The 72,089-nt window shown below is 37.3% G+C and overlaps 1 protein-coding gene across 2 annotated transcripts; it reads left to right on the forward strand.

Moving 5' to 3' along the window:
• Positions 1-14,130: 14,130 nt before the first annotated feature.
• LOC131164800 (protein FAR1-RELATED SEQUENCE 11) lies at positions 14,131-23,016 on the forward strand. Of its 2 annotated transcripts, XM_058122262.1 has the most exons (5): positions 14,131-14,194; positions 17,135-17,249; positions 17,917-18,912; positions 19,366-19,809; positions 22,080-23,016. In XM_058122262.1, the coding sequence occupies exons 2-5, from the start codon at positions 17,220-17,222 to the stop codon at positions 22,692-22,694; spliced, it is 2,085 nt and encodes a 694-aa protein (XP_057978245.1). In that variant the 5' UTR covers positions 14,131-14,194; positions 17,135-17,219; the 3' UTR covers positions 22,695-23,016. The 2 variants fall into 2 exon arrangements, with proteins under 2 accessions (XP_057978245.1, XP_057978246.1); XM_058122263.1 differs by lacking the exon at positions 17,135-17,249 and having other exon boundaries at positions 14,165-14,194.
• Positions 23,017-72,089: the final 49,073 nt, after the last annotated feature.

Below are 72,089 nucleotides of genomic sequence, written 5' to 3' on the forward strand. Positions count from 1 at the left end.
TCCAGCAGCCTCGGTGTCTCTCAGCATCAAGCCGGTGTTGTATTCCTCTGATGACCTCTGCAGGGCGCCTGATAATCACCTCGAAGTAGTCTGTGAGCTGGTGTGTGAATCGGTGGTCCGCGACATGACTGCGCCATATGGTCTAATCTCCCACACCAATAGCAAACGTTTTCTTCCATCCTACATTCACTTATATGCCTTCGGTCATATCTGGGGCAGATAGGAATAATCCGCCCACCCTGAACACCGCTGTGCCCCATCATCTGCCTCGGGCCTCCTCTATATCAGTCTCTTCTCCAGGGGCCTCGATTGGAACCTTTCTAAAAACTTAGAGGCGTGGGCCTCTTCCTTTAGCTCGGTACTCCCACATCTTTCGGCTCACTCTCCTTTGCTACCGTAGCTTTATCAACCAGCTCAGAGAAATCCTGTAGCTTTAGTTTTGCCACTTGCTTATATATGTCTTCCCTCAAGCCACTCTCGAACATTATGGATTTCTTAGCTTCATTTGGCACTATATATGGAGCGAATTGTGACAGCTCGATGAATTTCGCCACGTATTGCTGAGCTGTCATTGATCCCTAGACCAAACTCAGAAACTCTTGTACTTTAGCCTCTCTAGCCGTGGCAGGATAGTATCTATCAAAAATATGTCTCTGAATTGGGCCCAAGTCATCGGTACTGGAATGGGTCTCTACTCCTTTAGCAATTTCATGGCCATCCACCATCTCTCGGCCTCCCCTACCAACTTATACATGGCATAAAGAACCCTCTACTCGTTGGTGCAGTGGAGCACCGTCAATATCTATTTTATCTCCTGCATCCAGTTCTCTACAACTACAAGATCAGCTCTTCCCGAAAATGTTGGAGGGTTCATCTTCACGAATTTTTCTATCGTGCACCCCTGGGTATTAGATGGACCTCCCTACTCCCTGGAGCTCCATGCAATCTTAGTCATAACCTATTAAGCTACGCTGCATAAGACAGCATCTAAGTCTGTGCCTCTTGCGCCATAAGGCCTTGCTCCATCGTCACCACTAGCATGGGCACTACTACCTTTTAGATCCATCCTGCAATAACATCAAATTATCCTGAGGATCCAAAACATATAATACTATTATATCTAAAATACCCCACACTTCCTATCACTAATTTAAGGTCTAGTCCTACCATATGGAAATAGAAATCGATGATAGTTTACTATGATTTTCCTGAAATCGTCATCCTAGGAAAATCACAGAAACCACCTAGAAATTCTGCCTCCAGACTGCAGAATAGAACCCTAAATTCTCATCCTGATTTCCCAACATCATCTCACTGATATTCTATTCTATCCCAATTCATATTATTCTTTAAAAATCCATTCCTATATTCTGGTATTATTTTTTCATTGCACTCTAGAGTTTACAAAACCTAGCAACCTAGGCTCTGATACCAAACTGTAACGACTCGAAAATTTATACCAATTTTTTTATAAAATAAGCTGCAAAATATAACATTATGATACTCCTGTATAACCTACTATAACATCTCAGACCCTAAGCAAGTACTAAGGAAAATTTGATTATATTACACACCTATGTAGCGAAAAATCATAAAACTGTTCATCTATATAAACAATACCAGAATTCAGTAATTCTACCCAAGCCAAACATACATATATACACATCACCCCAGTATCATCTACTCAAAAATACCATCTCCTACATACACTTACCCTACAAGCAGGGTAGTGTTATCACCCTCTTTATTTGCGAGCCGCCTAGGTCACCTGAAAATATTAAATCACTAGGGTGAGAGAACTCTTAGTAAGAGGAAATATGCTATTACTAGTGTGTGGTAACTGAGTTTACATAAATATTATACTGAGATTCTCAGGGTGACTTTGTAGCTATGGGAAGATTGTTATTATCTCAGGGTGGTTATATGGACAAAACTACATGAAGATTGTGGTTATCTCAAGGTGGTTTTGGAGATCAGGTGTTGGTGAGGTTTAGCATGGTTTATGTTAAACCTATCACCGGTACACCATTTGGTGAAATTAAGTAAATAGTCTACTACTCAGTACTCAAAAGATTACTCCTTTTATGGCTTATAATTTAGATAATTTTTTGGAAGTCTTGTGGAAGAGATCTATCCCACATAGTTGAATATCCCCTTATTTGCTAATGTAATGTTTATCATGTCCATAAAGGAAAAGACCACAGAAATGGAGAAAAAAATCTTGTTTCTTACCAAAATGGTTGAAGACAAAGATATTCAAATTGTCATGCTCATGAACAAGCTGGAGGCGCAAAACAACAGTGAATCAAGCTAAGAACTAGAATTTCTTCCTACTTTCACTCCCAACAATATTGTTAATAAAAACAAAGGTAAAGAAAAGGAAATCCAATGGCTTCTTAAGCCAAGAACTCGAAATTCTTGCTTACGATTAAAAGGTCAAAAATTTTCTCTTGGACAATTTTTAGAAAGTTAGAGGGTGCAGTGGCCATCTTCAAAAAACTCAAAAGATGCTAATTTTTACGGTTAATAAAATAATTTACCTTTTATAATATAGTATAGATGTCCTTCTCCTTTTTTGTTTTTAGTGTATTTTATTTTATTTTTCATTAGATCAATGTATTTTATTTTTAAGCTAGCTGGCCATCCTTCTAAATCATTTAATTGTAGCGTTCAAAATTTTTTTAAAAAAATTTAAATAATATCCTAAAATATTATGTACACAGACTTTATATGAATACTATTACCTATTGGTGTATTATTTACTATAGTATCATTTCCTTAATACTTTTATTATATTAATTTAATGTATGAATTTTTTTTTTTTTTATATAGGATACATATCACCTAACATAACTATCATTTAGTTGATGTCTGCACTAAACTTAAGTTTAAGGAACATATAGTTAAGGTTTGCATTACCAAACTCAAGCTTGAAAGTATAATTATACGATTAGAAGATATTAGCACTCTCTACATATCCATTTCATGGGAGATGCCTGATTTTACCTTTAAATATTACTATTCAAAACTTTACTAGTATCTTTTTATTCGTTTATCATTTTTTTAAATTTTGGTCTTTCTGATAAATAAACAATATTCTCATCTTATGAATAAAAAGACATGCATAAATGTAATATCCCCAAAAATGACTATACAAGATTAGTGGAGGGATTCTAAAAAAATAAAATAAAATAATAATAATAATAATAATAATAATAATTAATTAAATTTATAAAAAATAAAAAAATAATTAACATTTATTTTTATTTTTAATAATAAAATATATTATTATTAATTAAATATTATTATTATTATTATTATTATTATACTCATTCCCAAAGCTTCTGAAGCTTCTTTGAAGCTTCGGGATTAATTTTGGGATGCAAAGAAGCTCTGCGCAGGAACCCCCCCCCCCCCTCTAAACTTCTCTTTCTCCCCTCTCGTTCTCTCACCCTCTCTCCTCAGTTCCTTGACGGATTCTCGCTTGATTGAAAATTGAAAGATCTTGCTGGACTTCATTCTCTGCTGTCGTCATTTCTACTAAAGGGAATTGGTGGTAGGAGCGACGTAGGCATATTTCCTAGGGTAAGCTAATTTTTTATTTTTCCTCAATTTCTTACAAATTATAAGTTCAATCGACGATCGAACACCACCACGAGAATCTAGGGATGATTCTTAACAAGTCTAGCGAAACGGAATTCTCGTGAGGTCGTCGTAGGCATAACCCCAAATTTGGGATAAGGGGATTATTAAGGGGCTTATTATCATTTAATTAGTATTAATTTAGAAATGCTAAAATATTGAGTATCTGAAGTTGAAGTAGGCTTTTCAGAATTTAGGGCCCCGGTGAGCGCCACGAGTATAATTTCGGGACCCGCAAGCATAATTCAAAAAATTAAGTGAGGGTGTTAAATAATAGTTTAAATGTTAATTTGAGCTATATGGAGTTTAGGGAAGGTTAGATGGGTATTATTTTGGAGAAATGAGTTAATTAATCTCGGGAAAATGCGAATTGCAGGAGTTGAGTTTCAAGCGCCAAGGGCGTGGGATTTGGGGTTCTAACGATACTTTCAGTAAGTCAGGTAAATGGACTAAATTATAACAGTATTTTTAGAGCTACTATTTGAATTAATATGTGAAAATGAGAATATGGTATTTTTTCTGAAAATTATTATGATATAAATATCAAATAAATTGTGTGGCATTTGAGTAATTTTAAATTGTGATATTTTGGAGTGTGAAATTAATATTTCATGGATAATAGATAAAAACTGTGTGGCATACGATGTATGTTGAAAAATGTAAAATATAACGATAAGTAATTTCTGAGAAAATATTAAAATGAGAATTATTGATGTGATTAGTGAAAAATAATGAAATATGGTATTTATATGTGAGTAGAAATGTTTTGCCTGAAAAATGAGATTTTGTGAATTACTGATATGAGTATTTTGAGAAATGTTGAAATATGTGAAACACGATATATACTATTATGAGATGATGAAATGTGCACAGAAAACGATGAGAACATTTATTTTAAGATGAATTAAGATATACTGATATGAGAATAATGATATATATTGATATGGAAATACTGAAATGTGAAAATGGGAAATAGAAATACTGCAATATGGAATTGAAATATGATTGATGAAATGCTAGTACCGTATAATTATTGCAGGTATGTGGTAGTGAATCCTGATGGATGGTTGTGATATTGAGCATGGTACCGTTGCTAGTGGTGTAGTGCAACCACATGGACTCTTGGAGCGTGTGGCGTGACAGTTAACTAAGCCATTTTGTAAAATTGTTGGGGCCCCTTAGTCCAAATTAGGGCTATAAGCCGGCCAGTCGTACTACAGACGTGATATGTGATATGATATTTTGATCTAACCGAGTCGGCCAACTGCAGTTAGATCCAGCCTTCAGGCCGCACAACCTTGACCATAGTGGGAAGCATGGTATGGAAAGAAAGATCCTCAAGGTGGCCATGAGTTACAGACTCGATGTTGGTATTTGATACCAAGGATACTCATGAGCCGGAAAGTAAAATGGAAACGGAAAGTGAAAGAATGACAAAATGGGTTAAAATGAGAAATGAAAGAAATAATGAAAATTGAGACATAGAGAATGATAAAATTGAGAAATGGATTCGCGTGAGTTAATAACATAAAAAATTGAGGCGAAGTGAAACTCTCCGCCTGAGGGTTTACTGAGTAAGGTGAGTGCCCTGATAGGTATCAAATGTGGCCATACCTGACTGCATAACGTGTTAGGGCAGAGGGAAGCTACCTGTATGGGCGGGTAATCTTCCCTATTCTCAGGAACTTCGTGGGTAAATATGTGTTGGAAATCATTAAATTTGAGAAATGGTTTTAAAGCTTATAAAAGCTTGTGTTGTATATCTATATGATCATAAGAATGTGTATATTAGTGTATTTTCTCAGATGAAATAATGATTTGAAACATAAAGTATATTATAACTAAACTTATATGGCCACACACTGTAAATAATTTATTCCTTCTTACTGAGATGTGTCTCACCCAAATTATCTTAATTTTTCAAGGAGCAGGGATAGGCCAGGTGATAGAGCTCCGAGACCTTAGGGAGCTGAGACCCTGACACACAGGGTGAGTTCTTGGACTAGGGAGTTGTAATTCCCCTAGAGTTGAGTTATTTTTGGGTATGTGATGAGTATGTACATATATTGTATGTTGACACTCCAGGTATTGTATTCTAACTGTTATATATATACTGTCTTCCGCTGTTATGTTGTATAAATAAAATGACTTTTTACCCGGTACCAAATGCGGGTCGGGTCATTTGAATGGTAATAGGGTTGTTGACGTGACTGATTTGTAAATGTTGTTGATGGCGAGTGAATATTTATTTATTATTATTTTAAAAAAAATTGTACAAAAATTGGGGCGTCACAGTTTGGTATCAAAGCCTAGGTTGTTAGGTTCTACAGACTTTAGTAAACAGCGGAATACAATACCAGAGTATAGGAGTGGATTTTAAGGGGAATAGGTGATGGGTAGATTGAAATGTGAGTTAGTGATTGTTAGAGGATGATGTGAGAATTTAGGGTTCTATCTTGCAACCTAGAGACAGGAGTACCGAGGTTGTTTCTGTGGTTTTCCTAGGGTGATGATTTCAAGAAAATCATGGATACTATCGTTAGGTCTTGTTTCTGAGTGGTATGACTGAATCTTAAATGGGGATTAAGGATGTGGAGATAAATGGTCGTAGAAGGGTAATTTATGAATTATTGTAGTGTATGGGTTGTGTGATAGTAATTGTATGCTGAGATTAGTTTCCTCTTTGCAGGATGGATCCGGGGAATAGTAACACGAATGCAAAAGGTGATGGAGTATGACCTTCCAGTATGGTTGGTGGAGACCCTAACGCAGTGTTGCGTAGCATCACTCAGTAGGTAATGACTGAGATGGCCAGGAGCTCGGGAGAGCGGAGCTGCACGATTGAGTAATTCACGCATATGCGACCCCCATATTTTGTTGGAGGAGTATACCTACTAGTAGCAGAGAACTAGGTTTAGGACATAGAGGACATACTAGCAGTTCTCTTATGTATAGACGAGCAGAGGGTGTTATTTGCCATATTTAAATTGATTGGGGAAGCAAAGCGCTGGTGGAGGTCAGTGAGATTACTAGAGGAGCAGAGGCCAGACCCTATAGCGATGATGTGGAGTCGCTTCAGGGAGATTTTCTTCCAGTGATACTTTCCCGCTATGGTCAGGAGTACAAAGGCATCAGAGTTTTTGTATCTAACACAGGGTCTTTTGATGGTGCAGCAGTACGCGCACGAGATTTGTTGAGTTGTCCTGATTCGCCCCATATCTGATGTTAGATAAGAAGAGGAAGGCAAGGAAGTTTGACGAGGGGCTGAGGCAGAACCTGTATGAGCAGTTGGTAGGTTTTTGAGCTCAAGCCTTCTCAGAGATAGTGGACAGGGCTGCAGTGATTGAGAGCGGCCTAGAGAGAGGCGCAGAAGCACAGAGCCAGAGGAAAAGGCCCGCGCTTTTCGATTTTTAGGCAAGGTCTAGTTGAGGGCCATAAAGGAGATATGGTAGTAGAGGGGGACGATGACAGGGAGGAGGAGATCGAACAGTATAGGGCAGACAGATGCCCCCTCCTTATCCCAGATGTTTGAGGAGGCACCCAAGAGAGTGCTGAGTGAGGGAGGTTGTCTGCTATCAGTGCCACCAGCTTGGGCATATCGCGAGAAATTGTCAGGCACCGCCAGCGGTAGCGGCTACTCCTTAACCATATAGAGGAGGCTATCAGGCAACTCGAGGTGGACAGTAGAGGAATACTGCTCTGACACAAGTTTATGCACTAACGCCAGGAGATGCTGAGGTAGCAGGAGATGTAGTGACAAGTACTGTTTTAATACTGTCATTTAAAGCTACTTTCTTGTTTGATTCTGGGGCGACCCATTCTTTTATCGCCCGAGAATATGTGAAGTTGTGTGGGTTTGAATCTCAGCAGTTAGATATTAGTTTGTCTGTTGCTACGTCAACTAGGGCTGTAAGGATATGTAGAAAGTACTCAGAAACTGTCTAGTGGGAATTTAGGAGAGGTTCTTGTTAGCTAATTTGGTGGTTTTAGATATGCATGGGTTTAAGGTAATCTTGGGAATGGACTGGCTAGCTGCCCACTATGTTAACATTGATTGCCATCGGAGAGAAGTAGTATTCAGACCTCCAGAGGGATAGGAGTACGGATTTGTGGGGTCATGTGTGCACACTCCACCTCAGTTACTATCCGCCATCTAGGCGCATAAATTGCCATTAGAAGGCTATTAGGGGTATTTAGCCTGTGTGAAGGCAGTATTAGAAGGGGAGCTGAGGGTGGAGGATATCCCAATGGTGAGAGATTATCCTAATGTATTCCCCGAGGATTTTCCAGGACTACCTCCTGATCGTGAGGTAGAGTTTGTTATTGATTTGGTTCCAGGGACAACACTGATTGCGAAGGCTCCGTATAGAATAGCACCAGCAGAGCTGAAAGAATTGAAAGAACAGTTATAGGAACTGTTAGATAAAGGATTTATTTGGCCCAGTGTGTCGCCCTGGGAAGCACCGGTATTATATGTGAGGAAGAAAGATGGGTTGATGAGGTTGTGCATTAACTACAACGAAATAAATAAAGTAACTATCAAGAATAAATACCCGCTCCCACGTATCGATGATAAGTTTGACCAGTTACAGGGGACACAGATCTTTTTGAAGATAGACTTACGCTTCGAGTACCATCAGGTGAAAGTCAGGGCAGAAGATGTTCCGAAGACGGCATTTAGAACATGGTATGGACACTATGAATCTCTAGTTATGTCATTTGGTGTGATGAATGCTCCTGCAGTGTTTATAGATTTGATGAATAGGGTCTTTCACCAATATTTGGATCAGTTTGTGGTTGTATTTATTGATGATATACTGGTGTATTCAAAGAGCCTGGTGGAGCATGAGGAACATCTGAGGATAGTGCTTCAGGTGTTGAGAGAAAAGAAGTTGTACGCGAAGCTCAAGAAGTGCGAGTTCTGGCTGGAACAGGTTACCTTCCTTAGACACGTTATATCTAGGGGTGGTATTTCTGTTGATCCGAGTAAGACTGAGGCAGTAGTAGACTGGGTACGACCAAAGAATGTGCACGAGGTCAAGAGTTTCTTAGGATTGGCTGGGTACTACTGGAGGTTTGTTGATGGCTTCTCTAGACTGTCAGGACCATTGACCAGATTGACCAGGAAGGGAGTGAAGTTTGAGTGGTATAATGAATGTGATCAGAGCTTCCAGGAATTGAAGCAGCGACTCATCACTGCGCCTGTGTTGATGATTTCTTCAGGAGAAGAGGGGTTTGTAATTTACACTAATGCATTCCATAAAGGGTTCAGTTGCATATTGATGCAGCGAGGGAGAGTGATAGCCTATGCCTCACAACAGCTGAAAGAATATGAGAATAACTACACTACCCACGATCTAGAATTGGCGGCCGTTGTTTACGAGCTGAAGATTTGGAGGCACTATCTATATGGGGGTAGGTGTGAGATATTTACTAACCATAAGAGTTTAAAGTATTTCTTCACGCAGAAGGAATTAAATAAGAGGCAAAGGAGATGGTTGGAGTTAATAAAGGATTACGAATGCACTATCAGCTACCACCCAGGAAAGGCTAATGTGGTCACTGATGCTTTGAGTCTGAAATCAGTGAATTCATCTGTGTTTGCAGTGGAGATTCAGCATCTGATCCAAATGGATCTAGAGAGGCTCAATGTGGAGCTGGTAAAGGACGATCACCAGGCGTTTATTGCTTACTTGGTTTTGCAGCCAACTCTATAGAAGAGAATTAAAGTAGCTCAGAGGAATGATGCAAAACTAGTAGAGCTTATGGGGAAGGTATAGGATGGTCAGGAAACAGAGTTTAGCATCTCAGATGATCGAGCCTCGAGGTTTCATACCAGGTTATGTGTTCCTGCCAACCTTGAGATCAAGAAGGTTATTCTGGAGGAAGCGCATCGGTCCCTATATACAGTACATTCGGGTAGCACTAAAATGTATAGGGATCTTTGAGAGTCCTTCTGGTGGAGCAACATGAAGAGGGAGATAGCTTAATATATGATCAGTATTTGACATGCCAGCAAGTGAAGGCTGAGCATCAGAGACCGGTGGGATCATTGCAACCACTCCACATTCTTGAGTGGAAGTGGGAGTATATAATGATGGATTTCGTCACAGGATTGCTGCCGAAATTGCATGGATAGGATGCTATCTAGGTAGTGGTGGATCGACTGACAAAGACTACCACTTTTTGCCGATAAATGTTAGTTACTCCATGGACAAATTGACTGAGTTATATATCTAGGAGATAGTTAGACTCCATGGCGTCCCAGTATCCATGGTTTCAGATAGAGACCCATGATTCACATCTCATTTTTGGAAGAGTCTGCAAGGGGCATGGGTTCTCAGTTGTCGTTCAGCACAGCGTTTCATCCTCAGATAGATGGGCAGACAGAGAGGATGATACAGATTCTAGCGGATATGCTGCAAGCATGTGTGCTAGACTTTGGAGGTTGTTGGATGCAGTATTAGCCACTGGTCGAGTTTGCGTATAACAACAGCTACTAGGCCTACATTGGGATAGCACCGTATGAGGCGTTGTATGGCAGGAGGTGCTGATCCTCGTTATACTGGGATGAGATTGGGGAGAGACAGATATTGGGGCCAGAGCTGATACAACAGACTCAGAATAAAGTCAGACTCATTAGAGACAGGATCAAAACAACACAGAACTAGCAGAAGAGTTATGCAGATACTCACCGGCGAGAACTAGAGTTTGACGCAGGAGATACGTGTTCGTGAAGGTGGCACTGATGAAAGGTTTTATAAGGTTTGGGAGAAAGGGTAAGCTGAGCCCTAGGTATATTGGACCATTCGAGATTTTTAAAAGGGTGGGTCTTGTTGCCGATCAATTGACATTACCACCGGTCCTATCTAGGATCTATGATGTATTCCACGTTTTTATGCTAAGGAAATACGTCCCATACCCCTCCCATGTGATTAGCTATGAAGCACTGGAGTTGGGTGATACTTTAGCCTATAAGGAAGTGCCAGTGCAAATTCTTGACTGGAAGGAACATGAGTTACGCACGAAAAAGATTCCACTGGTAAAAGTTTTATGGCGCAACCATGCCATTGAGGAGGCTTCTTGGGAATTGGAGGATCAGATGTGCCAGAGATATCCACACTTATTCAGTGGAGTTTAGAGTTTAGGCAGTCAGAATAAAAGGAATAATATTGTGTATTTTTATTTGTATAGTGTAATGTATGATAGATAGAGTTTTTAGTTTTGGAACATGAATGTCTTTGGCAGAATTTTGAATAGTTGTAATCTCCTAGAACCCTCATTGTAACCACGGTATTCCTCCACCATAAGTGAGGGTAATTAATAAAATTGAAAATATTTTCTCTAAGGATGGGAAGCAGATGAATAGCAAATTTTAAAGATGAAATTTTTATAAGGAGAGGAGAATGTAATAACCCAAAAAATGGCTATACAAGATTAGTGGAGTAATTCCAAAAAAAAAAAAAAAAAATTAATTAATTAATTAAATGTATAAAAAAGAAAAAAAATAATAATTAAAATTTCTTTTTATTTTTAATAATAAAATATGTTGTTATTATTATTATTATTATTATTATTATTATTATTATTATTATTATTATTATTATTATTATTATTATTATTATTATTATACTCATTCCTGAAGCTTCTTTGAAGCCATAGGATTGATTTTGGGATGCAGAGAAGCTCTGCACAGGAACCCCCCCTCTAAACTTCTCTCTCTCTCTCTCCTCTCATTCTCTTACACTCTCTCCTCAGTTCCGTGACGGATTCTCGCTTGATCGAAAATCGGAAGATACCGCTGGATTCCATTCTTCGTTGCCGTCATTTCTACCGGAGCGGGTTGGTGGTAGGAGCGGCATAGGCGTACCTCCTGGGGTAAGCTAATTTCTGCTTTTTCCTTAATTTATTGAAAATTATAAGCTCAATCGATTATCGGACACCACCATGAGAATCTAGGGATGATTCTCTACAAGTCTAGCGGAACAGAATTCTCGTGGGGTCATCGTAGGCATAACTCCAAATTTGGGATAAGGGAGTTATTAAGGGGCTTATTATCTTTAATTAGTATTAATTTAGAAATGCTAAATTTATTGAACATTTAAAATTGAAGTAGAATTTTCAAAATTTAGGGTTCGGGTGAGCGCTGCAGGCATAATTCAAAAAATTAAGTGAGAGTGTTAAATAATAGTTTAAATGTTAATTTGAGCTATATGGAACTTAGGGAAAGTTAGATAGATATTATTTTGGAGAAATGAGTTAATTAATCTCGGGAAAATGCGAATTGCAGGAGTTGAGTTTCGGGCACTAAGGGCGTGGAATTTGGGGTTCTAATGAGACTTTCATTAAGCCAGGTAAGGGAAATAAATTATAATAGTATTTTTAGAGCTACTATTTGAATTAATATGTGAAAATGAGCATATGGTATTTTGTTTGAAAATTATTATGATATAAATATCAGATAAATTATGTGGCATTTGAGTAATTTTAAATTGTGATATTTTGGAGTATGAAATTAATATTTTATGAATAATAGATAAAAACTGTGTGGCATACGATGTATGTTGAAAAATCTGAAATATAATGATAATTAATTTTTGAGAAAATATTGAAATGAGAATTATTGATGTGATTAGTGAAAAATAATGAAATATGGTATTTATATGTGAGTAGAAATATTTTGTCTAAAAAAATGAGATTTTGTGAATTACTGATATGAGTATTTTGAGAAATGTTGAAATACGTGAAACACGATCTATATTATTATGAGATGATGAAATGTGCACAAAAAACGATGAGAACATTTATTTTGAGATAAATTGAGATATACTGATATGAGAATAATGATGTATATTGATATGAAAATACTAAAATGTGAAAATGGGAAATATGAATACTGCAATATGGAATTGAAATATGATTGATGAAATGCTAGTACCGTATAATGATTACGGATATATGGTAGCGAACCCTGATTGATGGTTGTGATATTGAGCACGGTACCGTTGCTAGTGGTGTAGTGCAACCACATGAACTCTTAGAGCGTGTGGTGTGACAGTTGACTAAGCCATTTTGTAGAATTGTTGGGCCCCCTAAGTCCGGATTAGGGCTATAGACTGGCCAGTCATACTACAGACGCGATATATAATATGATATTTTGATCTAACCAGGCCAGTCAACTGTGCTTAGATCTAACCTTCGGGCCGTACAACCTTGACCATGGGGGGAAACATGACACAGAAAGAAAGATCCTTAGGGTGGCCATGAGTGATAGACGCGATGTTGATATTTGATACCAAGGATACTCATGAGCCGGAAAGTAAAATGGAAATGGGAAGTGAAAGAATGACAAAATAAGCTAAAATGGGAAATGAAAGAAATAATGAAAATTGAGAAATAAAGAATGATAAAATTGAGAAATGGATTCGTATGAATTAATAACATAAATAATTGAGACGAAGTGAAACTCTCCGCCTGAGGGCTTACTGAGTTAGGTGAGTGCCCTGATAGGTATCAGATGTGGCCATACTTGGCTGTATAATGTGTTAGGGCAAAAGGAAGCTACCTGTATGAACGGGTAATCTTCCTTATTCTTAGGAACTTCACGAGTAAATATGTATTGGAAATCATCGAATTTGAGAAATTGTTTTAAAACTTATAAAAGCTTGTGTTGTATATTTATGATTATGAGAATGTGTATATCAGTGTATTTTCTCAGATGAAATGATGATTTGAAAAGTAAAGTGTATTATAACTGAACTCGTATGACCATACACTATAAATAATTTATTCTTTCTTATTAAGATGTGTTTCACCCAAATTATTTAAATTTTTTAGAGAACCGAGATAGGCCAGGTAGTAGAGCTCCAAGACCTTAGGGAGTTGAGACCCTAACACACAGGGTGAATTCTTGGACTAGGGAGGTGTAATTCCCCTAGTGTTGAGTTATTTTTGAGTATGTGATGGATATGTACATATATGTATGTTGATACTCTATGTATTGTATTCTGACTATTATGTATATACCATCTTCCACTGTTAGGTTGTATAAATAAAATGACTTTTTATGCGGTACCCAATGTGAGTCAGGTCATTTGAATGATAATAAGGTTGTTAACGTGACCGATTTATGAATGTTATTGATAGCGAGTGAATATTTATTTATTATTGTTTTAAAAAAAATTGTACGAAAATCAGGGCGTCACAATAAACGTAACTCCCGAATCTATAGTCAGACTGATTTTAATATATAAATTTTTAGTTTATTTCAAATTACCTTGTCACTAATATTTGTATTAACTATTAAGTAGTTTTTCTCAATAAATTATAATATTAGGTGTTTCTTTAATAGTTATAAATTTTTTTTTAAAAGTACGCAGGGGTGTTTGGACGCGGGCGTCACCTAAGCCTCCTCTCGCGTTGCAACCTGTTTGGAAACATAAAGGCGTTGGATAAGAAGCTGCGCACGATAGACGGAGGGGTTCTCTCACATCCCTGCGCAAATTAGGGTTCATCCGTAAGTCTTTTGTCCATCGTCCTGGATCCTCCAACGGTACCCATCTCTCTGCTCTCCTCTCTCTCAACCTATAAGTTATTTGATTATTTGCAAGTTGTTCTCTGCACATTTTCATGTTCTTCAGTGATTGTACTAGTCCCTTCGCGTGATTTCTACGAGTAATCCCTGAACGTGTTTTTGGTTTCTGATTTCTGATTAAAAAAAATCTATTGAAATAACATTTGATTTAGCTATTTTCCTCTTTTTGGTTGCAGTAAGACGTGAATTAGGTTAGTACATTTATGATCACAGAGATAACTACTTGAAATATGATTAGTTTTTAAGCTACATTATGGAGTTGGGATTTAGGTTTTGTTTTCAGTGGAGACCATATGTATGCATATGGTTGATATCCAAACAAAAGCAATTTGCACTCTGTTGCCCTATGTTTGGTTACTGAGAAAATGGAGGAAGAGAAAAGGGTTTGTACAATGTTTACGCTGAAATGGAATGGACTATGAGTATAATGAAGTGAAAAATTGTAGGAGGGACGTATAGAATTGAAGTGATCAATTCCATTCCATTGCATTCTTATGTACCGAACATTCTGTTAATATTCTGAATGCAATGTTAATATTTACTATTTCTTTGATTTTCAAAAAAGTGAAAAAAAAAGGTTGGCCAAAAGCTAAGCTTAACCAAGCTATACTGTATGAAGCTCTGACAATTGGGGCTTCATGTTCATTTGACATATCTTTCAGCACCAAATCTGGCTTTTCATTGATGTTTCTTGTTTCGTCGTAAGCTTGGATTTAAAAGAAGGGAGGTGCTTGAGCTCTTTCAGATCTGAAAACTACTGTATCTTAGTAGTTGCTTGTTGGTCTTGATTGAGCTTAACAGCTGTTTAAAGCCATTAAAAGAAAGTAGCTTCTTAAGAGCTTGTGGCAGAACTTGGTGTCATTTGCTTCCTCAAAGTTTGTCTTGTGTTCAGATCATGGAGTTCATATCCATTAAGCAAAAGGAATTGACAACATTGAAACATAATGTGAAAAAAAATAAAAATAAAAAATTGAAAGATAGTAAACATTGCATTAAGCAAAAGAAGAACTAAAAAAAGTAAGATAAAATTTTAATTTAATAAAAGACAGCAGTGAGGGTAAATTATGAGAAATATAGTGAATGACTGTTGACACTTATAAAAATGTTTCCCAATACATTCATTTGGAACACATTCAATTAGCCACACTGTTCACAAAAAAAGGAAAATAACGTAAATCTCACCCTTAGTGACAATGATATAAAAATATAGAAAAAATAAGGGATTTTTCAGAGAAAACCATCATACATTTTAATTCTTGAACACTAAATCCAGCAATCCAAATTTTTAATTCAATATTTTTCATATGACACATATTCTAAATGGCAAAATTTGGATAAAGTTCATTACATTCTTTTTGTTCCATTCTCTGATAAAAACCATGACATGCATATTGAAAAAAGAATTTTTTTCCCAAAATGTAGACCCTGCTTTTGTAGTTCAGAGTTAACATGGTGTTTTGATATTGAGGAGCAAGGCAAAAAAATACGAAAGGAATTTTATCTAGGTCATTTATTATTTTAATTATTAAAAGCAGCAAACTATCTTGTGTTAGTTCGATTTCAATCATTATTAATCTTCATGAGTAAGAAAATCTCTTTTTGAATTTAGAAATGCCTCAACATCCTCCCTTAAATTGCACTTTTTTTTATGCTCCCTTAATTACAATTTATTTTATTTTATTTTTTTTGCATATGCATCATTTTAGAGCATGTGCCACAAGCCTTCTCTTATACCACAAACTAGCATGCTTTGCAGTCTAGCTAACACTGGTTTTAACTGAAATATGTATTTGTATTTTCCCCTTTTTCTAGGTCTCATTGAATATGGGTTTTGGAGGAATAAATAAACACAACAAAACCAAGCCTTAGTCCCACTAGGTGAGGTTGGTTATATGAATCCTTTTCTACCAATTTATGCGATCATTGACCATTTCTTTTGATAAATTCAAGGATATTAAAACCTTAGTTACTATCTCTCAAGTTATTTTAGGTTTACCCCTACCCCTTCTACTGCCCCCTACAGTAATTAAGTCACTTTTCCTCACATGTGCACTATCTGGCCTACGTTGCAAGTGTCCATACCATTTGAGTCGTCATTCTCTTATCTTATCTTCTATAGGAGCTACACCTAACTTACCACGAATATGTTCATTTCTTAATTCATCTTTCAATGTTATACCACTCATCCGTCTAAGCATTCTCATCATGGCAACTTTTACTTTTTGGATATTATGTTTTTTTGTCGCCCAACATTCCGATCCATATAGCATAGCTGGTCTTATAGCTGTCCTATACAACCACTACTATTTTGTTTGGGAGGGGGGGGGGGGAGTGGTTGGGTTTTATGGAGCATTATTCCCAAAACATATGTGGTTCTAGAGATTCACTTGTACTCCTATTATGATTCATGGTGTGACGTTGCATTGGATCTAGTGCCTTTCAACTCAAAGTTGTGCTCACTTACATTGGCATTTTTTTTGAATTGTGATTCATTTTTTTTTTTCCTTTGTAGGGATAGTGAAATTTCACCAACAAAAGAGGATGATTGATGTGCAAGTTTATTAGATTGGGAGAAAAAAGTTTTAAAATTTTTTTTTTTTCAGACAAAGAATTAGGTTCCAGCCAATAGATTATAAATTATAGTTTTTACAAAATATTGACTATGCATTGATGTGAAAATCTATCTGTGATGCTACTCTCACCATTGAAAAATTATTGTGCTTTGTGGATGCATGCCTAAACACTTATTTAATACATACATAGTTATAGTTACATATATATGAATGCGTATACTTGCATACCCATTAATATACATAATTACATACAGTAGTATTCATGCATAAGAATGAAACAAAAATTGTACATGCAGCACTTCTAACATTATTCTTTCATCCTTAGGTCAGATGGGTTTGTTTGTGCTTAATGTCTATGATATTGAGAATCTGAGATTATTTTGGGAAATCCATTTGGATGCCATGGGATAATGCTAACATCTTTAAGCTTCTCGAATATGGTAAACTGTTGATTACTTAATTGTCTGTAAATTTTTTTTAAAAATTTTTTCTGTGAAATCTCTCTCTCTCTCTCTCTCTCTTTATAGGCTCCCCAAGTAAGTAGTTTAGGGTTTGAAAGTGTAAAATAAGTTGGCTTCACTGAATTCCTCATAAAATGGCAGCAAATGTTTATAATTGTTCATTAGTTGAACACCTTGAGCTCTTGCTGAAATGTTTTCTGCCACTTTGAATATTCAAGTTCCATTCTATGAATTATTTTTTGGAAAAAAAAAAACATTTCAGCTAAGCTGCAAATTCAAGCCATCATTTTCCTGCTAAGTTGTTAAATGCTGCATATCAATTTTGCCTGCTGATAATTTGATTTCATGGGTATGTCATGAAGAATGTAATTCTTGAAATGTGAGAGAAGAATAGGAGGAATTATGTACATGGACACTGCAAAATTCTGAACCATTGTTCATGTTTTAATGAGCATGGGGACTAACTCGTGTATTTTAACTATCCAACCTTTCTTTGCCTGCAAAAAGCTCAATGAATTCATTGAACATGGGAAAGCCTATTTATATGGTTTCATAATCATTTTTGGTATTTTATTTAATATTGGGTTTGAGAACAGTTACTGATTTTTTAGATGCCTGTGAAAATTGTTTTGACATGCGGTGTTAGGTTACGTGGAAGAATATAATGTCTGAAGACTCTGGGCATATGATGGTTGTTTACGATGATCCTTCAGACCAAAGATCTTTATCTGTTGAGGACACCAGTAGTGCAGAAGAGTCGCCAGATGAAACAAGGCTTTCACTAGAAACAACAAATGATGCAATTCCATATATTGGCCAAAAATTTGCTACCCATGATGCTGCATATGAATTCTACAGTGAATTTGCTAAGAGATGTGGTTTCTCAATCAGGCGCCACCGCACAGAGGGAAAAGATGGAGTTGGGAGAGGACTTACAAGGCGCTACTTTGTCTGCCATCGTGCAGGCAACACGCCTATCAAAACCTCAAATGAAAACAAACCCCAAAGAAACCGGAAATCCTCACGATGTGGATGCCAGGCTTATTTGAGAATTAGTAAGACAACTGAACTAGGAGCACCAGAATGGCGTGTCACTGGTTTTGCGAACCATCATAATCATGAACTCTTAGAACCAAACCAAGTTCGTTTTCTCCCTGCTTACCGCACCATATCAGATGCAGACAAGAGCCGAATCCTTATGTTTGCAAAAACAGGAATCTCGGTACAGCAAATGATGAGGCTCATGGAGCTTGAGAAGTGTGTGGAGCCTGGATATTTGCCTTTCACTGAGAAGGATGTAAGGAATTTACTTCAGTCATTCAGGAAAGTGGATCCAGAAGATGAAAGCATTGACTTGTTAAGAATGTGCAGAAACATTAAAGAAAAAGACCCAAATTTCAAATTTGAGTACACACTTGATTCAAACAACAGGTTAGAGAATATTGCCTGGTCATATGCCTCATCAATACAGTCATATGAGGTCTTTGGTGATGCAGTAGTGTTTGATACAACACATCGCTTGACTGCTTTTGATATGCCACTTGGGATATGGGTTGGGATGAATAATTATGGTATGCCTTGCTTCTTCGGTTGTGTGCTTTTGCGAGAGGAGAATTTGAGGTCATTCTCGTGGGCTTTGAAGGTAAAGGAATGAAGAAAATTTTTTTTTCCCTACATAAGAATTTTAATTTTTTCCCATTTAGTGTTGTAACTTGTATTGCATTAATGGCCGCTTTCTTAGATAGCTCAATTAATTGCCTACCTTGAAAGAAAGGGAACTGTGAACTTCAATTTGACCAGCTAGGACCAGCTGGCTGAGACAAACTGTTTTAGATGGTCAGAAATTGCTGAATCGGCTGATCTTGGCGTCTGCTTAAATTCTAGATGCCTTAGGAATATATGAACCATATTTTACATTTCCTAAGTTTTACTTATAGAATAATATTATATCACCACTGAGAATGTGCATAGTCAGGTTCGTTAAGGTCATTTATGTACAGGCGGGCACTTTTATGGGTTACGTCAATGCTGTTGTTCTGTTGTTTCACATATTTATTTGTTCATCGGCTGACTATTTATATGATAACTATTGAAGGCATTCTTGGGGTTCATGAATGGGAAGGCTCCACAAACAATATTGACTGACCAAAATATGTTCCTCAAAGAGGCTATAACCATGGAAATGCCAACTTCCAAACATGCTCTTTGCATTTGGCTAATTGTGGCAAAATTTCCATCCTGGTTTAATGCTGTTTTGGGGGAACGATATAATGAGTGGAAAGCTGAATTCTTTCGGCTTTATAATCTGGAGGCAATTGAGGACTTCGAGCTGGGGTGGAGGGACATGGTAAATTCCTTTGGGTTGCACAATAACAGGCATGTTGCAAACCTGTATGCCTTACGATCACTTTGGGCATCACCATACTTGAGAAGCCATTTCTTCGCGGGAATGACTACAACTGGCCAGTCAAAGTCAATTAATGCTTTCATTCAACGGTTTTTGAGTGCCCAAACTCGGCTAGCACACTTCATAGAACAAGTATGCCTTCTTGCCATTGCTATTCAGTTACACTGAGATGAGTACTTTTTAGAATGCTTAAAAGTGTTTGTGCATGTATGTACACATAATTATTGCAATTACAAGCCATGAGCAATTATGAATTGTTTATGTTGATTTAAATTTGAGCAACTTGTGTATTGAGGATCATAAATTTAATATTGGTTATATTTTTATCCTATGTATGATATCACTACTTTATCTGTAAATTTATATTGTGAGCGGGTTGGCAATGATATCAAGCTATCGGACACTCACCCTCATATGCAACCCCTTAAAGCAGATGAAGAGGCAAACAAATCAAACTTGAAGGGGTGCACAAATGCAAATAGAACAAAAGTGCACTGTGCTCATAACAAAGGAAGACACATATAACAAGACTTGAACCCAATATCTCTGGAAACTAGAGCTTTGGTACCATGCTACTTCACCACTTTACTTGGAAGTCAAAGCTATTAGACAGTAATCAAACAATGGCCATCAGATTATCCAACAATTCGTTATGTAGTTCCTCAAATCACCTATTTTACTTAACAATCCATCTTGTTGAATGGGAAATGTTTTGGATATTTTGTGGCATTATCTGTTGGATTTGAGAGTATTGATTGAGGATAAGACCAAGCAAGGTAGAAATTACAGCCCTCCTTTTTTAGCCTCCTTGTTTGTTTGTTTTCTTGCTTGTTTATTCTTCTATTTGTTGAACTTTTGCTAAGACAACCATTAAAAGGTCTTAGTTGAATCCTTTGAACTTAAGGTTGGCTTGGGTGGTAGAATCCTAACCCTACCGAAGTTTGGTTCGTCCTTGGGCTGAGGCTCTGGGAACTTGATTTGAACAGCTGTACTGTGTGTACCTTTATGCTTGTTTACTGTGACATTCCCATTAATATGAGAAGTCCTAATCCTATCTTTTAATACGTATTTTTTTTCTTAAGTAATTTGGTTTATTCTATATTAATTTTTAGACTTACTTCAAGTCGCCCATTGTGAAACATAATTTTGTGTTAGTAATGACTATTTTGACAAAAGGGTGTGTGAAGATGGCTGGCCTTGACTTAATGTTAAGGGGGTTACATCAAATCATGGAAAGTCTCTCCTAGCTTGGAGGTAAGACTGCATACATCATGCCTTCTAGACCTTGATGGCATTGGAGCCTTGTGCATTGGGTGTTATACTTTTCTATCTATTTGTACACGTGTGTATTTTTTTATTTTTTTATTTATTTTTCTTTTTCCAGTTGAGTTGGGAGCATGTGGCGTGGGGAGACTTTGGAGGGGAGGGGGGTGGGAATTGTTTCACCCCCCTACCAAACCAACTCTACATATTTCCCGCTTGAGCTAACACCTGCAAAACCTGAGGTTGGGGTTGGGCTTTCATAGCCTGTTCAACACTTACAGTTTGTGCTTGCTTTGCTCTGCAATTGGATCCATTTTCAACCTACCCAAGCTTAGGATAGAGGGGGTATAGGTCATGTTGCATTGGTTGGGGGTTGAGCAAACGCCTTTTTGGCATGTCCTGTCGACATTGTCATCTTACCAGACTATCCTTGCAGTGTGTTTTAGTTGGAACAAATCAATCATAACTGTTTTTCAATTATTATGAAAATCAAGATATGCTTTGCCATCTCTTTTATACTTGGGCACCTGTTGGGTTGGTATTCGGTAAACTCAGTTCTTTGCAACATCATTACCATCTTTTTTTCATATAATTTTAGAGATGGGCTATATGACCATGTTACAAATCCTGTGGTTAAGATTCTGTTGCTTTAGGTTAGGTTCAGCTATTAAACCTGGCTCTGTCAGATAAGTAAGAAGCTAAGCACCAGGAGTGAGCTTTAGAGGAATAAAACAACTATTCTCTACAAGCTTGAGCTTTCAAAGTAATCAGTTGTTCAGTTGTTCCACAGACCTCATCATTCACTTTTTTAGTTATTTTTAGTATTACTAGTATTATTATCTGTGGATCATTTTGGATTGTATTTATAGTACTTTTACTGCTTTATTGAGAGATTCTGGATGGTACATAAACAATATATATATATGGGTTTCAGACTGTAGATTATTGAGAATGTCCTCCAATTTGTGTCATCCTATTTTGATATTTTGGTAGATATGGAATTTGGGATATAGTATTATAGTTTATGAATCATTAATTTTGTGGTAGAATTTTCCTGTTCATGGATATAGTATTCTAGTATTAATTTTTGGGCACTTGGGGTTGCATTTTTTTTTTCTTGGCTTTGCTTTGCCTAAAAGGTAGCTGTTGCTGTGGATTTCAAAGATCAAACTGGAGAACAACAAACTATGCAACAGAATCTCCAAAACATTAGCCTAAAGACAGGTGCCCCCATGGAATCCCATGCTGCTGCAATCCTTACTCCCTTTGCCTTCTCAAAGCTCCAAGAACAGCTTGTTTTAGCTGCTCACTATGCTTCATTTCAAATGGAAGATGGTTTCCTTGTGAGACACCATACAAAATTGGAGGGTGGCCGGAAAGTGTATTGGGTTCCTCGAGAAGGCATCATAAGTTGCAGCTGCCATCAGTTTGAGTTTTCTGGAATTCTTTGCCGCCATGCCCTACGGGTTCTCTCAACTGGAAATTGCTTCCAAATTCCAGAAAGGTATCTTCCAGTCCGCTGGCGCCGTATTAGCACATCATCCACAAAACTCCTTCAAACTAGTCCAAGTGATCATGCTGAAAGAGTGCAGTTATTGCAGAGTATGGTATCAACTCTCATAACAGAATCTGCCAAGTCAAAGGAGAGGGTAGATATTGCAACCGAGCAAGTTTCAATGCTTTTAGCTCAGATTCGAGAGCAGCCTGTTTCCATGCAAGGTACAAGAGACACCCTCATCCATAGGAATTTCTAATTTGAGTTGGTATGAATCGCTTAACCTGGTTCTAGTTCTCATGGTAAGTGGAGAAAACACTAAAAATTTTGATGTGAACACAAGTGAATTTGTAGAGCGAGATTTAGGGTAATGATTTGCTCTTTATGGAGATTCTGAAGCTGGTTTGTCGGCTCAAATTCATTTCATGGCATTCTTTTACTTCTATTACATGCAATCATAGAAGGCATTGTCTATCTCAGACATTGTTGTACATTTTGAAAAGAATCTACTTGGAGTCTGATGTGTATATGGACAGGGAAAAAGTATTTTTGTTTATAGCTATATACATTTGCTTTGTCAATCAGGAAACCCAAAAAATATTTGCTAATGCTTGGTTGCGTTTGAAAGTCATGCAAGAATGCGTACATATACATGCACACCCGCTCTCCAAAAAACCCTGAGAAGCATGCATGTACTGCTGAGACATCAAAATTTTAGCAACTTGTTTAGATATCATTGTGGGAGTAATTGGACACCACATACCACCTGCCTGTGAAAATTCAAATAATAGGCGATTTTGTTGGCTAGAAATTTCTGTTTATGATTCCAAACTCATATCCATAGATGTGAAATTGCTTGCGATGGTTCTAAAAATTTCTGTCTTTAAGAACGGTTCATTGGCAGAGTCTTTTCTAGGGCCACTCTCGTGGATTGGAAGATCTTAATGAGTGGGGAACCTTTTGAATTTTGTGAATTCAATGGGGAAGGCTTTGAAAAAGAGCATAGGCGAAAGAGTTGGTCTCCTTTTAGATGATGTCTTCCTCCTTTTCATCGAAGATGGCTTATGAGAGTTCTTTTCCCATTTTTCTTATATTTAATTTTCAAGTGTCGTGTCCAACAACTGCATTTTTTAATAAAAAATTGTGGTCAGAATATGATAAACATCATTCTTAATTGTCCTTAGAATTTAGATGTTACTCTTTGAAATGGTTCCAAACATGGTTATTACTGCTTTTGCTTTTTATGGCTGCTTCTTGTGCATTTTTTTATCATGTTTTTATGTAGCAAAAGTTGGTTCAGATTGCACCATGCCTAGTACAAGCATCCAACCAAGCACTCATGAGAACTTCATTGTGGAAGCTGTTTCTGCTCTATGATTTACATTGTAATGGTCCAATGCAAAGCATGAACAAGGTGTGCTGTGCTTTTCATTCATGTAATGTTGCCAGCCTATCATCAGATCCGAGGGTGATGGCTATTGTATGATACATCACTCCTAGTTACGTTCCCCACCCATAACTCTCACAGAACTTGCTTTGTCCTTACCACCAAGTGCTGGTTTGAACTTTCAACATCTTTACTGGATTCCGCAGCTAGGCAAATGTATTCCAATTGATCTACAGCTTTTTGGTAGGAGTAAGACGTCATATTTTGCATAATGTTCTCCCTGAAGTATCATGATACTGGCTGAAGGCAAGGTACAGGTATATCTTTTTCCTATTTGGACATAATTGTGTTCTATATTTCACCAATAAGTTACGCTTCTGTATTGTTGCTTTTGTAACTCATCTGTGTCCTTTCCTTGGGACAAGTTCCCTTTTTGCAATGTACATATCCCCCCCTCCTTGCGTTTGTGCGAGTCATTCTAGCTAAGAATAACATTCAACATGCTCTTGAATTGTATACAAAGATTGAAAGGGGGAAAAATCCCTAGTTATGAATTCTTCCAGGAAATTGATAAGAAATTTGGTGCATTGAAACAAACCAGATTTGACTTGATGATCATGCAAGCTTTGTGTGTTAATGCAGCAGATCAATGAAATGCTGATGGAATGTTGTGAAATTATGATATCTGCAGTATGTGAATGCTATTTGTTTTTGTCTGTGATGTCAACGTGATTACAACTCATGTGGGAATTTAGTTCAAGTTAGTGGACGTGGATTCCAAATGATGAAAATCTCAGCGTTTCTAAAATTTTAGAGACTTTCGTCAACATTTAATTTTAGGAAATATTTATACTCTCCCTGGTTGCTTACTGTCAAATGACTATATAGAAAGATGCAGACCTCATAAAATTTATTCAAAAGATAAGAAATTTTTTTGAGGTATGCAAAAAATGCATGAACTTTTCCTGAAATTTTAAAAATTTTATAAATCTTGCTAAACATTTTACTTCAAAGATTCTAACACGCTCATAGTTACTTCACCATTGAATAGCCAAATGAAAATTTGGATGATGCACTAGGAAGGGGAAATTATGATTGTTTTACCTTTTTGTACCCTTCAACACAATTTTGTTTTGTTCATACGCTCTGAACTCGATGCGAGTTTAGGGTGCATCTTTCTATAAATATGTAATAAATATAAACTGTGGAAGTAAATAAAATTTCGAATATTTTTATACCAAAGTACTAATTAACTGTGTTACAAAAATATTTCTAATAATAAAATTGATATTCTTAAAAATTCCAAAATATAAAAACATCTCCAGTTAATACTATACTAGTATTTATTTTAAATTGTTTTCTCTAATCCCGTCTACGTGCTTGTTATGCCGCATTCTAATATGCTCCTCAATGCTATCTATAAAGTGGGAAATTAATTGGGTGGGATGACGCTTAGTAAGTAAGATAGATTATATCAGTGTGCGATCAAAATGAGTTTTAATGTTTCATAATTTGATACCATTAAACATTTAATATTATAACTTCAAGACTGCATTTGAAAGACTGTAAAATATATATAAATTTCTCACTTGCCTAGTAAAAATCTCTTAGGCCTTTTAATTGTAGGCCCTATTTCTCATATATATATATATATATATATATATATATATATATATATATATATATATATACATATTTGTTCTATAAAAATATTCTTTTACTCTGATATCACAATTGTAACTTTCCCTTTGGGGCTTAATGGTCGTGACAACAACGGGCACCTATCAAAGCACTTGCTACGAGTGGGGGACATTAGTTGCCCCAAACCAGCAAGCCTTCGCGGAGAGTCCTACTTCATCACAATCATTCATATGCGAGAGTTCCTAGGGATTGGGAGACATTAGTTGTCCCTTTGCTCTGATACCAACATAATTTCATTTTGAAAACATCTTTTAGACTTGTTAACTATAAGTCATGTTTATCCTAATGACTGGGTTGTGCGATTCGAAAACTATACTTAGCTGGTTGGCTAACCAATTAAATTAAACTGTAACTGTAAGGGAGATTTTTCCTATTAAGTTTTGATTCGGAACTAGGTGTACACTAAGGAGAAATCCACTGTTCTGTAAAACCATTCTGTAAATAATGGGGATCCACTTTATAAACTGTAAGCTACGGTATTAAGCATCTGTAACCCTATAATCTCTTAACCATAAAGGTTTTTAAAACATACTAATATAATTTATGCAATAAAAATAACATCATAAAAATCTCATCATTACTCATTATGAAACATGTAATAAAATAGCATTATAAAATCTCATCATTGCTTATTTATAAAATATGTGATAAAAATAAGCTCATGCCACACGATTTGCGTGGTAATAATTATTTATTGTTAATGTCGCGACGTCCCGAACGGACCGAGATGAATGAAAATGTATGATTTTGATTGTTGAGAAAAATTAGAATTGAAGTCGCCACTAATCTTTTAGTGTGGTTAGAACACTTGATTGCTATCCAATTAAGGGTAGAATCGGTCTGTGTTACCAAAGCAGGGATTGAGAGTTTGGTTACACAAGGGGAAGGTACGAGCACCTCCTACACGCCCGTTTTTACTAACGGTACCTAATTAATCAAAAATTATCCCATCAATTAAATTTAATAAGCCTTTGAAATTACTCCATTATAAAAATTGTGAAGAAATGTAAAATAAAAATACTATATAAGTATTCCCTCATAACCGGGATATAGGAAGCCTGAAAAACTCATATCTTTTTTTTGCAATCATAGGGATCAAAAAATTAAGAAAATATGTTACAAAATACACTTCTGACATTTTGAAATTTCATAGGATTTTTTTCTAAGTATGAAAATATAATTTTGGGAGGTTTTGGATTTTATTCGAGATGAAAAGTTACAAAAAATGAATTTTATGTCTCAAAAATAGTTTTCAAAAATTTTCCTGAATTTTTCAAATTTTTATGATTTTTTTCCATATTTTCCCCAAAATTTCAAATAGCTAATATAATATGAAAAATAAATAAAGAAAATAATAAAATACTAATATCATATTATAATACCACTATAATAATAGTATCATAACACATAAATACTAGTATATATAATGCTACTAAAATAATAATGCACATATATCACGGTATTAATAATAATATAGTATGATAATAATGTATCTTAACAAAACCCTAACAACAAATGATCAAAATCCCAATAATAAAACCATAATATTAACAATAAAGGAAACTTTTAATAACATGGCAAGAAATCATACCCTAAATGTAATATGGACAAATTTGGAAACATATAGGATATAATTATGGAAAGCCAAATTACTTCCACAATTGACATGTAAATATTGAGTATGGCCACCGAACAAGAAATATTAATATACAACCCTAAAAATCAACATGCTACATATTGAATACAATAATGATAACACCCTACAATGATGCAATAAAGACAACAAGAAACCTAAACCTAAAGATTAAATATTAAAATACATACCACAATATTCCCTCTATAATAATAATATTAAATATTTAATATGTACAAGAAAAACCTACATTTTAATATTAAATATTAATAAAAGCCCTATAATATGCATATTAACAATTAACGAAAATAAACATGAATGTTAAATATCCCAACAAAGATTTAAACACACATATTACAATGATAATGAAAATAATCTATAACAATAACAATAATAATAAAAAACACCACAAATAGTACAAAATAATAATAAATCACTAACACAATACACTACGATAATAATAGTTATTTAATATATACACGAATACAACAAAAATTTTAAATATGGGTATTAACATTACAACCTTTAAAATCATATGACAACAATATAAACCGCAAGTGTACAATAAATATCACAAAATATGAACATGGACATGAAATACTAAGACACATATTACCAACAAGATAAATCCTACAATACATTATAAACAAAATAATCATGGATTATCACAACAAATATACAAGAAATCAATAATAAAATAAAAAAGTATACATGCATGTGTGTGGGTTAGAGGCATGCATGGGGCTTACCGTGGGTGCTGCCGGAGATGCTGGCATTGTCGGAGTCGATGACAGGGCCTAGGCACGGTGACGGCGAACATCGGGAAGCGGCGGCTACTGTGACGGTGAGGGGGATGGACGACGGCAATGGTGACTGGGGCTGTGGAGGCCGGAGGCGGTCATGGATGGCTGCTGCTGCTGTGTGGGCGGAGGCTGTTGGAGGATCTCGCCGGGAGACGGCGACGGGAGCGAGCGACGGCGATGATGATGGGAGTGAGTGACGAGATGGGGCTGTGTGTGTGAGCTCCTCGTCAGTGGGTGATGTTTCTACTGACCGTGGGTATCTCGCGGCTTTGGGGCTGCTGATGAGTGGCTGGTGCTGGGTTGTGAGTGTGGTATAGTTGGGAGGCTCGGGGCCGGAGTTGCAGGCGAGGACGGAGAGGGAGGTTGTCTGCGTGTGGATGGTTGCTGCCAGAGGAACAAGTGGCCGTGAGGGATGGCCGGAGGTATTGCGGCCGTGGTGTGAGGGTGAAAGTGCAGTGGGTAAGAGAGTAGTCGGATGGTTGCGAGGCTGGATGGGTGAGAGTGAGGGTTAGAGTGTGAGAAGGAGGAAGGCTACTGCGTGAGTGGGTGAGGGGAGCTCACGACCGTTCTCTCTCTATTGGGCGAGTGAGAGTTTCCTCTTTTTTTTTATAGAAGAGGGAGGGGGAGAATAGGAATCCTGGGGTTGCCGCTCCCCTCACTTGAAGCACACACGCATGGTGTCGTTTTTTTATTTTAATTTTTTTTTAATTTTCTTACTAACATAAAGCCAAAAATAAAAATAAAGACTCGATCTAAAAATTTTCGGGACTCAATCAGAATTTCGAAAAATGAAAGACTCAACCTAAAATGTCCGGACTCAATTTTAAAATATAGGGACTCTAAAAATAAAATATTCAAATTTGAAAAATATTAGTAATCAATTTAAAATACCCAGGACTCGATTTAAGAACTGGGACTCAATTTAAAAATAATCGGGACTCGGTTTAAGGACTGAGATTCAATTTAAAATGTCGGGACTCATTTTAATACATTGGGACTCAATTGGAACCTCTCATCCCGGGATACAAAGTCAACTTCTTATTACGCCGGGTATTCTCATAAAGGTCTGGTTAAAATTGGAGTGTTTACAGCTGCCCCTCTTTATGGGTTTTGTTACTTCAAGATAACAGTAGGAACTTTCCTACATTATCTGTAGCAACAAACCTGTAAAGACAAAAGACACCTATTTTAGTTAGGTCATACAACTACTTATGACTTGCTGCGAATGTAATAATCCGAGCCACAGTGGATACAATGATCCGAGGCCAAATAATACAATGATGGTTTGATGTGAATGTAAGAATTCAAACCACGACGGATACTGTAATGACCTCAATTTCTTAATATGAAATGTAACCTAACAAATGGAAAAGTCGACCCGAACTCGTGGGTAACGGGGACACCTGTTAATCACAGCGAAAACTTAAGCAGTAGCAAACATAAAATCTAAATCATTCATCCATAAAACATAACACTAGAGTTTACTACAACATCATAAAGCTGTACTTTTATACATCCTCCAAAAACATCAAAATAACGCTAGGATCAAACACAAAGTAATCCTGATCCTAGTACAAAATCTTACCCTCCTAACGGGGTAATATCACTACTCAACAGCGGCCACGACCCGCCAGTCACTTAGGGTCTCCTGAAAAATTAATTAATGTTGGGGGTGAGACACATTTCAGTAAGAGAAAATAAACTAAATACAACTGTGTGACAACATGAATCAGGAAGTTCTACGGGGGTTATAGGGGCTTTCTCAATAGTCAAGTAAGGGAATAAACTAAAGCAGTTACTTTTTACGCAAATTAATATTACTTATGAGCAAATTGATTTCTTAAAAATATTTACGTTATTTGAATATTATGGAATAAATGCATGTTTAGGAAAAATACTGCTATTACATTGAAACGTGTATATATGTATGAGATGTTATAAAATTACGATTTTAGAATTAGAAGTATGATTTTATACAGCACGTGTGTGGCATGAATATTATTTTACGTGAAATGTAATATGATATGAAAGATTTTACGAGCAAAGCATGTTTTCAGGTATTATGAAAAGATGTGTTATATTACGATGATTTTGACGAATATATATGATAACTGATTTATTTTCAAAATGTATATATCTGAAATGATTTCGGCGCGAGACCGTATTTATGTTTTTGGCACGAGGCCGTATTTATGATTTCAGCGCGAGGCCGTATTATGTATGTTTTTAGCACGAGGCCATATTTATGATTTCGGCGCGAGGCCGTATTTATGAAAATGATTGGCATGAGTTGTTATTATATCATGTATTATATATTATCAGAACCCGGATGTTAGTTTAGTTTAGTTTCAGGAGTTCGGTACTTTAGCTATATGGAGATCAGATATCTACGTTCAGATTAGTGCTAACCATCCCATGAGGGGATGGGAGATGGATAGTCGATGTGACTTTCAGTAGAGTGTGGATGTCCACTTGGCAGTCTAAACCAAGGTGTGGCGGGCTCATCGTACTTACAGACATATTTGATTCGGCAGTGGTCGGCCAGCCATTGTCGGGTCCCACCTTTGGGCTGCACAACCCATCATGGGGGGTAGTACATGACATTAGTTAGCTATTCATCTTGGGTATGCTTTTAGTATTATCAGTTATAATAAATGTTTCACGTACGTTATGATTTATTAATAAATATGAAAGTATATGAGAATTTAGTAGGTTATGATGAATGTTTATCGATCTATGAAATGTACTATATATGTATAATTGTATTAAATATTCATGTTGCCACACAGCTGTATTTAGTTTATTTTACCTTCTGAGATGTGTCTCACCCCCAACATAATTAATTTTTCAGGCGACCCTGAGTGACTGACGAGTCGTGGCTGCCGTTGAGTAGTGATATTACCCCATTAGGAGGGTAAGATTTTGTACTAGGATCAGGATTACTTTGTGTTTGATCCTAGCGTTATTTTGATGTTTTTGGAGGATGTATAAAAGTATAGCTTTATGATGTTGTAGTAAACTCTGGTGTTATGTTTTATGGACGAATGATTTAGATTTTATGCTTGCTGCTGCTTAGGTTTCTGCTATAATTGACAGGTGTCCCCGTTACCCATGGGTTCGGGTCGACTTTTCCATTTGTTAGGTTACATTTCATATTAAGAAATTGAGGTCGTTACGGTTTGGTATCAGAGCCTAGGATACTAGGTTCTGTAGACTCTAGAGTGCAGCAGTAATAATACCAGAGTATATGATAAGAGAATTTGAGGTCTGGTTTTGTAGTCTAGATGCAAGACTTCCATGGTGGTTTGTGTGATTTTCTTGGGGTGACGATTTCAGGAAAGTCATTATAAACTATCGTCAGGTTGGGTATCTAGATTGCAGGAGTGAACCTTGAATTGAGATTAGGAGAGATGAATTAATTAGGAAAAAATAGCATATAAGTTGAGTGATACGTATAGAGAAGGAAGTTTGAGTTAAGTTACATGTTTTTTAGGATGGACCTTGGTGGCAATAGTGCCCATGCCAGTGGGAGTGAGGGTTCTGGACCCTCAGGCATTGCAAAAAGTGATTCAGATGCTATTTTATGCAGCGTGGCACAAAAGGTTATGACAGAAATTGCCAAGAGTTCAAAGGAACCGGGTGGTCCATCGGTAGGCCACGGTAGTTTGATTGGAAGTTTATAAAAATGAGTCCTCCGGCATTCTCAGGAGGGATAGACCCTGCAGTTTCTGAGAACTGGGTGCAGGAAATAGAGAAAATATTTACAGTGCTGCAGTGTTCAAAGGAGCAAAAGGTGTTGTTTGCCACCTATAGACTGACTGGGGATGCCGAGAGATGGTGGTCCGCAATGAGACTTTTAGAGTAGCAGAGGACTATACTTATGGAGATGACGTGGGAGCAGTTTAAAGAAATATTTTTTGACAGGTATTTTTCAGCCTCGTCTAGAGAGGCTAAGATTGAGGAGTTCCTGAATCTGAAGTAAGGATAGCTGTCAGTACAGCAGTACGCGATGAGGTTCATCGAGCTATCTCGCTTCGCCCCATACATCATTCCAGATGAGGTAAAGAAGGTACGACAGTTTGAAATAGGCCCGAGAAGAGAAATATACAAGCAGGTATCGATTCTGAAGTTGCAGGATTTTGCAGAACTAGTTGATAGAGCCACTTTAGAAGAAATTGGTGAACGGTTGGAAGCTGAGGAGCTGAGGCAGAAGAAGAGATCCATACCTTCTGGTTCCCAGCAAGGGGTTGGACGTGGTTCACGGAAGAGAGGTGGCTATTATAGAGATCAGAGAAGGGAGATCGAGAATCGCGGTATTCAGGGTGCACAGCCATCCCCAGCTTGCTTATTTTGCGGGAAGAGACACCTGGGGGAGTGTCGTGCTGGGCGAGGTGTCTGCTATAGGTGCGGGGAGTCAGGACATATGATGAGGGAGTGTTCTACGCAGGTTGGTGCTGCTCCTGCTCCTAGACTTGCACGAGGAGATAACTAGGCGTCATGTGGAGGCCAGCAGAGGAATATGGCCCTAGCCAGAGTTTTCGCTTTGATGCCGGGCGATGCTGAGGCGGCTGGCGACATGGTGACAGGTACTGTTAATGTGTTTTCATTTAAAGTTATTGCACTTTTTGATTCTGGTGCTTTGTGTCCTTGGGGTGTGTTAAATTATATAGGGCGAAAACACAATCATTAGATGTTGGGTTATTAGTGGCTACATCGATCGGATCAGCGGTGAGATTTGGTAGAGTACTACGGGGCTGTCCAGTTGATGTTCAGGGGAAGATTTTATCTACTGATTTGGTGGTGCTGGATATGCACGGGTTTGACATCATCTTTGGCATGGATTGACTAGCAGCTAATTCTGCTATTATAGACTGTCGTGCTAGAGAAGTGATATTCAGACCTCCAGGGAAACTAGAATTCAGATTTACAGGGTCACGAGTGCAATCTTTACCTTAGATGGTCTCAGCTGTTCAGGTGAGGAGACTGCTCTAAAATGGCTATCTGGGATTCGTGGCTTTTGTAAAGGAAATATTAGAAAATGAATTGAAACTTATTAATACGCCTGTGGTAAAAGAATTTACAGATGTATTTCTAGATGAATTACCAGGTTTGCTACCTGATCGTGAAGTAGATTTTCCCATTGATCTACTTCTAGGTACAACGTTGATTTCTAAAGCACCGTATCGAATGACGCCAGTAGAATTGGAAGAACTGAAAGATCAGTTGCAGGATTTGCTTAATATGGGTTTCATATGACCTAGTGTATCGCCGTGGGGAGCTCCAGTGTTGTTTGTAAAGAAGAAAGACAGGTCTATGAGGATGTGCATAGATTACAGAGAGATTAATAAAGTGACCATCAAGAACAAGTATCCTCTACCCCGTATCGACGATTTGTTTGACCAGCTCTAGGGTACACGGGTGTATTTGAAGATCGATCTCAAGTCAGGCTACCATCAGGTAAAGGTGAGAGTGAAAGATGTATCGAAGACGGCTTTTAGGACCAGATATGGGCATTATGAGTTTCTAGTTATGCCATTTGGTCTGATGAATGCTCCTGCGATATTTATGAATTTGATGAATAGGATTTTTCATCCATATTTAGATTAGTTCGTGGTTGTCTTTATTGATGATGTGCTGGTCTATTCGCGGAGCTATGAGGAGCATGAGATACATTTGAGGCAGGTTTTGCAGATGCTTAGAGAGAAGAAGTTGTATGCCAAATTTAGTAAATGTGACTTCTGGCTCAAAAAAGTTGTGTTTTTGGGACATGTTATCTCAGGAGATGGAATTTATGTAGATCCCAGTAAGATTGAGGCGGTAGTGAATTGAGCTAGACCGAGGAACATCTAGGAGATTGGGAGTTTTTTGGGATTAGCCAGTTATTATCGTCGTTTTTTCGAGGGGTTCTCATCTTTGTCAGGACCTTTGACATGACTGATGAAGAAGAATGCTAGATTTGAATGAGACGACAGCTATGAGCAGAGTTTTCAGGAGCTGAAGCAGAGGTTAGTTACAACGCTTGTATTGATCATCCCATTTGGGGGTGAGGGGTATACTATTTACAGTGATGCGTCCTTAAAGGGACTTGGCTGTGTGTTGATGTAGCATGGCAGGGTAGTGGTGTATGCGTCTAGATAGTTGAAAGAGTACGAAAAGAACTACCTTACCCATGATCTTGAATTAGCTGCAGTGGTACACGCATTGAAAATTTGGAGGCATTACCTATATGGCGAGCAGTGTGAGATTTTCTCTGATCACAAGAGTTTGAAGTATTTCTTCACTCAGAAGGAATTGAATATGAGGCAGAGAAGGTGGTTAGAGTTAATTAAAAATTTTGATTGTATTATCAGTTATCACCTAGGGAAAGAAAATGTGGTAGCCGATGCACTGAGCAGGAAGTTTAGAGAAATAGCGTTGGCAGCTATGAAGATCTAGCGTTCGATCATGATGGATCTAAAAAGACTCGGCATTGAATTGATAGAAAGTAATACTCTAATGTGTATCGCTAGCCTAGTGGTACAGCCTACTTTGCAGGAAAGAATTAGAGCTGCCCAAAAGGAAGATCCAGAGTTTGTAGAGGTGATGGACAGGGCGCAGAGTGGACAGGGAGAGGAATTCGACATTTCAGATGACGGAGCTTTACGATTCCGTTCCAGGCTATGTGTTCCTACTAATACTGACATTAGGAGGATGATTTTTGATGAGGCTCATAGATATTTATACATAGTTCATCCCGGTAGTATGAAAATGTACAGGGATCTGTGAGAGTTTTACTGGTGGAGTGGAATGAAAAGGGAGATTGCTGAGTACGTAGCCTAGTGTTTGCCGTGCCAGCAGGTAAAAGCTGAGCATCAGAGGCCAGCGGGTCAGTTGCAGCTGCTATTTATCCCAGAGTGGAAGTGGGATAATATTTCCATGGATTTTGTCTCAAGGTTGCCGATGACATCGCATGGCCAGAATGCGATTTAGGTGATAGTAGATCGGTTGACTAAGTCTGCCCATTTTCTCCCTATCAAGATCAGCTATTCCCTCAACCGATTGGCAGAGATTTACGTTCAGGAGATAGTTCGTTCTCATGGAGTGCCAGTATCCATAGTGTCAGATCGAGACCCGTGTTTCACGTCACGATTTTGGAGGAGCTTGCAGGAGGCTTTGGGGTCTAGTTATCATTTAGTACGACATTCCATCCTCAGTTAGACGGACAGACTGAGAGGACGATACAGACACTAGAAGATATGCTCCGTGCATGTGTATTAGATCTTGGGGGTAGCTGGACTCAATTCATGCCACTGGTAGAGTTCGCATATAATAACAATTACCAGTCCAGTATTGGCATGACACTGTTTGAGGCACTGTACAGTAGGAGATGTAGATCTCCTTTGTATTGAGACGAGATAGGTGAGCGGTGAGTTGTGGGACTAGAGCTGGTACAGCAGGCGTACGATAAGGTTCTGCTTATCAGGGAAAGAATCAGTGCAGCACAGAGCCGACAGAAGAGTTATGCCACAATCGCCGCAGGAATTTGGAGTTTGATGTCGATGGTCATGTATTTTTGAAGATAGCTCCATTAAAAGGAGTTATGAGATTTGGTAAGAAGGGTAAACTTAACCCTAGATTCATCGGTCCATTTGAGATTTTAGAGAAAGTGGGGCCGGTGGTGTACATGCTAACTTTACCACCTACATTATCCAGAATATACGACGTATTCCACGTATCTATGTTGAGGAAATACGTCCCAAATCCTTCTCATATTATCAGTTATGGTGAGTTAAAGCTCAGTGACTCGCTAGTCTATGAGGAGATACCAGTGCAGATTCTGGATAGAAAGGAACATGAATTATGTAATAAGAAGATTCTTTTGGTAAAATTTCTATGGAGGAATTATGCGATAGAATAGGCTTCTTGGGAACTCGAGGAACAAATCAAACAGAAATACCTGCAATTATTACAAGAAGTTTAAATGTAATTAGAAATGTGAGTAAATATGTAATGTTTCTTGTACAAGTACATGTAATGTTATAGGTAGTATGAGATATTTGGTTTTGGAAGAATTTTCTTTTAGTATATATAATCTTTCAGAATTTGAGTTGTAACCACTGTATTCCTCTGCCATAAGTGAGGGTAAGTAATAAAATCAGTAGATCGTTTTGCCAAAGGAATGATAAATTACATGAATAGTAAATTTCGAGGACGAAATTTTATAAGGAGGGGAGGATGTGACAACCCGAATAAAAAAATGGAATTTAGATGATAAAGAGGAAGGGAAATGAAACCAATAACAGAAGGAGGAAGTCAACATCACACTTTGGAAGGAATAACCGAGGAGGGGATCATTAGGGCTTCGTCGACGAATACAGGGGATTCGTCGACGAAGACTTAAGAGAATTCGTCGATGAAGAAATATCGAGAGGCATTTTGAGCCGATTGAATTTCATCGACGAGGACTGAATTTTGTCGATGAAATTAATGAAGGATTCATCGACGAATGACGTGGCTCGTCGACGAATCCAGTTCTATAAATAGAAAAATTCGGATTTTTAACTTCATTGTTAAGCAAACTTTTCCCTCTCTCTCTCTCTCTCTCTCTCTCTCTCTCTCTCTCTCTCTCTCTCTCTCATCAATTTTGGGTCAGATTTACGCCGGATCAATAATCCGAAGTCACCAAGATGCTCCTGGGTTGAGGTAAGACTTTTTAAGTTAAATTTGACTTTACGGTAGTTATAGAAAATGATGTACACATAAAAATACTGAAGTTTAGTACTGGGGATTTTCAGTTTCAGGGCATTGATCAGGAAGTTCTACAGAGGTTAGACAAGGATATTTTAGGGGCTTTCTTAGTAGCCAGGTAAGGGAATAAACAAAAATAGTTACTTTTTACGCAAATTAATATTACTTATGAGCAAATTGATTTCTTGAAAATATTTATGTTATTTGAATATTATGGAATAAATGCACGTTTGGGAAAAACACTGCTATTACGTTGAAATGTGTATATATGTATGAGATGTTAGAAAATTACGATTTTAGAATTAGAAGTATGATTTTATACAGCACGTGTGTGGCATGAATATTATTTTACGTGAAATGTAATATGATATGAAAGATTTTACGAGCAAAGCATGTTTTCAGGTATTATGAAAAGATGTGTTATGTTACGATGGTTTTGACGAATATATATGATAATTGATTTATTTTCAAAATGTATACACCTGAAATGATTTCGGCGCGAGGCTGTATTTATGTATGATTTCGGCGCGAGACCGTATTTTATGATTTCGGCAAGAGGCCGTATTTATGAAAATGATCGGCACGAGGCCGTTATTATATCATATATTATATGTTATTAGAACCTAGATGTTAGTTTAGTTCAATTTCAGGAGCTCGGTATCGTAACTATATGTAGATTAGATATCTACGTTCAGATTAGTGCAAACCATCCTACGAGGGGATGGGAGATGGATAGTCGATGTGACTTTCAGTAGAGTGTGGACGTCCACCTGGCAGTCCGGACAGGGTGTGGCGGGCTCATCATACTTACAGACATATTTGATTCGGCAGTGGTCGGCTATAACTATCGTAAAGTCTAATTTGGCTTAAGAAACCTTACCTCAATCTAGGGATGATTTCCAACTTGCTTTCACCAACGATCCGCTCCAGCAGATTTGAAGAGAACTTCCCCAGGAGTGTCGTGGTGACTTTGGATTGTCAATCCGGCGTAAATCTGGCCCAAAATCGATGAGAGAGAGAGAGAGAGAGAGAGAGGGCCGAAGGGGAGAGAGAGAGGGGAAAGTTTGCTTAACAATGAAGTTAAAAATCTGGATTTTTCTATTTATAGAAATGGATTCGCCGATGAGCCACGTCATTCGCCGACGAATCCTTCATTAATTTCGTAGATGAAATTCAGTCCTCGTCGATGAAATTCAGTCGGCTTAAAATGCCTCTCGGTATTTCTTCGTTGACGAATTCTCTTAAGCCTTTGTCGACGAATCCCTTGTATTCATCGACAAAGTTGACTTCCTTCTTCTGTTACTAGTTTCATTTCCCTTCCTCTTTATTATCTAAATTCCATTTTTTTATTCAGGTTGTCACAGATACAATGATCCAAACCAAAACAATATAATGAGTACTTTGGTGCGAAATCCTAAGTTTGGGAAAATGAGTACTCCACTAGGGAAGTCCAATCAGGTGTAGGGTCCTGAAATCCCAAATGCTAAAGCACATGAATGTGACTTGCACCGGGTTTAAGAATTCGAGCGCCGAAGCACATGAAAATGACTCGCACTGAATATAAGAATCCAGGCCAAAGTACTCGTGGATAATTTGCACTTAATGTAATAATCCAGGTCGAAGTACACAGGGTTGACGTGTACTGAATGTAAGAATCCATGATAAGTACAAAAGGGGTTGCACCAAATGTAAGAATTTGGGAGTCTTTGGTAGGTCACAAATGACTCAATTCAAACCGGGGTTGACTGTCCCGAATTTAGAGTAGGTAAAACAAAATATTCCTAGGTCAGTTGCCCTAGTTCCAAGGCAAATCACTTAATTCAAACTGGGGTCAGTTGCTCCAGTTTTAGATCTTAGCAAAAGAAGGATTGCTTAGACGAGGATGGTAAAGGATGTACAAAAGCCTATTCAATAAGACAAGTATGAATGCATGTTGCTACTTTGATGAAAACACATGTATGCATGATAATGATGCATGTTACATGATGTATAATGCAAAATTTTGAAAACCCAAATGCCGTAGCACGGGAGGACGACTTACACTTGGTTTGAGGACCCAAATGCCGAAGTTTATGGTGATGACTTGCACTGGGTTTAAGAACCTGGGTGTCGAAGTACATGGTGATGACTTGCACCGGGTTTGAGAACCTGGGTGTTGAAGCACATAGTGATGACTTGCACCGAATGTGAGAATCTGGGTGCCGAAGTACATAATAATGACTTGCACTAGGTTTGAGAACTTGGGTGCCGAAGTACATAGTGATGACTTGCATTGAGTTTTAGAACCTGAGTGCCGAAGTACATGTTGATAACTTGTATCGAATGTAAGAATCCGAGTGCCAAAGTACGTAATAATGACTTGCATTGGGTTCGAGAACCTAGGTGCCGAAGTACATGGTGATGACTTGCACCGGGTTTCAGAACTCGGGTACCAAAGTACATAATAATGACTTGCACCGAGTTTGAGAACCTGGGTGCCGAAGTACATGGTGATGACTTGCACCGAGTTTGAGAACCTAGGTGCCGAAGTATATGGTGATGACTTGCATCGGGTTTTAGAATCTGGGTACTGAAGCACATGGTGATGACTTGTACCAAATGTAAGAATCCGGGTGCCAGTACATAATAATGACTTGCACTGGGTTTGAGAACCTAGATGCCAAAGTACATAGTGATGACTTGCACCAGGTTTGAGAACCCAAGTGTCGAGGCACAATTTCAGAATAAATGATTCCATTTGTTCCTGGGGCCTGTTGCCCTAGTTTCAAAGTAGAAGAATCAATTTTTGCCTAGGGTTATCTGCCCCAGTTTCAGATATTAGCAAGACAATAATTGCTCAATCAAGGATTCTGAAGGGAGTTCAAAAACCTTTTCAACAAGACAACTATGTATGCATGACACTCTACTGCTATATGTATGCATGTTTCTACTTATGATGAGTATGCACTTGTTTCTTTTCTATGTAATAAATGAAATGTCTGATGATGCATGAATTTTCCTTTCCCTGTATACCCAATCTTTGATCTTGGTCATGTTTTCAAATTCCAATCCGATATAAAGGCACCTGATTGGCTCAACACGAAATCTGCCCTAGTTGCATTTATCTGCCACTGACTTTGGTCATGTTTTCAACTTCCACTTTGATATAAAGGCATCCAAATTGGCTCCACTGGAAATCATGAAATCTGCCCCAATTAAATGTATCTGAAACTGCTCATGGCCATGTTGTTAAATTCCACTTGAATAAGCAAATATCTGAATTGGTCTTCCTGAAACCCGACATGACATTTGCCTTAGTAAATTCATCTGTGACTGATTCTATCCCATTTAGCCTTTATCAAGGATATTCTTTGGACTGCATCCTTAATGTTTTAAAATAAATTTGAAATTTAAATAAATATGCACTTAATCTAATTGGGAATATGAATGGAATGCTTAAATTTTCTTGTTTTTACTTGCTTTTATGTGCTTTTTTAATAGGAAACAACTTTACTAGTACTTAGATGCTGATATAACTTTGCTGCTGGCTTAGAGAATTACATCAACGGAAAAACCCTCCTCTTTTCCTTTTTTTTTTTTATCGACATTCTAACCATAACTCCTCCACTATATCACCACTTAGAGATTCTTTCTTGCTTTGTATTCCATGAATTATTTCAAGCTTCCAGTCTTGAGTTATAACTATTGCCTCATTAAGTAGTTTGATCAATATTCCAATCTCAGGGTGGATTTTAAGACATGGGACAAAATGTAGGCTTAGGATTTAGGTTTCAACAAGAACAAGGAAACTAAAACTCAAAAATCCCTTCCCCGAATGATACCTTTTGCCACAGTTTGGAGCGAAGCATTTGTAGAATATTGACCGAACTTGTTATTTGAACAAGCTGCCTTCATACCTTTTCAGGACCAGGTCATTACGTAGTTCAGACTCAACATCGAGTCTGACAATTCATTTGATACAACAATATATACCAATCTAGTCAGGACTTTCATTTGGACCGTTATGCAGGCTAGGGGTTTAGGTTAAAGAAGAAAAGGGTTAGATAAGGCTCAAAATTGTCGATTTTATTAAGGGTAACATTGGTCAAAGATCACATATGAAGTATGCCCCATTATTTTCCTTTTTTCTTCTTCCTTTTTTTTTTCTTTTTTTTTTCTATTTTTTTCTTCTTCTTCTTTTACTACACCTTTTTCTTTTCTTTTTACGAAGGAATCTTAACTCCCTTTTTTATTTGGACTTCATTTGTGACTGATCTTTTTAAAACTACCCCAGTGTGGGGTGTGATCCTTTGACGGGTTAATCAATAATTGAATTTTTCAGGCTCAAAAAGGCTAGCGAGGGGCTTATTTTTCTTTTGAATTTCTTGCTGGTGGCAGAAAAATGGCTTGCATCATTTTGGTAGTGACCATTGCCTCAAATGATTTGTCAAACACTAGGAGATCCAAACCCAGGTTAAATTTCTAATGAAATAACTTTTAAGAAAAAGCTAGTTTGACATTCATACTCAACTTGGTTAACAAATGGTAAATCATTGTTTGGTTCTTTATGGAAAAATTGGTCTATCAAAGATGGTCACCCCTCATTTGATCAAAATATAATCATTATACTCTTAAGACACCAATCATAATTTAGAAGATAAAGATAGGAGACTTTGTTCATCGAATTTCATCAAACAAACATATGACAAAGCTTGATAAGTCGTTTCTGTCTACTTCTATTACTACTCTTCATCATTTTGAAATCCACATCCAACAAGGCTCCTCGATAACATCTTAAAGTAGGGTCCTTACTAAACTCCAACTTGGAGGCCTTTTTTCTTTTTTTTTTCCTGCCCTATTGAATAGACTCCCAATACCAACTAATGACTCCAAGTCCTTTATACTAACAAAACTATTTCCTATGTCACTTACACAAAATGCAAGCAAAAATGGACAAAATTTAGCACTAGGTGATGGTCCAAGGAGGGTGTGATGAGATGAGACTGAAATGCATTTTTATTTCATTTAAATTCAAAATAATTCAAACAAAAAGGATTCATGGATGTAGTCCTCTAGTTATCGCCTTTAGATAATCAAGCACATGATTGACTTTCCACCATCACTTCTGTATCACGCGAGCTTACTTCTGAAGTTAAATACCAATCAATCCTCCAATTAACTCGATGGCATTGCTAGATTTCTATTGTGATCAGGCAACGAGCTCTCATGATTCTGACATTTCTCTTGGAATTACAAGGACGTAGAGATCATCTTACTCTACTCAATGCTGGAACCTCAGATCTTAAATTTTGCCACATTGGCCCATGGTTTTCAAGACAATTGGAATAAGATTACTGACCTACTAGAGATAACCATGCATGCATAGATATGCGTGCATGACTATGCATGAATGCAATGCAACCTAAATAACTATTTTGTCAGAATTTTGAGAAAAACCTTATCAATTAATGAAAGACTTCAAAATTAAATCGAACCTTGATGGATATTTATTTTCCTCTCATGGCCCTAAAAATTTGACCTTGTCTTCCGAGTATTCAATCCCTTCCCCCAATCATTCCTTTCCTTATAGATGGTCCATGTACCCAAGATTCGGCGAATGATTGGGTTGTGGTTTGGGTTTGGGGTTGACCTAGGCAAGTTAACCCATTGGATTTGTTCAATGCAGACTTGTGGACCTCCAGTGCTTTAGAACATGGGCTCCAAGCTATTTTATGATTGTTTTAGGCCCGAGTTTGAAAGGAATTGGGCTTGGATTAGTTAAAAGTATTGGCCTAGATTTTTAGGTAATAGGGAAGAAGTCCACTTTTTGAAATCTGGGTTTGGCTTTTGAAAATCAGGCTTGGGCTTGATTGCTTAAAAAGGATTGGACTGATCCACTTTTAAAATGACTAGGCCAAGTGCTTTATTTTTGAAAGAATGCCTCGTGGTTTCACTATCAGGCTTTTCTAGAACATTGGCTAAGTAGTATGCATGTCTAAAATAGATACAAAATGCATGAAACAACACAAATTATTTCAAAAACATATACACAAAGGACTGGATTAAATCAAATGGAGAAGGATGAGGATCCTGTCCCAACCCAAGGTAGATGCACCTATTTTATAGGGTTTCTTCATGGCTTTATCCTACTTGGGAAAAACTATAGACAAGTATGCGTGGGTAGGCTCTAACCCTATTAACAAAAGGTTCCCAACATGAACTCTATCTTCACCCGAAGGATTTGGACAAAGTTCAAATTGAGCAGAGTGGTTTGCAGGTCCCGACAAGCCCTGCCACGTGATGACTTACACTATTACACTCCTAACTAGTCCTAAAGGTAAAGCCCGGGTATAGAGCTCGTGAAAGTGTGTGAATTCACAAGCTTAGCCTGATTCCACTATTCCCACATTTATTCACATGTTATTTCAAAAATATGGAAATAAATATTTACAATTAAAACGCTTATTCAAAAAAAAAAATGTGGAAACAAAATATTCACAATTAACATGCTTATCCAAAAAATATGGAAACAAAATATTCACAATTAACATGCTTATTCAAAATATGGAAAAAAAATATTTACAATTAACGTGCTTATTCAAAAAATATGGAAAAAAAATATTTACAATTAACATTCTTATTCAAAAAATATGGAAACAAGATATTCACAATTAATATGCTTATTCAAAAGATATGGAAACAAAATATTTGCAATTAATATGTTTATCCAAAAAATATGGAAACAAAATATTTAAGATTAACATGCTTATTTAAAAAAAATTGTGGAAACAAAATATTCACAATTAACATGCTTATTCACAAATTATGGTAACAAAATATTCATAATATACAAAGTAAGGAGTAATTAAAAGATTTATTAAATTTGAATTTGGATAATTCCTAATTAATTACTGGCTCGACTCTCTAATGTCCCCAGCAGAGTCGCCAAGTTGTCGTGACGTCCCGAATGGAACGAGGCAAATGAAAAAGTATGATTTTGATTTTCAAGAAAAATTAGAATTGGAGTCGCCACTAACTTTTTAGTGTGGTTAGAACACTTAATTGCTACCCAATTAAGGGTAGAATTAGTCTGCGTTACCAAAGTAGGGATTGGAAGTTTGGTTAGGTGAGAGGAAGGTATGAGCACCCCCTATACGCCTGTTTTTACGTACAGTACCTAATTAATCAAAAATTATCCCATCAATTAAATTTAATAAGCCTTTAAAATTAGCCCATTTTAAAAATTGTGATGAAATGTTCAATAAAAATACTATATAAGTATTCCCTCATTACCGAGGTACAGGAAGCCTAAAAAGCTCATACCCTTTTTTTGCAATCATAGGGATCGAAAAATTGAGAAAATATGTTATAAAATACACTCCCAATATTTTGAAATTTCATAGGATTTTTCTAAGTATGAAAATACTATTTCGGGAGGTTTTGGATTTTATTCAAGATGAAAAGTTACCAAAAATGATTTTTATGTCTCAAAAATAGTTTTCAAAATTTTTCCTAAATTTTTCTGATTTTTTCAATATTTTCCCCAAAAATTCAAATAGCTAATATAATATGAAAAATAAATAGAGAAAATAATGAAATACTAATATCATATTATAATACCACTATAATAATAGTATCATAACACATAAATACTAGTATATATAATGCTACTAAAATAATAATGCACATATATCACGATATTAATAATAATATAGTATGATAATAATGTATCTTAACAAAACCCTAACAACAAATGATCAAAACCCCAATAATAAAACCATAATATTAAGAATAAAGGAAACTTTTAATAACATGGCAAGAAATCATACCCTAAATGTAATATGGACAAATTTGAAAACATATAAGATATAATTATGAAAAATCAAATTACTTCCACAATTGATATGTAAATACTGAGTGTGGCCACCGAACAAGAAATATTAATATACAACCCTAAATATCAACTTGCTACATATTAAATACAACAATGATAACACCCTACAATGATGCAATAAAGATAAGAAACCTAAGCCTGAAGATTAAATATTAAAATACATACCACAATATTCACTCTATAATAATAATATTAAATATTTAATATGTACAAGAAAAGCCTAAATTTGAATATTAAATATTAATAAAAGCCCTATAATATGCATATTAACCATTAACGAAAATAAACATGAATGTTAAATATCCCAACAAAGATTTAAACATACATATTACAATGATAATGAAAATAATCTATAACAATAACCATAATAATAAAAAACACCACAAATACTACAAAATAATAATAAATCACTAGCACAATACACTACGATAATATTAGTTATTTAATATATACACGAATATAACAAAAAAAATTAAACATGGATATTAACATTACAACCTTTAAAATCATATGATAACAATGTAAACCGCAAGTGTGCAATAAATATCACAAAATATGAACATGGACATGAAATACTAAGACACATATTACAAACAAGATAAATCCTACAATACATTATAAACAAAATAAACAAACAAATCATGGATTATCACAACAAATATACAAGAAATCAATAATACAATAAAAAAGTATACATGCATGTGTGTGCATTGGAGGCATGCATGGGGCTTACCGTGGGTGTTGCTGGAGATGCTGGTGCTGTTGGAGTTAATGACGGGGACTAGGCACGGCGACGGCGAATGGTGGGAAGCGGCGGCGATGGTGACAGCGAGGGGGATGGACGACGATGACAATGACTGGGGCTATGTGATGTGGAGGCCGGAGGCTGTTGTGGATGGCTGCTGCTATTGTATAGGCGAGGTTGTTGGAGGATCTCACCGGGAGACGGTGACGGGAGCGAGAAACGGCGACGATGACCGGAGTGAGCGACGGGATGGGGCTGTGTGTGTGAGCTCCTTGTCGGTGGGTGATGTTTCTACTGGTTGTGGGTATCTCGCGGCTGTGGGGCTGTCGATGAGTGGCTGGTGCTGGGTTGTGAGTGTGGTACAACTTGGAGGCTCGTGGGCAAAGTTGCAGGCGAGGACGGAGAGTGTTGGAATTGGTGTATTCCCAAGAGGGGGGTGAATTGGTATTTTAATAATTTATCTCCTAGGTTAAACTATCCAGCAGCAGTATATACACAACCTAGGGTCTGACCATCTATGCAATTCCAAATGCTTGGATAAATATAATGTGTGGAAATTAAATCATGCGCAACATTCACAGACAATTGAGAATAACATACATGAGCAGTGAATAAAAAGTGCTAAAATGTAAAGTGCACACACATGTTATCGAGGTTCGGCCAATACTGCCTACATCCCTGCCTTGAGCTCACAAGCAAGAGGGTTTCCACTACGGCTCACTTAAAGGGTGGAGCAGCACTGTTTACAACCAGGTCAATTAACGGTGCTGATCTCAACGTACCACTACACCTTACCAGAATGGTGCACCTAACTTTCCTAATCGAGTCAAAGCCAATCCGGGACTTTTACCAGGGCAAGTCTCCCTCTTCAAGCCCACACCTAGAATACAATAATCAACTTAAATTTGGTGAACAAATAAAATACTTCTACAAAAGCAGATATGTATCAATATACACAAGTAATAACTAATGCACATCAACAATATAAGAACTATAAGCTCCATGCAAATACATGTGTAATAACACTCAAGTTAATGTCACTAAGCAATCAAGTGCAAGAATGTATTACCAATTGATCTTTGAAACAATATATATAAATATATCTCAATCACAAATAGGGTTTCAAAGATTTCCAATAGAATGATCAAATATCTCAAAAATATTTTTCGAAAATATTGAGCATAAAAGATATTTGTAAAAACAAGCTTGTCAAAAATATTTTTCTTCAAAACACAAGACAAGCTTTTGAGTCTTGCAATGAGAGTTCAAAGACTCACAAGCTTAAGAAGGTTTCCCCACAAATGAATTTATGAATTAAATCACTAGGGAAGACCTCTAGGCTTACTCTCATTAAAATAAAAAATCAATACACTTATATGAGAGTATAAGCACGTAGGAACTATATGGAATAACTCAAGATACTCTCACCAAGGTTGATTTTTCAAAGGAATAAAAAGGATGGATTATATAGGCTTGAATGTTCAAGGAATTTTAGAGATAAAAATGAATTTAATCTAATCTCTAATCTCTACTTAATTTTTTCAAATAAGGACTTATATATAGAGATGGGAAAAATTATAGTCGTTAGGGACACGTTGGGTATTTCGGAGAAAGATTAATTGAGTTTAATTAAAAATAACTTAGTTTAACCTCGGTAAAAATTGAACAACTTGAGAGGTTCGGTCGACCATTTTTATGGCTTGGTCGACTGGGTTGCCTAGTTTGGTCGACCAGGATGAATTTGAACTGAGAAGATGGTTGACCAGGCTTAAGGTGATTTTAGAACCTCCAAGGTTCGATCAACCAGACTAAGTTCGGTTGACCGAACTTCATATACTTCAGTCGACTGAGTCCTTTTGAACCTGGAGGTTCGGTCGACCAGAGCATTGTGACTTCCCATGTGTCCGTTCGTTCGACCAGGGTGTTGGTATACATTTTAGAATGGTCGACCAAGTGGTCAACAGTTTGACCCTAAGAAGGTTCGGTCAACCGAAGAACTCTATGTATTAGAGTTCAGTCGATTGAACATGCCAACACTGTGCATTTTGGTCCTATTCTTCTTATGAAGTTGTCCCTATTCACATGATAATTAATTCTAAGATTATGGGGGACTTATGCAATATTGTGGGTCCTATGGTCAATTTAAGGCCTTTGAGAGCCGACTGACAAAATCCAGTGTTGGTCGATCGAAGGGTGATTCCTAAGGTTCTATGGTTCCCTATGGGCTTGAGCTTATAGTTCCTACCATTCATGACATGCTTCAATTATTACAGACCATTCTTACTTTACTATTATAGACACGAATTAAACTTAATATAAAGTTACAACAAATAAATATTCTGGGTCTTCTTTTGCTTCAAGCCACTATTTGCCGCCATACGATTTTGTCAATTTGATCCTGCACACAAACTCGGCAAACATTAAATGCCTTGTATTCGTCATTATAAAAAACGAGATAGGACTCAAAAAGTCAACAGAGAGGGAGGTTGTCTACGTGTGGATGGTTGCTGCCAGAGGAACAAGTGGCCGTGAGGGATGACTGGAGGTATTGCAGCTGTGGTGTGAGGGTGAAAGTGCAGTGGGTAAGAGAGTAGTTGGATGGTTGCGAGGCTGGATGGGTAAGAGTGAGGGTTAGCGTGTGAGAGGGAGGAAGGCTACTGCGTGAGTGGGTGAGGGGAGCTCACGTCCATTCTCTCTCTATTGGGAGAGTGGGAGTTTCCTAGTTTTTTGTAGAAGAGGGAGGGGGAAAAGAGGAACCCTAGGGTTGCCACCCCCCTCACTTAAAGAACACACGCATTGGCTTTGTTTTTTTTAATTTTATTTTCTTACTAACGTAAAGCTTACGTCGGGTCTTCTCATAAAGACCTTATTAAAATTGGGGTGTCTACAGTTAATAGAATATTATAATGCTATAAATTATCCAAGTGAATTAAAATGCTTTCTTCAAAATAATAAATTCACTTATATTTAATAAAAAAATACATATAATTAAAATACACGTACTTTAATTTAACTTATGTTTATTTACTAAAAATTGATATAATCCAATACTCGTGCTTTAATTTAAATAAGGTATATTAAATAAATGTTGATATAATCCAATCCTCGTACTTTAATTTAAATCAAGTATACTTAATAAAAACTGATATAATCCAATCATTGTATTTTAGTTTAAATCGAGTATACTTCATAAAAACTGATATTATCCAATCCTCACACTTTAATTTAAATCAAGTATATTAAATAAAAGCTAATATAATCCAATCTCCATACTTTAATTTAAATAAGTTATATTTAATAAAAACTGATTCAATCCAATCCCTGTGCTTTAATTTAAATACGGTATATTAAATAAAAACTGATATAATCCAATCCCCGTATTTTAATTTAAATAAGGCATGTTAAATAAAAAACTGATGTAATTCATTTCTCGTACTTTTAATTTAACTTAGTTATATTAAATAAAAAGCTGATATATTCATACTCAATTGAACTCGGAAATATCTATCTATATATATATATATATATATATATATATATATATATATATATATATATAAACTGACATAATCAAACTTACTTATCCTGATCTCCTCCTCTAAATGGTTAAAGATGAATTTCTACTTTTGAAAATGAGATTAGAAAGAGTGGAAGCGTGAGAATTTTAAGTAGATAAAAATTCTCCTTCCACCATAAAATCCTTCTCTCACATTTTCTTCACTTCTTCTATGAAAATTTTCTATGAAAAAATGAATTGAGAAACTCTCCTATTTATAGATAGTTGGAGGGATAATTTTGTAATTTAGGAGCAGGAAGAGAAATTGAATTTCTCAACTTTAATGATTAATTAAGGGAGAGAGAGACATGTAGGGCTGTTGCATTTACTCGGGGGAAGAATTCAAATTGAAATTGAATTCTAGACCTGGGGCCCCCGTCAAAACGTAACGGGGATATGTCAAATTGAATTGAATCTGAAATTTAATTCCTTTTAATAAGGATGGATGGTCCATCCATCCATTATATATATTATTTATCTATTTATTTATTATTTTTAAAAATTTTAAGTTTTTATTATCTTGCTCCTACTTATATATATATATATATATATATATATATATATATAATGGATCGATGAAGGATAAGGATGAATGGTCATCCATCCTTATCAAAAGGAATTGAATTTCAGATTCAATTCAATCTGACAGATCCCCTTCCCTTGCGTCCTAAAAGGCTCTCCCAAGTCCAGAATTCAATTTCAATTTGAATTCTCTTCCCCCCCCCCCCCAGTACGTGCAACAGCCTTGCATGTCTCTCTCTCTCCCTTAATTAATTTTGAAGGTTGAGAAATTTAATTAATCTTCGTCCTCCTAAATTACAAAATTATCCCTCCAACTATCTATAAATAGGAGAGCTTCACAATTCATTTTTCATTGAAAATTTTCAAAGAAAAAGTGAAGAAAAGGTGAGAGAAGGATTTTGTGGTGGAAGGAGAATTTTTATTTACTTAAAATTCTCACTATTCCACTCTTTCCAAACTTATTTTCAAAAGCAGAAATTTGTAATGACCCCAAAAATATATACACATGAGTTGAGTAAGGTAATATATATATATATATATATATATATATATATATATATATATATATTATAAGTAGGAGCAGAATAATAAAAATAAATAAATAATAATAAATAAATATAATATATGTAAGGATCAGAAAATAATAATAATAATAATGAAAATAATAAACTGGTTTGGTACAAGACCAAACTGTCGACAGTTTCAAGGAGCTCAGGGAAACTGTTGACGGTTTCAAACAACAGAGAGAATATGTGTAAGAGCACGGGAAAAATCGGTTTGGTATTAGACAAAATCGTCAACGGTTTTGTATGAGCTGAGGGTCTATAAGTCAAGGAAGCTAATATTTCTTTTATTTTAACACACACACACTCTCTCTCAAATTAGGGTTTTGGACTCTCTCTCTCTCTTAAACTCTCCCGGCTATCCACTCCCACTCTCCAATCCTCTCTCTCTCCTCTTCAATTGTTTCTCTCTCCTCGGCCAAGTTTAAGGAAAACTGGGGATCCATCTCCCAAAAGTTGTAGGCTTGATTTTGAGATCGTGGTAGGCCTATCTTTGGTATTAAGTAAGGGGAATAGATTATGTCATTTTATTTTGACAATTGAACCGATTGAACTTGAGTATGTGGATGGTTTTGGTATTACACAAGTATTTGGGAAAAGTTAAAGTGAGTAGGGTGATCATCTCCTTTTTCTTGTAAAACATATATTTTGAGTCGAACTAAAATCATGGAGGTGATCATACCTTTATTTTCAGTAAACTATATCGATTATGTTATGATTTAATACTCAAATAGTATGACATGAGAATGGTTTATTTTACTGCAAAATTAAACCTTTTGAAATTGTTATGGTTTCATATGATGAAAGTTGTGGTTTTATACTAAGTTCTGGTTGGGTACTAAGTTCTTGAAATACTGAGAATAATGCAGAATTTGTGAATTTCACAGTGATATAATGATCACGTAATTGTTAAGAAAGTTATTGTTGAGAACGATGGGGAGGGATTATTGCAAATCATGTGTTGAGAATTATGATTATGTGATATTTGTTTTTTATGTAAATTGCAATATATGTTCTAAGAACATTAATGGACCAGTGGATGCTCGGTACCATAGCTAGTGGTAAAGTCAATGCAGCCATATTGTTGTTGAAGTGTAGGCCATGGGATAGTCGATTTGGCCGCGACGAGATGTTGCACCCTCTTGGAGTCCGGACCAAGTTGCGGTAGGCAAATCAGACTTACAGATGAGATACTTTGACTTAGCTTGGTGGTAGGCTAGCTAACGCTAAGTCCAGTCTTCAGACCGCACATGTAATTCCTCGACCCACCACGTGGCCGGGGGTGCTACTTTAGTGATATTTGTGTACCTGATACCGTATTTATCAAATATAAAGCACATATAAGCAGCTAAAATAAAATACAAAATCCTCAAATTACATTACCAGAGTTCTAACTATCTTTATACACAAATATATCCATTTTCACATAATTACAACCCATAAAATTCCACAAAAATAAACTCTCTATCCATACACACTACCTACATAAATTTACACCACTAGCCTAACTCCTCTAGCCCGTTAGGCCCGATCTCTAGGATTTTATGAAAAGATAGTTTGTAAAGTAGGGGTGAGACACAACTCAGTAAGGGAAAGACTAAGTTAATGTCAGTGTGTGGCCAGCATGCATTTAGTGTATAGAAAATAGCCAATTCACTAAGTTGATAAACACATTTATGAAATCATTCTTAATTTACACTCACACACACAATTAGTCAAGGATAGGGAAGATTACCCGCCCATACAAGTAGCTTACCTCTGTTCTAATACCATTACTGCTATTAGGGCACTCACCTTTTTCAACAAGCCCTCGAAATTATCTTATTAATTCTCCGTTTTCACATAAATTAACAGATATGCATATAAAACACTCCCTGTGACAAACACGCCATTTACTTTCCCCATGGCACGGGTTGTGTGGTCTGAAGGTTGGACTAAGCCTGGGTGATCAACCTAAACAAAGTGAAAAAAATAACATCCTTTGCAAACACATATGCAGGGATCCACAATAAAGTTGTAGGTCCGACACCCTTACTTCAACCTCACGCAGGTAGTTGACTAGACCCCCTACACTTCTATCCAAAACAGTGTAGGTGCACATGGTCTAACTAGTAGCGGTACCGTACTCACAATACATTGGTCTCGAGGGTTCCTAAAGTATATCATGCAATTTAGATAATAGAAATCACCATTTAAAATATCAATTCACAGATATTTCCTGTTATTACAAAAACCTAACCCCCGGCCACAAAATACAACCCGGCTCACAGCCATTCAAATAAAACCCCAGCCCTCGGCCGTCAAATAATAATCCTAACCCTTGGCTAATCAAACAATACTTGGCCACTGGCCTTTATTTGAAAATCTTGCATTTTTCACAAGCAGTTCCAGTATTTTTCACAATAATTCTATTATTTCATAAACAGTCTCAAATCCAATTAAACAATAAATCCTACCAAATAATCATCGGCTACACAATTTCAACATTTAAACATAACCATATAAACAACCAAACTTTCCACTATTCGTTTTGTTCAAAATACCATACCATATATTCTAGGTTTGTAAAATCAATTTCGAACGGTTGGTTTTCGAAATAACCTTTAAATTCTTAAATACGTAAATAAATAAATAAAACAATTTATTCAGTTCATATTTAATAAAATTCTGACTTAACTTAATCCCCTTACCTGATTCCTAAAATTCCCACTAACACCTCGACCTACACCCCACGGCGTTCAAAATCCCTGAAATCCTGAAATTCAAGTTTCACTACATTACTCATCACAATCCCTAGAGTAATTTTCCATAAAATTTCTCTAAGTTCTGAATACTCTAAATAGCCTAATAAAACCTAAATTATTAAACTTACCCCCGATTTAAGATTGGTGCCCCAGAACTCTAATTCGAAAACCCGCTTTAGTTATATTGTAGAGAATCTCCCCACGAGTCTCCTGATAATTTCGTTCGTTAATTGGGCTTAAGATTTAAGAAAAACTGAGGTAAAAGTAAAAATTGGCCTTACCCCAAGAGATATGTGTATGCCACTCCTGCGATAAATATGCTCCAGTAGGATTGTTGGTGGCGATGATAGGAACCCAACGGTATCTTCGGATTTCAAATCGGCCGAATATTAGAAACGAGATTGAGGAGAGTGGCAGAGAGGGGATGGAGGAGACGTGGGGGCGCCTCTGTTCTTTTCTTCTTCCTGAAGGATCTCAAGATCCTTCAGGTTATAATATAATATTATTTAATTATTATTAATTAATTATGTATTTATTTTAAAATTTTAATTATAATTTTAATTTTTTTAATTATAATTTTTATTATTTTTATAATTTTTTTTAGGATCTACATTCTGCCATCCTTACAAAAATTTCGTCCTCAAAATTTATTTACTATTACCAGTCACATTCTTAACTCACTATCACTATCTACAGAAGAGTCGGTAGCCACCTACATAGCGGTCCCGTCCCACATTTATTAACTATCTTTACTTATGGCGGAGGAATACCGTGGTTACAATACTGCCTTTGGAAAATTATAATATCCATAACAAATTTTCCCAAAGACTATCCACAATTAAAACTATACACAACTAACTACACAACCTACTCTAATCCATCCATACACAACCATACCCTTACCCATCTGGCACTAGCCCTCGCTGAACAACTGTGGATACTTCTGGTATATTTCCATTTTTAACTCCCAAGAAGCCTCCTCAATTGCATGATTTGCCATAGCACCTTCACTAACGATATATCCTTAGTACGCAGTTCCTATATTTTTCGATCCAGAATCTGAACTTGTACCTCCTCGTATGCCAACACATCCCTGATCTCCAACGATTCATAACTGATCACATGTAAGAGGTTTGGAATGTACTTCCTCAACATGGATACGTGGAACACATCGGATATCCAAGATAGCGCTGGGGGTAATGCTATCTCGTACGCCGCCGAACCAATCCTCTCTAAAATCTCGAACGACCCAATGTATCTAGGGCTCAGCATGCCGTTCTTTCCATACCTCATCACACCCTTCATCGAAGCAATTCTTAAGAATACTGTATCACTTATCTCAAATTCTAGCTCTTGTTGGCAAGTATCAGCATAACTCTTCTGCCGACTTTAGGCGGCTTTAATCCTTTCACTGATAAGCTCTACCTTTGTAGAGGCCTGCTGAACAAGTTCTGGTCCCAAAATCTTCCGCTTGCCTACTTCATCCTAGTACAACATAGATCGGCACTAGTGACCATACAAAGCCTCATATGGTGTCATCCAATGCTAGCCTGGTGACTGTTATTGTATGCAAACTCAACCAATGGCAGATATCAGATCCAACTGCCCCCAAAATCTAACACATATGCCCGTAACATATCTTCGAGAATATGAATGGTTTGTTCGGACTGTCCATCAGTATAAGGGTGAAATGCAGTACTAAAAGTGAGCTGAGAACCCAACGCTCCCTGCAAACTCTTCTAGAACGACGAAGTGAACTATGGATCCCAATCTGAAACAATGGACATGGGCACACCATGTATTTTGACTATCTCCTGAACATAGAGTTCTGCCAGCTTATCCATGGAGTAACTGGTTCTAACCGAAATGAAATGGGTTGTCTTCGTCAATCTGTCAACCTTTACCCATATGGCATTCTGCCCATGCAACGCTGAAGGCAATCCCGATACAAAATCCATCAAGATATGCTCCCACTTCCACGTAGGGATGTTCAGTGGTTGAAGTGGTCCCGTTGGCCTCTAGTGTTCTGCCTTCACCTACTAACATGTCAAGCACTGACCCACAAATTTAGCAATTTCCCTCTTCATGTTACTCCACTAGAATGATTTTCGCAAGTCTTTATACATCTTTATGCTACTCGGGTGAACAGTATAGAGAGAACGGTGAGCTTCCCCTAGAATCATCCTCTTTATCTCTGCGTCGTCTGGCACACACAATCGAGTGTGAAATATGAGAACTTTATCCTCAGCAACATTAAAGTCTGTGTGCAGCTCATCCTGTTTCTCTACAATCTCCATCAACTTTGCATCTTTCAACTGAGTTGTTCTGAATCTCTCCCGTAAAGTCGGTTTAACCACCAGACTAGAAATGAACACCTGATGATTCTTTTCTACCAACTCTACACCCAATCTCTCCAGGTCCATCATAATCTAGCGTGAAGCCATAACTTCTAAGGCTGACGTACCCCAAGATTTTCGGCTCAATGCATCGGCTATCACATTTTCCTTTCCTAGGTGAGAGCTAATGGTGCAGTCATAATCCTTTATCAACTCGAGCCATCTGCGCTGCCTCATATTCAACTCCTTCTAGGTGAAGAAGTACTTAAGACTCTTATGGTCAGTATAGATGTCGCATCTTACACCATAAAGGTAGTGCCACAAGATCTTTAACGCAAATACAACTGCTGCCAGCTTCAAGTCGTGCGTAGGATAGTTTTTTTCGTACTCTTTCAACTGGTGAGATGTATATGCAATGACTTTCCCTTGTTGCATTAGAACACAACCAAGTCCCTTCTGCGATGCGTCACTGTAAATTATAAATCCACCCTCACCTGATGAAAGGGTCAACACTGGGGCAATGACTAGACGCTGCTTCAACCCCTGGAAGCTCTGCTCGCACTCGTTGGTCTAGTCAAACTTCACATTCTTCCTCGTGAGTCATGTCAAAAACCATGATAAACTGGAGAACCCCTCAACAAATTGGTTGTAGTATTCGGAAAGACCTAGAAAACCTCTGACTTTCTACACATTCTTCGGCCTTGCCCAATCAACTACAACCTCTACTATGCTTGGATCCATTGAAATCCCTTCGTTGGATAGCATATGACCTAGAAATGCAACCTACTATAGCCATAATTCACATTTCTTAAGTTTAGCAAATAACTTATTTTCCCTAAGCACCTGAAGTACTAGTCTTAGATGAACTTCATGCTCCTCAGGGCTCCTCGAATAGATCAAAATATCATTTATGAACACAATAACAAACTGGTCTAAGTACTGGTGGAATACCTTGTTCATCAAATCCATAAATACCGCTGGAGCATTTGTTAACCCGAACAACATAACCAAGAACTCGTAATGGTCGTACCAAGTCCGAAAAGCAATCTTCAATACATCATCTGATCTAACCTTCACCTGATGATATCCAGATTGCAGATTGATTTTAGAGAAAATTTGCGTACCCTGAAGCTAATCAAACATGTCATCAATTTAGGGCAATGGATACTTGTTCTTCACTATTACTTTATTAATCTCCTGATTGTCAATGCACATCCTCATCGACCTGTCTTTCTTCTTCATAAACAATACCGGTGCACCCCAGGGCGATACACTTGGTCTAATTAACCCCCTGTCTAGAAGTTCCTGTAGTTGCTCCTTTAACTACTTTAATTCAACTGGAGCCATTCTGTATGGGGCTTTGGAGATTGGTGTTGTCCCTGGGATTAGATCAGTTGCAAACTCCACCTCACGATCAGGAGGCAACCCCGATAAATCCTCTAGAAAAAAATCAGAGAACTCCTTTATCACTGGGATATCTTCTAACTTGAGTTCCTCTTTCGGCGCTTCCTTCACAATTGCAAGGTAACCATGGCATCTGGCTAAAAGTAACCTCTTTACCTGGATAGCAGAAAGGATCCGTGGTGCCGAACGCACACACGACCCAAAAAATACAAACTCCAACTCCCCAGCTGGTCTGAATACTACCTCCTTCCTACGACAGTCAATGCTCGGTAGCTGGATGCTAGCCAGTCCATGCCCAGAATAATGTCAAAACTATGCATATGAAGGACTATCAAGCTAACAAGAAACACTCTCCCCTGAATCTCTGCTAGATAATCCCTAATCACCCTACTACATATTAACATTGACCTTGTCGGTGTGCCCACTCTTAAGTCAGTCTCTAATTGTTGAGCCCCTAACCCACATAGTTTAACAAATCCCCGTGACACAAATGAGTGGGTTGCACCAGAATCAAATAATACAATGGCACTATCTGACAGTATGTAAATAGGATATAACTCGACTTGGACATTTCACCGTCAACATAATTATTTCAAATATGGAATAATGGAATTGATAAAATATACGGATTCTAATTTTATAATTTACATTCCAATTCTATCACAAAACCATTGAGGTAATAATGTCCATCCTAACCTTAACTTCATACACATACACACTCATCCTAACATTCCAACCTAAATTTTCTGAGTCCTAGTCCCTCAACCCAGAAACAAGACCATCGATGGATTTACCATGGTTTTCTAAAACTCGCGACTGATTTAGAAAACCATAGAAGTTCGTTAATAGATTTCTGCTTCCAAGCTTTTAAACCAAAACCCATCTTAACTTATCCAATCCTATCCCTATCTTATCTCAACCTATACTCTGGTAATTATCAATCCTCAAAGTCTGCAGAACCTAGCAAACCTAGGCTCTGATACCACCTGCAACGATCCCGACCCGCCACGTGGCCCGGGGTGCTACTTTAGTGACGTCTATGTACCTGATACCTTATTCATCAAATATAAAGCACATATAAGTAGCGAAAATAAAATACAAAATCCTCAAATTACATTAACAGAGTTCTAACTATATTTGTACACAAATATATCCATTTTCATATAATTACAACCCATTAAATTCCACAAAAATAAACTCTCTATCCATACACACTACCTACATAAATTTACACCACTATCCCGGCTCCTCTAGCCCGCTAGACCCGATATTTAGGATTTCCTAAAAAGATAGTTTGTAAAGTAGGGGTGAGGCACAACTCAGTAAGGGAAAGACTAACTTAATATTAGTGTATGACTAGCATGCATTTAGTGTACATAAAATAGCTAGTTCACTAATTAGATAAACACATTTATGAAATCATTCTTATTTTACACTCATACACACAATTAGTCGAGGATAGGGAAGATTACCTGCCCATACAAGTAGCTTCCCTTTGTTTTAATACCATTACTACTATTAGGGCACTCACCTTTCTCAGCGAGCCCTCGAAATTATCTTATTAATTATTCGTTTTCACATAAATTAACAGATATGCATATAAGACACTCCTTGTGACAAACACACCATTTACTTTCCCTATGGCACGAGTTGTGTGGCCCGAAGGCTGGACTAAGCCTAGGTGATCAGCTCAAACAAAGTAAAAAAAACAACATCCTCTGCAAACACATCTGCAGGCATCCACAACAAAGCTGTAAGTCTAACGCCCTTACTTTAACCTCACACAAGCAGTCGGCTAGACCCTCTACTCTTCTATCTAGAATAGTGTGGGTGCACATGGTCTAACTAGCAACGGTGTCGTGCTCACAATACACTAGTCCCCAGGGTTCCTAAAGCATATCATGAAATTTAAATAATAGAAATCACCATTTAAAATATCAATTCACATATATTTACTATTATTCCAAAAACCTAGCCCCCAACCACAAAATACAACTTGGCTCACAACCATTTAAATAAAACTCTAGCCCTCGGCCGTCAAATAATAATCCTAGCCCTTGGCCAATCAAACAATACCCGGCCACTGGCCTTTATTTCAAAATCCTGCATTTTTCACAAGCAATTCCAGTATTTTTCACAACACTTCCAGTATTTCACAAACAATTCCAGTATTTCACAAATAGCCTCAAATCCAATTAAATAATAAATCCTACCAAATAATCATCAGCCACACAATTTCAACATTTAAACATTACCATATAAACAACCAAACTTTCTACCGTTCGTTTTATTCAAAATACCATACCATATATCCTAGGTTTGTAAAATCTAATTCGAACGGTTGGTTTTCGAAATAACCTTTAAATTCTTAAATACGTAAATAAATAAATAAATAAAATAATTTAATCAGTTCATATTTAATAAAATTCTAACTTAACTTAATCCCCTTACCCGATTCCGGAAAAGCCCGCTAACACCCCAGCCTACACCCCACAACGTTCAAAATCACTGAAACCCTGAAATTCAAATTTCACTACATTACTCATCACAATCCCTAGAGTAATTTTTCCTAAAATTTCCCTAAGTTCTGAATACCGTAAATAGCCTAATAAAGCCTAAATTATTAAACTTACCCCTGATTTAAGATTGGTGCCCTAGAGCTCCAATTTGAAAACCCACTCCAGTTATATTGTAGAGAATCTCCCCATGAGTCTCCTGAAAATTTCGTTTGTTAATTGGGCTTAAAATTTAAGAAAAACTAAGGTAAGAGTGAAAATTGGTCTTACCCCAGGAGATATGTTTACACCGCTCCTACGACAAATCCGCTTTAGTAGGATTGTCAGTGGCGGTGATAGAAATCCAACGGTGTCTTTGGATTTTCAATCGGCTGAATATTGGAGACGAAATTGAGGAGAGTGGGAGAGAGGGGACGGAGGAGACGTGGGGGCACCTTTGTTCTTTTCTTCTTCCTGAAGGATCTCAGGATCCTTCAGGTTATAATATATATATGATATATCATTATAATATTATATTATTATTACATTATATTTTTTAATTAATAATAATTTATTTATTTATATAAAAATTTTAATTTTAATTTTAATTTTTTAATAATAAATTTTATAAAAATTTTTTACAATTTTTTTAATTTTTCTTTTTTGTGTAGGATCACTACAGCACAACCCGTTCATGGGGGTTATACGTGATGATAGTCCAATCAGGGAGGTCTTTTTAGACATAATTGTAGATTTATATATTTGGGGCTATTATTGAGTTGGATGTTATTAACTGAAAGAAAATATGTATTTTCAACTATTTTGGTGTGAGTACATTTTATAATTACGTTTTCAGTTAAAGTTAATGTATGTATTTAGCTTACACTAAAACTCATGTTAGCCACACACTGATAATAATATATTCCTTCGTACTGAGAAGTGTCTCACCCCAATGAGTATTTTCATATTTCAGGGCGGACAGGGAATCATGCTTAGGTGCTATAGAGCGGGGTGCAGATAGTAGAGTTAGGGTAAGTGTTTGTATGAAAATGAACTAGTTATGCTTTTGTGTACCCTGTTTTTGGGGAGATACCTATGTAATAATGGTGATGATTTTAGTACTCTGGTATGGTATTTGGGGTTTATTGTGTTTCGTTGTTTGTATTAAATTTTGATATGGAAAGGTGTACCATGTACCCCACTAGGTTTCGGGTAGTTATAATTGTGGTATCAGAGATACATGATAGTTGTGGTGTCAGAGGTGTGTATGTTTTAGGTTGTTACAAATGTGGTATCAGAGACTATGTTAGCTTTGGTATATTCCCAAGAGGGGGCGGGGGTGAATTTGTATTTTAAAAATTTATCTCCTAGGTTAAACTATCCAGCAACAGTATATACACAACTTAGGGTCTATCTATGCAATTCCAAATGCATAGATAAATATAACGTGTGAAAATTTAAATCATGCGCATCATTCACAATATAACATACATGTGCGGTAAATAAATTACGCAAAAATAAAATGCACACACGATATGTTATCGGAGTTCGGTCAATTGTGCCTACGTCCCCGCCTTTAGCTTGCAAGCCCGAGGATTCCACTAATGCTCACTTAACGGGTGGAGCGGTACTGGTTATAATCAGGTCAATTAACGGGGCTGACCTCAACCTACACCTTACCAAGATGGTGCACCTAACTTTCCTAACCGGGTCTAAGCCAATCCAGGACTATTCAACAGGGCTAGTCTCCCTCTTCAGGCCCACTCCTGGAATACAAACAACATAAATTTTTTGTACAAATAAACACTTCTTACACAAGCAGCTATGTACCGCTACGCACAATATAATCAATGCACCTCAAGTATGTATAAACTATAAGCTCGGTGCTTTACGTGTGCAATCAATACTCAAGGTTATGTCTATAAACAATCAAGCACAAGAGTGTATCAATAAGCTAATCTTTGAAACTTTGTATAAAATGTTATTTCTCAATAACAATCCAGGGTTTCAAAGATTTTTAGTAAGTATAATCAAACAATCTCAACCAATATTTTCTCAAGATGCTAGTATAAGAGATGTTTGAAAATATGTTTGTGAAAATATTTTTGCACACAAAATTATAAGCTTAATGAGTCTTACCATAACAATGTAACGACTCACTTAACTATAAGATTTTTCCCACACCCAAATTTATTAAATGCAATCGGGGGAAAAATCTTTACTTTACTCTCACTTTGAAAATCAAACAACAATGAATATGCTGAGGGTATCTAGCCATAACAAACAATAAATAAACACTCACAAATATTTCTCAAAGGAATGAAGGTGTTTGAGTGTTATGGGGTTAGAATGAACAAATAGGGTTTAAGAAATTTGAGAGAATTTTTGGCTAATCCTATTTGCTAATCACCACTAATTTTTACAAATGAGCCCCTATATATAGAGAATGGAAAAATTATAACCGTTGGGGACTTATAAGGTATTATTAGATTTGTTTTAAAACCAATTAAGAAAATTAACGTAGTTTACTTAATTTTAACCTAGGTAAAAATTAATTTAACCTGAGAGATTCGGGTGCCCGGTATGAGGTTCGGGTGCCCGAATAGACTAAGTCAAAAAATCAATTTTTAAAGGTTCGAGAGCCTGAAGTTAGGGTCGGTTAGCTGAACAAAAGTCAGAAGCATTATGTTCGAGGTTCGGGTTCTTGAAACTAAGTTCGGTTAACCAAACGGTCCACTTTGGTCGCCCGAGGGCGATACGTTCATTACAAGTTTGGTCGCCGAAACTTGGTCAACCCGCTGACTTCTCAGCGGTTCGAGCGCCCGAGGTGTTTTGAACACCTAGGGTTTGGTCACCCGACCTCTCACAGTGATTTTCATTTTAATTCCAATTTTTCCTCAGTTAATTCCCCTGATATTTTAAGTGATGTTGGGGACTTTCTTACGTGCAAGTGCTGGAACCTACGGTCTTTCTAAGGCCTTTTTAAGTACGCCAAAAAAAACTAGCGTCTATCGACCTTCGGTCGACTAAAGGGCGATCCCTAAGGTCTTGAGCTTATAGATCCTACATGCATGATATGCATATTATTACAGACCTTTTCTTAATTAAAATTATAGACCCAAATAGAAAATACAATGAATAAATATGCTAGGTCTTCGCTTCTCTTCAAGTTGCCACATGCCATCAATATGATCTTCCTAATATAGTCCTGCACACAAACTTGAAAGCCATCAAATACAAAGAGTATTTGTCATTATCAAAATCGGGAATAACCTATAAGGTCAACAACCTAGGTTGCTAGGTTTTATAGACTTTAGCAGATAATAATACCAGTGTAGGTATGAATTATAAGGAGGGTAGGAATGGGTAGGCTAGTTGTTGCAAGGTTGACAGGGTATAGGATGCATATCACAGTAAAATACATTGAGCATATAGGAATTTTGGATTTTGTCCCGCTGCTAGAAGCAGAAGTCCATCAAGGGTTTCCTTGGATTTCTTAAAACAATCGACAGTTTCAGAAAAATGACGACAAACTATCGATGGGTTTTCTCCCTAAAGGCTGCTTTATGTTCTTCTCTTAGTGAAAAGTTGTCATTATAAGAATTGAGCCACCATTCATAACAATAGGATACTTATCGTTTAGTATTCGGGACGTTGTAATTATGTGTGTGATTAGAGGTGCATTTTTTTTTTAAATGGGTAACATATATAAAAAGAGGGATTAAGTGAGGCATATAGGGGCAAAACTATCAATGATTTTCTAGGGCCTTTGCAAACCGTCAATGGTTTCCTCAAAGAAAATGCTTTATGTATCTTTAGCCGTCAACAGTTTCAAAAATCTCAGGGAAATCGTCGACTGTTTTGTGTCTGAGCAGTGAGATTGAACCTTAAATTGAGAACTTGGATGTTAAATTGGTTTATTTGTGCCAAACATATTACGACTTTAGGATCCTAAAATGATGTGTTGTCCCATCTTCAGGATGGACCCTAGGGATAACAATGTGAACGCTGAAGGAGGTAGTAATTTAGGGGCTTCCAGCGAGGATGGCATTGATTTCACATCAGTGCTATGGGGTTTAGCCTAGCAGGTCATGGCGGAGATCATGCAGACCTCTAGGGGGTAGAGCTGCCCACCCACTAACTAGGGTTGCTTTTTTGAGCAATTTACTCACATGAATCTTTCGACGTTTGTGGGAGCAGTTGACCCAATGGTTGCAGAGAATTGGATTCAGGAGATAGAGGAGATACTGATAGTCCTTCGCTACACAAATGAATAGAAGGTCCTGTATGCCACCTTTAAAATGATGGGGAAGGCTAAGCGTGGGTGGATATTTGTGAAGTTACTAGAAGAATAGAGGCCAATACCCACAATTATGACCTAGACCCATTTCAAGGAGGTCTTCTTTGATCAGTATTTTCCCGCTTCCACTAGGGATGCAAAGGCGGAGGAGTTCACTAACTTGACTTAAGGGAACTTGACTGTGCAGCAGTATGCGGCCAAATTTGTGGAGCTGTCTTGATTCGCTCCATATATGGTCCTAGATGAGTTGAAGAAGGTGCAGAGATTCAAAAAGGCCTGAGTATGAGGATCTACAAGCAAGTAGTGGCATTCCAAGTTCAGTGTAACACCTCGGTCCCAACTTACAGCCCGAGTGTTACTGTAGTGACGTCTATGTACCTAATATACTTCTCAACATATATATACGCAATGAAAAACATAAAAATCTATCAAACTATTACCAGAGTTCTAACTGCCTGATAGATACACATAGTTATTCCAACATCAATATACAATATTGTATGATACTCGACGCATCCTCGAGTCTTACAACATTTTACAAGTTTTGAAAACCTATAACATAAGACTGCCCCTACTGTCTCAATAAAGCCTGGGCACACGTTTAAGAGGCAAACTCACACTAAGACTACCCCTACTATCTCAATACAGCCTAGGTTCATATAGATCAAAAGTATGGAGCCCTCACTGGTAACAGATCCGTGCCTACACTATCAGTCCCCTAGGTTCCTAAAGCATATCGTGCAATTTGAGCAATTTAAACACTCTTTTGAAATCATTTCACAAAACACATCATTACGTGAAGTTCGGCCCGTAGCCATCAAATAAACTTCTTGCATTTTCACAACAGTTCCAGTATTTCACAACATCAACACCTGCCACACAATTTTCCACATTCAAAAACAACCCGAAAGTAATTATAAACAATTAATATCATAGTACAAGTTTTAAACAACGAAAACAACATTTCCAACTGGTGAAAAGGTCTGGAATGACAAGTACAATATTCTAAAAATATAACATTTGAATTTGACTAGTTGGTTTTGAAAATAAAGTCGGTTAACCGAACCGAGGCCTGAAAACCCTAAAACCATCGTAACTCGATATCTAAAAGTTATTTCAACATTTCAATCGATTCATATTGTATAAATCACTATATTAACATAACCCCCTTACTTGCGTGTGAATCGGAGTCCGAAATGACCTGGAACTCAAGCCCTAACTTTCCGAACCCCAAACCTAAATGGTTCAAAGTAACGGCACGAAAACCCCAGCATAATCTTGATACTACAGATCTACCGAATCAAAAGCAAAAATTGACCCTTACCTTGATATTCGGGAAAAACTTAAAAATCTTTGAAATGAAATTCCGATCTATAGAACTTGTAGAGATTCCTTCCTTGATCCACGTAGCGACGTTGGATCGTCGATTCTGGCAACACACAGCTTGAAAATCTTAGAGAGAGAGAGAGAGAGAGTGTGGAGTTCATGTTCAGAGAGAGAGAGAGAGAGAGAGAGAGAGAGAGAGTGTGTGTGTGTGTGTGTGTGTGTGTGTGTGTGTTAATTTTGGTGTATTCCCAAGAGGGGGGTGAATTGGAATTTAAAAATTTATCCCCTAGGTTAAACTAATCTAGCAGTAGTACATTCACAACCTAGAGTCTGTCTATGCAGTTCCAAATGCGCAGATAGATTCAACGTGCGGAAATTAAAATCATGCGCAACATTCACCAATTATAACATACATGTGCGGTAAATATAAAGAGCAGAAATATAAAAAAGGCACACGATATGTTAGCGGGGTTCGGCCAGCTGTGCCTACGTCCCCGCCTCTAGCTCGCAAGCCCGAGGATTCCACTAATGGCTCGCTTAACGGGTGGAGCAACACCTAATACAATCAGGTCAATTACCACAGGGCTGACCTCAACCTTAACTAGGTCAATTAAAGGGCTAACCTCAACCAACACCCTTACCAGGATGGCGCACCTAGCTTTCCTAACCGGGTCAAAGCCAATCTGGGTCTATTTCAAAAGGCTAGTCTCCCTCTTCAGGTCTATGCCTGGAAATACAACAGTATTTGAAATACAACGAAATGGTACAGTGATTATGCTTTCATGTAAAGGAGATGTGTACCCAGATACGCGCAGTATACTTAATCAATCAAATGCACATCAACAATGTAGGTAAATGTAAGCTCAGTGATGTGTATTTTTGTGCAAGCTACACTCAATAAGATATGATCGCTAATATGCTCAAGAGTGTTCTAAACAAGTAGTATCTTAGAATCTAAGCAATGCACAGTTCAATAGCAAATCAATATTCCAAAGATATGAATCAGGTAATCAAATTAGTTCAATAAGAATTTCCTCAATGAAATACGCACAATACTAGTTTGAAAATGCATTGCTTGTTTGAAAAATATTTGCACAACAAAAACCAAGCTATTGGACACTTTCAATAATAATGCAAATATCCTAAGCTTGCTAGTTTATCCCAACACAAGATTTATAGTATAAAAATCTATGGGATAAACCTAAGCTAAACTCCCCAAAAACAATATCTCAATCACACAAGCACACTAGAAGTATTAGCAATACTAGCACAACCAATATACTCTCACAACACTAAAATGTATCAAGGGAATAGAAATTTGAGAGTATTTGGGCAAGAATAGGATTTTGAAGTAGAGAGGATTTTGTTAATGATTTTATGCTAATCTCCTTCTAATCCTCACAAATGAACCCATATTTATAGGCAAGGTTAAAAATATAACCGTTTGGGACCTATTGGGTATTCTTAGAAAAGTTTTAAATAGCTTAAACACAATTAACCCAACTTAACACAAATTTACCACGGTTAAAATATTTTTAACCCGCTGAGGTTCAGGTGGCTGAACCTTGGTTCGGTCGCCCGAACGAACTTAATCAGAAAAGCCACCCTTGAAGGTTCGGGTGCCCGAGTCTGGGCTCGGTTAGCTGAACGAAAGACAGAAACTCTCTGTTCGTGGTTCGGGTGCCCAAAGCTGAGTTCGGTTAACCAAACTAGCAAGTTCGGTCGCTCGAGCCTCTTTCTAAACGTAAACTGTCGGTCGCCCGAGTAGTTGAAAAGTGCCTTGATAGGCATTCGAGTGCCCGAGGAAGGTACGTTCAAAAAAGGTTCGGGTGCCCGAAGACCAAGTCAACATGTTTTCTGGTTTGGTCACTCGAGCCACTTTATAAAGCATAGGTTCGGTCGCCCGAAGATAGGTCAAACTGTTGACTTCTCAACAGTTAGGGCGCCTGAGGTGATTTGTTCACCTGGGGTTCGGTCGCCCGACCTCACACATTTTATGCCTATAAAGTTCATTTTCACTTTGATTAATTCCCCTTATATGTTAAATGATATGGGGACTATTTTGTGCATTTTGTGTAGGGATCTAGGGTCTTTTCAAGTACGCCAAAAAACCTGGCGTCGGTAGACCGAAGGGTGCCCTAAGGTCATTCGGTCTCTATGGTCAATCTATGGCAATTCTGAGCTTATAAACCTATATGCATGACATGCAGAGATTATTACAGACCATATCCTAGTTACTATTACAGACCCAAATAATATAAATTACAAACCCAAATAATATAAATTACAACAATAAGTAGTCTTTAGGGTCTTTAGTCTTCTCATGTGCCAGCATATGATCTGATAATATAAACCTGCACACAAACTTGAAAGCTATCAAATATTAGAGTATTTGTCATTATCAAAACTGGGTGTGACCTATAAGGTCAATAGAGAGAGAGAGAGAGAGAGAGAGAGAGAGAGAGAGAGAGAGAGAGAGAGAGAGAGAGAGAGAGAGAGAGAGAGAATGAGAATTTATAAAGAAAAACCTAACTAAGCCTTTACGTAATCAAAATAAATATCTCCAAGATATTTATATATAAATATCTCAAAATATCTCCTTTCAAAACATCTTCTCCAAAATATCTCCTTCAAAATATATCTTTATTAATTAATTTATTATTATATATATATATTTGATCGGGTTACTGCATTTAGACCTTCTCGAAGTTGGTGGATAAAGCCACGGTACTGGAGATGAACCTATAGAGAAGTGCAAGGGTACTGAATTAGAGGAAGAGGCCTATGCCTCCTGGTTTTTATACTGGTACTAGTCAAGATCCGTGGAGGGGGAATAGCAACAATGTGGGCCTAAGACAAGAGATGGGGAGACGAGCTGATTAGGGTGATCGATCGCGCCCTCCATATCCTTGGTGTAATATGAGGCATTCGGGGGAATGCCGGATTAGAGCAGTTATTTGTTAGACCTGTCCGCATTGCACGAGAATGTTGTGGGCCACTGATTAATGCACCCACTCCTAATTGATATTGGGGAAACAATCAGCACACCGAGGCGGCTATCAGAGGAACACCGCCGAGGCGCAGGTTTATTCTTTTACACCGGCAGATGCAGAAAATGCCGGTGACGTGGTGATAGGTAATATCTATATATTTTCAAATAAAATTGTTGTATTATTTGATTCAGGAACGACGCATTCATTTATATCTCTGGGGTACATTAATATGTGTTGGGTGGGAACTCGGCTGTTAGATACAGACCTATATGTGGTCACACCGACAGGAACCGTGGTGGTATGTAGGAAAGAACTTAAGTACTATCCAATAGGTATTCAGGGAAGAATGCTACCTGCTACTCTAGTGATGTTTGACATAAAAGGATTTGATGTGATTTTGGGGATGGACTGGCTAGCCTCTAGTTATGCTAGTATAGATTGTCACAGGAAATAGATAGTGTTCAAACCTCTTGGGGAATAGGAGTACAAATTTGTTGGGTCGTGTGTGCGCTCCTCGCCACAAATACTGTTAGCTATTCAGGAAAAAAAGCTACTCTTGAATGGATGCCAAGGATACCTAGCATGTGTGAAAGAGTCACCAATGAAGGAACTAAAGATAGAGGATATTCTAGTAGTGAGGGAATTTTCGGATGTGTTTCCGGAGGACTTACCTAGGTTGCCTCTTGATCATGAAGTGGAGTTCGTTGTTGACCTAATTCTAGGTAAGACACCAATCTCTAAGGCTCCATAAAGAATGGCTCCGGAGGAATTAAAGAAATTAAAGGAGCAGTTACAGGAATTACTGGATAAGGGATTCATTAGACCTAGTGTGTCACCCTGGGGAGCACCAATTCTTTTTGTTAAAAAGAAAGACGGGCCAATGAGAATGTGTATCTATTACCAGGAAATAAATAAGGTGACAACAAAGAACAAGTACCCACTAACCTAGATAGATGATTTGTTTGACCAACTCCAAGGAACACAAGTCTTCTCTAAGATCGATATCTGATTCGGGTATCATCAGGTGAAAGTCAAATCAGAGGACGTTCCAAAAACTGCATTCTGAATCAGGTATGGTCACTATGAGTTCTTAATTATGCTATTTGGACTGACTAATGCTCCTACTGCATTTATGGACCTTATGAACAAGGTCTTCCATGAATATCTAGATTAGTTTGTGGTGGTATTCATTGATGATATTCTGGTATATTCGAAAAGTCCTGAAGAGCATGAGGACCACTTGAGGTTGGTACTTCAGGTGTTAAGAGAAAGAAAGTTTTATGCTAAATTCAAGAAATGTGAGTTCTAACTGGAGAGAGTTGCATTCCTAGGACATGTGATATCTAAGGGTGGTATTTTTGTGTACCTAAGTAAGATAGAGGCAGTAGTGGATTGGCTGAGACCGAAAAGTGTTCAGAAAGCCAGGAGTTTCTTGGTTTGGAAGGGTACTATCTCTGATTCGTGGAGGGATTTTCTAAATTGTCAGGTCCTTTAATAAGGTTAACAAGAAAGAATATGAAGTATGAGTGGACAGATGAATGAGAGCACAACTTCTAGGAATTGAAACAATGACTTGTCACTACTCCAGTCCTGACCATTCCATTTGGAGAAGGTGGTTTTGTGATTTACAGTGATGTGTCTTGGAAAGGGCTTGGGTGCATGTTAATGCAATAAGGGAAAGTTGTGACATATGCTTCTCAGCAACTCAAGGAGTACAAGAAGAATTATCCGACGCACGATTTGGAATTGGCAACAATGATTTTTGCATTGAAAATATGGAGACACTACCTGTATGGTGAAAGGTGCGAGATCTTTATAGACCATAAAAGTTTCAAGTACGCCTTCACGCAAAAGGAATTGAACATGAGACAAAGGAGATGGTTGGAACTAATAAAGGACTATGGTTGTACCATCAACTATCACCCAAGGAAAGCCAACGTGGTAGCTGATGTGTTAAGTCGAAAGTCAGGAAATGTATCAGTCTCAGTAGTGGTAACTCAACATCAAATCAAGATGGAGCTGGAAAAATTTGGTGTGGAAATAGTGGAAGGGAATCGTCATGCTTTCATCACTAACCTTGTACTCTAACCAACCTTTATGGAGAAGATTAAGGTCGCACAGATGAAAGATTCATAGTTGGTAAAGATTATGGGTAAAGTGCAGAGTGAACTATGGACAGATGTTAACATCTCAGATAATGGGGTGTTGAGGTTTCACACCAGATTATGTGTACCAAATGATGTAGAGATTAAACGAACAATTATGGATGAGGCTCATCATTCTCTTTATATAGTGCATCTAGGAAGCACCAAGATGTATCAGGATTTGCGGGAATCTTTTTGGTGGAACAACATGAAGAGAGAGATTGCTCGATTCATGGAGCAATGCCTTACATGTCTGCAAGTGAAGGCTAAACATTAGAGACCGATAGGACCATTGCAACCACTTCATATCCCTGGGTGGAAGTGGAAGCACATTTCCTTGGATTTTGTAACAGGGTTGTCATCAGCGCTACATGGGCAAAACGCCATTTCGATAGTCATTGACCGTTTGACAAAACCTACTCATTTTGTTCCAATCAAAGTTAACTACTCCATGAATATATTAGTAGAGTTGTATGTTCAAGAGATAGTTAGAATACACGGCGTACTAGTGTCCATCATATCAGATCGAGAACCATGGTTCACCTCTTAGTTTTGGAAAAGTTTGCAGAAAGCCTTGGGATCTCAACTTACCTTTAGTACAACATTTCACTCCCAGATTGATGGACAGTCAGAGAGAAAAATTTAGATATTGGAGGATATGTTGTGGGTATGTGTGCTAGATTTCAAGGGAAACTGGCTTTAGTATCTACCATTAGTAGAGTTCTCCTACAACAATAACTATCAAGCCAGTATCAAAATGGTACTGTATGAAACATTATATGGTCGGAGGTGCCGATCTCCATTGTATTGGGATGCGGTTGGCAAATGGTGAATTTTAAGGCCACAGATTATCCAACAGACTTTTGAGAAAATCAGACTCATTTGAAAAAGAATTGAAATAGCTCAGAGTCAACATAAGAGTTATATTAATACTCGTCGACGGGAGCTAGAGTTTGATGTAGTGTGATGACTCGAAGAATAATTGTATTTAAATAATGATTATGAGGGTGGAAAATTTAGACAGTAACAGAAGGAGGAAGTCAACTTCGTTGACGACATTACACTTTGGAAGGAATAACCGAGAGAGGTTATCAGGGCCTCATCGATGAACACAGGGGATTCGTTGACGAGGGTATAAAAGGACCTCGTCAACGAAGGCAAGAATCGTTGACAAGGAAATAACGAGAGAGGTTTTGGAGCAGTCTGAATTTCGTCGACGAGGAGTGGCTTTCGTCGACAAAATTATTAAAGGACTCGTTGACGGGATGACGTGGCTCTTCGACGAATCCAGTCCTATAAATATTAAAAACCAGGATTTAAATGTCAAAATTTAGAAAAAAACTCACACACACACACACACACACACACTCTCTCTCTCTCTCTCTCTCTCTCTCTCTCTCTCTCTCTCTATGGTTGCTCTCTCTTCTCTCTTCGATTTTGGGTCGGGTTTTTACCGGTTCGACGATTTGAAGCCTCCACGACGCTCCTGGGGAAGTTCTCTCCAAATCTTCTGGAGCGAATCGTTGGTGAAAGCAAGTTGAAAATCATCCCTGAGCTGAGGTAAGGCTTTTTATTCCAAATTTGGTCTTACTGTAGTTGTAGGAAATGATATACACGTAAAAATACTGAAGTTTAGTACTGAGAGTTTTCATTTTCAGGGTATTGATCAGGAAATCCTACGGGTGTGAGTCCAGGAATACATAGGGGCTTTTTAGTTGTCAGGTAAGGGAATAAACTAAAGCAGTTATTTTTCATGCAGATTACTATTATTTATGAGCAATTGATTTTCTGAAAAAATATGTACGATATTTGAATATTATGGAATAAATGTACATTTGGGAAATACTACTGTATACAGGAATTACGATTTTAGATGGAACATATGATTTAATTCAGCATTGTGTGGCATTAGTATTATTTTTCATGAAATATACTATGTTACGACAATTTTACGAATAAGCATGTTTTCAAGAATCATGTAATAATGCAGTATATGATGATTTTGAAATACATGATAATTGATTTACTTTCAGAAGGATATATGTATGAAATGTTCAGCACAAGGTCGTATTTATATATTAAATGATTTCGGCGTGAGGCCGTATATGTATATATGAAATGTTCAGTGTAAGGCCGTATTTATTAAATATTCGGCGCGAGGCCATATTTATGAAATGTTCGGCACGAGACCGTATTTATGAAATGTTCGGCACGAGGCTGTATTTATGAAATTATGAAAAATGTTATAATATCATGTATTATATGTTATTAGAATCCGGATGTTAGTTTAGTTCAGTTTCAGGAGCTCGGTAACGTAGCTATATAGATCAGATATCTATGTTCAGACTTGTGCTAACCACCCACGAGGGGGTGGGAGATGGATAGTCGATGTGGCTTTCAGT

The sequence above is a fragment of the Malania oleifera genome, chromosome 9 (genome assembly GCF_029873635.1).
Source record: "Malania oleifera isolate guangnan ecotype guangnan chromosome 9, ASM2987363v1, whole genome shotgun sequence".
Lineage (NCBI taxonomy): Eukaryota > Viridiplantae > Streptophyta > Magnoliopsida > Santalales > Ximeniaceae > Malania > Malania oleifera.

Coding starts and splice junctions, on each gene's coding strand:
- LOC131164800 (XM_058122262.1), top strand. CDS start 17,220: ATGCTAACATCTTTAAGCTTCTCGAATATG. Junction 17,250..17,916: donor CTTTAAGCTTCTCGAATATG/GTAAACTGTTGA, acceptor ATGCGGTGTTAG/GTTACGTGGAAGAATATAAT. Junction 19,810..22,079: donor TAGCACACTTCATAGAACAA/GTATGCCTTCTT, acceptor TTTGCCTAAAAG/GTAGCTGTTGCTGTGGATTT.